Here is a 72,089-nt window from a genome sequence, read left to right on the forward strand (position 1 = left end):
TCTTTTGTTTCCATATGGGCATATCACATGGAAAAAATCCGTGACATGGGTTTTGTCACTCGACATCCCAAGATGGATGAATATCTATTCACTTGTCTAAAAACAGCCCTAAAATGCCTGGTCAATGCATGGTCCATGTGGGCAGTTTTGATGCAAAAAATGTAGGATGATTCACTAAATTCGCCCAAATCTGATTTTCCTTAATTTATTCCATGATCTTAGCATGGGTGAGGTTGATTTGATCCAAATACAATCTCATAATAACTTATGGCTACCAACAAAGAGGACTTTTACAAATTTAGTTTCATTTTCGTCTCTAAAAGTAAGCAAATGGGGCTTGCTAAGTAAACTTTGTAATTATAAACAATTCAAATTTATTTTGGTGAGTTTAGTGTTCAAAGACTCTAGCTTTGAAGCTTCATTTCAAGTAATACATGCAACCTTCTTGATTTTCCAATGTTGGCAATCTCTAGTATGCATGCAAAGGAGTCGAGGCCCCCCATAATTTTTTCCTGTGCACTCATTCCATTTGTTGTTCATCTTGTATATGCTAATATATCTTGTTTATATGTTTTTCTTTCATATTTATACTTCATAACTTTCAGTTTCCATGTAATTTTAGTTATTTTGTTTATACATGTCATCTTATGCTATTGTTCTTATAGTTTATAAATGAATTTGATGTCCATATTTTACTATATCTTGTTGTCCATATTTCAATGTTTAAAGTGTTGTTCATGAACAAAGATATCATAGAATAATTGTTGATTATGAAGACACATTGATTGATAAGTTAAGCAGAGGACCAGGAGTGTCTGTCCACTACCTTTATTTGTGGAAAAGGCCCTAACACACTCTTAGCTTCTCACTTAGTGTTGCATAAAAAAGCATCATAGTTCCTCACTTTCCTAGATTAGTCAATGAATTAAGCATACACAAATTGATAATTTGAGTAGAAGACTAGGAGTGACCATCCACTTTCTCTCTCGTGAGTGGAAAAGACCCTAGTGCATTCTTGACTTCTCAACTAGTGTTAGGTTGAGTTCATTAGATTTATTAAAATACTAATGAGTGTTTGTCTGCTCTCACTAGTAAAAAAGGGCCTAGTACATCATCAATCCACCAAAATTGAACCTCTTGAGCATTATTTCCAATTCCTATCATTTACAAGCATTTAATTTCATTGTGAAAACTTGCAAAACTACATAACATGATTGTCTAGAAGACTATGATTTGACATGTGATTTGGGACCTTAGTGCATACCCAATGATCCAATGGATTTCAAGTATGTGTGTTTTATTTTCCAAGAAGTGTGATTAGATTAGATTGCTTTTCAGAAGTTTTGTTTCATGTTGTCTTATCTTAGTATTTTAAAGTTAGAATTCTATACCTTTACCTCTACTAGTTGAATTTAGTACTTAGTCTTAGACATGACAATCAATCTAGCCTAGCTCCCTACATATTGTAATGTGTTTCTAAGTTTATGAACACCCAAATTATTTGAATATCATGTCCTAATCTATTCCCTAGACCTTCCTGATGCTAATAATGATAACCCATGGCTCTTGAAAGCTAAGAGAAATACCTCTTATTTATTCATCCTATATATGAGGGTCAACTCATGAAAACACCCATTCCTTAATACCCAATTCATCACATCATCTACACCTAACTTGTAGTCTTAGGAAATGTATCTTGTCTTAAAGGTTTTCATGTGTAACTAAGGTTAATGATGTCCACACCATGGTCAAGTTAGGAAGGGGATACAAATTAAAAGACTTATTAAGCTATTAGAAAATGTCACTTGGTAATCATCACTAGTTAGCGCATATTTGGAGGCACATGTTACCTTTATTAAGGAGTTGTCTACACTTTTGATGAGGTGTTTGGCATATTTTTTGGAGATGAGCTTGTTTTGGTCCTCCTTCCTCAGAGATGATCATTGGCATGGTTTGAGGAATTAGTTGCACCTCAGAGACCTCATATTTGGACCATTGGAGCATTTGGAGATGATTCATATACCATGCTAGTGCCACACATGTCAGATATGCCACTAGGATCACTTGCTAACATGGTTTTTCACTTCTTGGAGAGATCATCCTTGTTTGATGAGGATGTTGAGTCTCACTCTTTGCTTGGGTAGGCCACACATGCCACTCTCACATGCTTGAGGAGGTCGACTTAATGGATTAACGTGCCACATGTGTTAGGAGTTCTTTATCCACATGATTTCCTCATGGATATGCTATATTTATTGAATATTAGTTACTTACGGAGTAGATCTACTATGCTATATTTATTGAATATTAGTTACTTATGGAGTAGATCCACTATTTTATTGTATTGTTGACTATATATCTCTAGTTAAAGAAATAATATTTCTTTACAGATTTTAAGGTTAGATCTAGGTTTTATTATTATTCCATTGATGATATGTTGATATTATTCTCTATATAAGAGAAGTTCCTCTCATTGTAAACTTTGCTAGAAGCTTTTGAAGAATACACTCTTTGGATGTTGTTATAATATTATGGATGGTTAATTAGAGTGCTCAAGTGGAATACTCCCTTGTGTGGATGTTTGACTGATGGATGAAGTTTCAAATGCATGATCTCAAGTTAATTTTTGGGTAAACTCTTTCTCTAAAGCTTGTGGTATTTGTTATCAGAGTAGTTAAGCATAATTATATTTTTCAATGCATTGTTTTATGCCCTCTTAGCTCTTGCATAATAGATACCCTCTCAAGGTTCATGAAGATCTTTACTTCAAGATTTTTCTTTTTTATTTACGGTCAATCAATCCACCAGAAGATTTCTATGATTTGAACATTGCAGTCCTATCCATCTTTTGATATACCTTAAGCTCCCATGAAGAGGCTTAGTTGATTCTATATGGCATAATTGGTAGCTAGACACTAGTCACATCTTCTAGCCAAACAAATTTACATTTCATTTAATTCTTTTTAGTTTTATGTAGATTTGAGACTTTCCATTTGTTTACACATAAAATTCAGCCCTAAAAACCCTAGGTTGCATGGTAGACTACCAAAAATTTGCTTCTTGTCCAAAATCCATACTTAAATAGTGTAAATTAGATCATCTTACATGTTTAGTGATTACACTTTTTAAATTTAGTAAGTGATTGATTTTTTTTCTTCTTCATATTACAAGTGTTTTAGACTTAGATTCACTCAATTTTACATCTAATTCAAGGTTAAAATAATTTATTGTAATATACTGTGAATATACTTGACTTCTAATTTAAAATAATTCATTTTTGCAACAAGTTTATAACAACTGTTACTGCATTTTAGATATTGAATTTAAGGGGTTAGATACACATAAGAAATACCATACAAACCCTAGTTCTACCTTAATAAAATACCAAGACTTAGATATGAACTTTTCCATTAAGAATTAACTTGATTAACGACTAGAAATCATATATAGTTGATTGAAGTAGTAGCCTAGGTCATCTTAGATTTCTCACCTTTGAGAACCTAGTTGCTATTACAAAACCCCACTTTTTGTTGGATTGCCTAACCTAAAGTGAGGGAGGTAGTTGTTTGGGTGACAATGACAACTCTTCCAAGTTACACTTGAGCTAAGGACTTAGTGAAGGTTTTGCACTAAAGAGTTTAAGTTTAGGTGATAATGAATGTGAAGACTATGCATCAACAAATATTAGCATGCCCTTAACATAACACAATTTGTCCTTTGAACCATGTCGAAGGTTGACCACTACAATGTACATCCTACATTGATGTTGTTGTGCTATTTTGCACCTTTGACACAAGAACTAAAACTACATCCCTAGTCTTAAACAAACAAATTTTGAATTTAAACCTTTTCTAATGCATCTCTAGCAACCATAAACCATAAATTTCATCGATATATAACTTCTAATGGAAGCATTTATTTACACAACATATTTATATATTAATTAAAGACATAGGTTAACTTATAGATATAATAACCTTTTTCATAAGAATTTGGCCATACAATTTCAAGCTAGAATGTGATTTTTTGTTGTTTAAAATACATTTTTGAATGCATAAGGATTCAACACCCTGAAAAATCCACGGGGCACTCGAATTCTACAAATTAAACAACTTAAACTCAATTTTTTAAAAATATCTACCAGATTTTGGTTAAAATTAACTAAAAAAAATGTGGTGAAAAAGTCCATTTTGTCTATATGTTAGACTATGCCTTAATTAAATATCATCAAAGATTCCTTAACGCAGTTGAATCCCAAAAAAATGATATCTAATATAATGCATTGCGAAAAGCCTCAATACTTAATTCAAAAGAGTGAAGGGAACTCTACTTGAATGGTTCATGAGGCACAATACTTGCTAAGGTTTTGCAAATGGGGTAACAAGCTAAGTGGGCTTGATTGTGGGGAAAACTCCACAGTTAAGCGTGCTTGAGCCAGAGGCGGTCTGAGATAGGTGACCTCCCGAGAAGTCCTGGTTACTGGGTGTAAGCTCCGGAAGTGATGGTTGACGCTATGTGACTTATTTCACTAGTTTCAATCCCACTTCTTCACCCCTGTGAGCATCACTCGATGCAATGAGTGCTAAGTTGACTATCCAAAATCATGAGAAATTAGTCAGTTACGACTACCTCTCATGGAAATGGTCATAGATGAATGAGTTACTTAACGCAATTGAATCCCCCCCCCAAAAAAAAAAGATGATATCTAATATAATGCACTGCGAAAACCCCCAATACTTAATTCAAAAGAGTGAAGGGAACTCTACTTGAATGGTTCATGAGGCACAATACTTGCTAAGGTTTTGCAAATGGGGTAGCAAGCTAAGTGGGCTTGATTGTGGGGAAAACTCCATAGTTAAGCACGCTTGAGCCAGAGGCGATCTGGGATGGGTGACCTCCTGGGAAGTCCTGGTTATTGGGTGCAAGCCCCAGAAGTGATGGTTGATGCTATGTGATTTATTTCACTAGTTTCAATCCCACTTCTTCACCCTTGTGAGCATCACCTGATGCAATGAGTGCTAAGTGGACTATCCAAAATCATGAGAAATTAGTCAGTTACGATTACCTCTCATGGAAATGGTCATAGATGAATGACTTACTTAACACAGTTGAATCCCAAAAAAATGATATCTAACATTAAACATTATTAATAAACTATACTTAATAATAAATGAATTATTAAAAACTATCATAAAGACTCGTGAATACCAAATTTCACACTAATTATGTGATTACAATGATAAAATAGTAAGATCATGAATCCTAACTTTCACACCCATTATGTATTGAGAAAATGATATATAGAAAATGGGGAATTTGTTATAGACTTGAAAACAATGGTAAGTTAAAAATATTTGAATATGAGATAATTAAAAACTCTTTTTTTTCGAGACTCTCATCATCCCTGTTATATAACATGGACGTGAGGTCTGAGGATACAATGTTCTGAGAGAGTTGTGGAGGAAGATAAAACAAATTGAAAAGCAGTTTATAATCTATAGTCTCAAGATTAAAAAAAATACACGCTATCATATCCTCCTCATCGAAACAAGACTCTGCCATATTGAAGCATGACCATGACTAGATATCTTATGTATAAGAAGAGGTTAAACAAGATGGAAGACATGAGGTTTCCTAAAATTACTTCGAACTCTAGTCAAAACCACCTTCAACTCAAGTAGGGATGACATAATGATACTTAGTCTTGTCTAGACCATTGGGGGGTAAAGAAGGAGATCATTTTGTAGAATAAGGATAATAATAAAAATATTATTAAATTATAGTTTAAGGATAACTTGTAGGGCGATGAAGAGTTAGAAGCAAAAATGAAAATAAGATATTACAAGGAAGCAAAAATAAAAGTAAGATATAACAAGGAGTTGATGAACCCAATTCTTAAAAAATTCTTAAAAATCAAAAGTATCACTTTGTCTTGACTAGTGTAAAGAAGACTAAACATTTGCTAAAATAAGAAGAAACTTCCATGAGCTCCACATTGAAACTAAGTGTTGGTGAATTCTCACAATACCATGGGTTGAAAGAGTTGAATTAGTCAATTCCCAAAACACAATGGGTTGGAAGAATCTATCACCTTTCTAATAGTAAAATGGTTGGAGATAAAAAATCAGTTTCTCTTAAGTTGTCCAACTTACATTCATATTGAATCCAAAGATTACCAATGTTTTGACTTTCTAAATATTGGAACATTTTTTCTTAATGACTTTAGAAATTTTGAAGTATAAAAATAAAATTCCAAAAATTTTAAATAATGTTTCAAGTTTTTAAAGTTGCAATAAACCACATTTAATTTTAGTAAATGTTATTCATCATCAGTTAAAAAAAAATTATGAATACAGAAATTAGCCAAATAATGTGTTTTTTTACTTTCAGCTAAATATTTTTTTATCAGCAAAACTTGTTATTTGTATAAAATACATATTCTTTCATATTTACATTTATCCACCTTCAATCATCATTTTGCTCTCCCCGTGCAAGAAGAGATTTTTGGGCATGCCGGCTAAATCCATTTCACGGTAAAAAAAAAATTTAAACACTACTCTGATTAAATTTCTTAAATGTTTTTTTATGAACATTTACCCATCGAGGCAAAATTTGGGCCTCGGTAGCCAAAGCGGTCCACACGGTCCAAATTTCTCTGAACAAAATAAATGTGTCGCGTTGGGGAGACTTCAAGGGAAAGCAAGGTCCTCTGTATCGGTCATTTAAACGATCCACACGCTAATACTATCGTTCTTCACCGCTGTATTATGCTTTGGTTTGTTTGAACATATCTCAATCTCTCCGTGAAAGGTCATGGCGGGGGGAACGCTATCAGAGGTGTATCAGCAGGCAAGGCATTTACTGTTAAAGGTCAGAGATGGATTGGAGAGGTTGGAGCGCTTGGAATCACATTCGTCATCATCTCTGCCATCTTCTTCCGGGGCAAGCGGACGGTCATATGACGACAGCGGCAATCCCGACCTCGCACAGAATCTCAAGCATGATCTATCTCAACTCCAAACGTACAGCGTCGAGATGGACAGGCTTTGGCGGTCGCAAGTGCCAGCGTCTCAGCGCGATCTGTGGAAACGGTGAGTACCCATCTCATTTTCAATTGATCCATATCTGAATCCCTGCTCTCGCAATTCAGAAACGAAAACGGTTGGTACCCAAGCTAATATTAATTGTTCAAGATCAACCCATCGTGTACATGCCTCCGTTTTTTGTAATGCATATATACACATTTGTTGGCACCCATATGCAAATTTGAGGAAGATATTAACAATTGGTCCAAACCCATCTAAACCTGAGTCTCATATGCGCATATATTTGAATCCCAGCTACCATAGTTCAGGATGGAAACGCTTAGTGCCCAAGCTGATTTTCGTTGCTGCCGATCAACCCACCATGTGCACGAGTCCTCTCTTCCTAATAGGTATATACACATATATGTGGAAACCAACATGCAGGTACTAGGGCTATATGTCTTTATTGACCCAAGCCCATCTAATCCCAGGGTTGATATGCACCTGAAACCCTGAGCCTTGAGGTGCATATCAGACCCAGGTTTAGAGGGAGTTGGGCTAGCATCCGTACTCAATTCACCTAATGTACTGTCTAGATTTAATGTAGCATACATACTCAATGCACTTAATGCACTGTTTAGATTCAAGATTCAATTTAAAAAGAGTCGATTGATCACCTTCTCCTTTGCACACCTTCACCTCACGTGGGTTGTAAAATGCATCTTGCTTTTCTTGCTGCAAATATGTATCCATTAATCAAGCCCATCACTTCCTATGCATGCAATATTTTGCATAGTTCTTGGCACATCAATCTTTGGCCTTAAGGCTAATGTTTTTAGGCCAAATTTTTTCATGGAATTTAAAATCTAGGTCACTTGTCTAAACTTTCCACCTGGAAAGAACGCGTGGTAATGGATCGACAAGAAATTGAATAAAACAAGAAGTTTCAACAGCCTTCCATTTCAGTTGCATGATATGTACTATTTCAGGGCATGCAAAGGCAGGTTAATGGACTTTTACTGTTCACTGCTCTTTAGTGACTTTCCTAGATCCTTTTAGGCAGAGCAATTTGGACAGTACCGTAGGTCACTGGGATTGCTATCAATGAATTTGTAATCAGCTAGACTATGATGGTTGAATAATTACAGCGAGTACGGACTTCCCATATCACAGTGAGAATATAGGTACCTAATAAAATGGTACTTTTAATCCTTGAAATTTGCCAACTCGAAATAAAAAATCCACTTGCTCATCTAATGGATATTTTTATGGTTCAATCAATGTTAGGAATGAATAAGTGAAGAAAGTAAGAAGATGTCATTCAATCATGGGAAACAAATTTGCATGCATTAGCTATATCTTCTCGAGATAAAGGATTTTCAATGTTCCACCAAGATTTTGGAATGGGAGACAATGGGAATTGGAAGATGCAAATGGGAATATGTGGGAGCATCCCCAAATTTTAGGGCAATTCAAGGGGATGGCATAGTCCCTAGTATAGGGGTTCTTGTCTCTAAAATTAATATAATAATAATGATGATAAAATCCCAGCAATAACAATTCATTCTATGCAAATTCATTATTGTGCAATCCAATGTAAATGCTATAATCTTGTCACTCCTAAAATCTTGGAACTGTAAAATCTGCTAAATTTTGAATGGGATATGAAATTCTACTTTCTCCATGTAAAGTCAGATTAGGTCGGAACCACTCAAATATCTTGAAACAAATAATGGTAATGTTAAAATTTAAGTAAAAGGATAGGAAAAGTAAGATAAAGTAGACTGCTAGAATTTATTATTACCATTAACTCCTGAAAGCTCTATCTCCTATTTTTGTTCTATCTTAAAAGGTTGTTGAACAAAAAATAGGGGGCAGGGGCAACAGCCCCTAACATTTGCCTTTTTCCGGGGGTCCTAGATGCCCCCCTTTTGGGGAAACACATCCCCTGCACTAGAGAAATGTTTCACAAAGTTTTCCCCCAATGGGGGTGTGGTGAAACGTGAGGGTGCACCCCTGCCCACTGTGTGTGGGAAATGTGCCCCCTCCCTGTCCCCCTACTCCCCCCAATCCCTGTGGAACACTAAGGATTATATATAATCTTTAGGTGAGCGGTATAGTAGTAATGTGCCATTTTTTAGCAGCAAATCGGATTTTTTATACATTTGGATATGTTCCAAGCAGCAACATGCAAGATCGTGAATGATGTCAACTTTAACTGGAGTATATTTTCATTGAGGGCTTAGGAGCTATCTATTCCCAGGTTAAGTAATTAGATGAGTTCATGGTTACTTTTGAGGCCACTTGGCAATACATTTGTGAATTGCTAACTCATGCCATGGTTTTAAATTGTCCAATCGACAGGATTTGGCATGCTGCGAATTTGAATATTTTTCATCAGTTACTATCCCAATTAGATTTTCTATGAATGTTGGTATTTTCATCCTCGAGAATCATGAATGGAACTTTAGCCATACGTTTTATACATGAAAGTTCTGGAATGTCCCCGCTAAAGAAGCCGGTGGAACTAAAATTGATTCAGATGTTGTTTAGCTCATTGGCATACCTAGGTGTTGTTATCTCATTGCTTGGTTTCTTTTTGGGCTTATTTATATCTGGATATACTTATTACTGAGTTTCTTTCAGCCTTATTTATGTCTGGTTCATTACCTGGTTCCTTTTGGGCTTATTTATGTATGGTTATACTTATTGTGTTAAAATTGGCAACTAGGGCCAAACTCCATGTGGGTCATCTTATTTATGGCAGCTGATATTTTTCTTGAATTCCTCTCGTCGAGAGGTGTAGGATTGATCTAACGATCATCCGATTACGACATGTATTCATGGAGATATGAATTTATTTCTATTTCTTGACAATTTGTCAAGGTTGGCCAGCAAGATAAAGTGTGTGGCACACCCCCAGCTAAACCTCAACCTTTGCATATAAAGGAAAGAGACATTCTCCCTCATTTCACCATCACTCATCTCTTCATCTTCTCTCTCCTAATCTGATTGGGCAAGTGTAGGAGCAGCTGATCTCTCACGCGTGCTAGGAGGAGGACGGATTTCTGTTTTTAGGGCTGCGTTGACTTTCAGGGCTGCGTTGACCAAGCTGCAGGGCTGCTGACCTTTGACCGAGCTGCTGGGAATTGCATTGACCAAATCTGAATTGCGCATTTCTGTTTTGTGTGTCACGTTGACCAATGTTGACTGGTTAGGGCTGACTGCAGGCTGTACTGTTTGTTAACTGCTGTTTGACTGTTGACCGAGGGCTGTTTTGAGCTGCCTATCTTTGTTGTTGAAGACCGAATTCTTCAAGGTTGACTTGAGGTCAAATTGGAGCTGTTTGACCAGCTTTGACTTTGCTGGTTGGTGTTATATTGCTGCTGATATAAAATCACAGATTTGTGATATTGTACTATATCTCTCTCCGCTGAATTATTGAAGAATATAGAAGAATTGATCAAAGGGTTTCCCTGCATTGGGGTTTGTCCTTGGCTAGCTGCCACATCTTGTGTCTCTTGTCTTGGCTTGTCTTTTGTTGATTTTATTTATGTTCTATCAGCATTTTACTTATATCTTAATGTGATTGCTATACTGAGAATTGACATTGGGCTAATAAGAAGAAATTGAAGTAAATTGCTCTAAACATAGAACATACCATAATTTAACATATTGGCTAACATTTATACTATTGATCATGTTGCGTGATAGAGTGGAGAATTAAGTTGGACTAAATTATTGAAACATAAACTCCCAGGGAAATCCTATCTTATATAAGGAAAAATGTTAAACAAAGTTAATAATCTCTTCGCACAGAGATACTCATCTCTACTTAAGATTTTTATTTTTATTTTCTTTTCTTTTCAGTTTCATTTCACTAGTTTGAGGAACATGCCTTGAGGGGCTTCTCTACAAAGAGTGGATTTCTTTTGGCTTAGGCATGAACTTCGAGAGGTGATTATTTTGCCAAAATTTCCCAGGACTTGCACAGACCCTCCTCTTTGACACTCATTCCATGTGGGCGGGGAAGACCACATTGAGATCAGAAACTTGGTGGTCAGCTTAATTTACTGTCGATGTGTTAATTTTAGATAACAATGGTATGTTCTATGCTTAAGAGCAATTTACTTCAATTTTCCTTATTAGCCCAATATCAAGTTCCAGATTAGCAATCACATTAACATGACAGTAAATGCAAATAAAACATAAATAAAAAGCAGAAAACAAGCCAAGACAAGATGACACAATATTTGGCGGATGCCAAACCCCCAATGTGGGGAAACCCTTTGATCAAGTCTTCTTATTATTCTTCAAAAGTTCAGCAGAGAGAGAGAATACAAGATACAAAATTCACTTGCCCAATCACAGTCAAATCTGTCCAGTCAAACTGCAGTCAACACGATGGTCAAATCAACAGAATTACTCCTCCAAATCAGCTCGGTCAAACCCAGTCAAATCGGCCTCCAACAGCAGTCCAAATCAGCCCAAAACAGTCCTGAATAAATCAGTCAAACTTGGTCAATGCGCAGTCAAACCTGTGGTCAAACTTGCTGCAGTCAATGCTGGTCAAACAGCACAGAAAATCTCAGTTTCCATGCCAAAGAATGCAGCCTGCCCAAACAGAAATATTCCCACAAAAATCGTAGTCAAACAAGGTCAACGCTCCCGGTTAATGCTGGTCAATCTTCCTGCAACTTGGTCAACGCAGAAATCAGAAAACCCAGTCAAACTTTCGCATGTGTGGAGGAGAAGAAGGCTGCCCTGAAATTCGTACGACCCAATCAGATGAGGGGAGAGAGAGATATGTGTGAGATGATGAATGTCTAGATGAGTTAGATGCTCCTTCTATTTATATGCAACGTTGAGGGTGAAGAGACATGTCTTTCGGACTTCTGAGCCTACATTAGATTGCTGGCCGACCTTGACAATTTGTCCATAGAAGAAATAAATTCATAAATCCATCTATACATGTCAGAATGAGATGATCTTTAGATCAATCCTACACCTCTCGGAAAAAGGAATCCAACAAAATTATCATCTCCATGATATGAGCTGTCCAAAGTGGAGTTTGGCCCTAGTTGCCAAATTTAACACGATGTCACTAGTGAACAAAAAAACAAACAGCTTAACACCCTACTGGCTAATTCATTTTTCTTGAATTCTTTCATCAGTAGTTTCCTGAGTTTGAAAACAATAATTATGCAATTATTGTCATTCTTGGGATGCATTTGCAATGGAACAGATTATTATTTGTTTTTTTCTTTATTGATTTTGTCCAATGTGGTTGGAATACTGTATTTTATCAACATATGCCACCCTTTCTCAACTTTTCCTCTGATAGCGCACTTTGTATATTGCTTCTTTCTTCCTTATCTCACTCCTCAAACTTTTTGATCCCATATCCAGCTGGGGTGTTTCCTTTTTCTGCCATGTGATATTTCCTTCCAGGTTGCATGGCAATTTTTTGCAAGTATTTAATATTATTTTTTGTATTAGGGGAAAACCAGTAACTAGAACATGCAATCATTGCTACCACCAAGGATCACATAGTGCTGCTGCCAGGAACCCCCAAGCCTGATATCATAGCCAGCAAACTATACCGAACAAGGCTAGCCAGGATTCGAACTGAGGTGGGTGGCATTGTCACTGTGAGTCCCAACCACTTGGGCTACCCCTGCTGGGCAATTTGTGCAAGTATTTGAAGTTATCTCTGTATTGCTATTGTCTTTCCTTCATGCTTCAACTTTTCTCTAACCTGCCTTGCAAGTACACTTTCAACTCTTCCTTGGAACAAGAACTCTTTTTCCTTTCTTTCTTGTATCTTAACTTATTATTATGCCTTTTCTATGTATTTTCTCTTCAAATTCCCTGAAATGCTGTTTCTGCAAGTCTGTTTTCTTCCATGGTTTCTTGTAACTCATGTCTTCCATTGCCACTGGAGCCATATCTATTATCTTCTGCAGCCAACATACTTATGTATAAAATGTTGATGAGTTCAAAATAGCTATTTCATGTACTTTTTAAATTGCCTCTAGATCTTCTTTTGGACCATTGTTTAAGGTTTACCTAATTTTCTCATTTAGATAACTGTACTGGGAGTGTGAAAGAAGCATGGTTTAGGCACTATTGTAGTGTAATATTGCAAATGCTGGACCTTGCCCAAATGATCTTAAATATTTCCCCACAATACATAAATGCTGTCAATATTGCATCTTAATATCTATTATCTACAATGAAATGCAAATTCGTTTTCAAAGAAGAGTTTGTTGATGTATTGTATAGAAGGGCAAAAATATCCAGAAAGCCTCTAAACATGGAACTCTTACACGAACCATTGCTATTGTCTAGGAAGTTGGAGCAAGTGGCAGAAGAAGTTGACTCATTGAAGCTTGGTCTGGATAAATATCTTGCACGTCGTCATAGGCGGCAGATGGAAGCCAAGGAGAGGGCAGAGCTCTTACAGAGAGTGGTAAGTCAGCACTACTTGGTTTCTTTGTTCCCCAAGTTGCCTGATGCTCCATGGGATATTTCTTTTGTTCTTACACTTACTGTTATTTCTCAATATGCTCTTAGAATCATATATTGGACATTACATCTTGGCTTTTGTGATTCACTCAAAGATGCCTCAAAATGTTTAGCTAAAGATTATGCTTTATGTGCACTGAACTTGCAGACGGCCTTGAAAATTGAAGGTTTAGGAGATACTTGCTAAAAGGTTAACCTACAGCCATGCAAAAGTCACTTGATTTAGTGGGTAACAGTAAGTGATAACATCATGAGTTGCCAGGTGTTTTGCACTAAATAAACTTGAATGCGGATGTATAATAATAAGGCATCATTCTGGTTAAGTAGTTGGCTTCAACCTGAAACATTTCAAATTGGCTCGCCCCAATCCAAAGATGAGTCCTGACAGCCATTTTAGACAGATTATTGAACATAGGTAACAAATACGTGGAGGTAATATTTGAGGTATTTTATTATAACTGAGAAGATAACTGTACTCAAAATTTGGATGGAAGAATAATTTAACTTAGATCACATGTGACCTTATTCACAGCCTCAACATTCAACCCATGAAGGTTGAATAATGAATTACACTAATAGTACCTGATAAAGATAATGAGCGGTGAAATGAATGATATGCCATAAAGGATCATATGCATCTGCCACAGAATTAAATGAAAAGCATTTAACCTCTATTAAAGAGCTAGGAGGCTGCTCCAGCCTCAATGATTTTATCAATAAGATTGGAAAGAGGGTTTTGTAGAATGCAACTATCCCTGGGATAAAGGGTTCATAACATTTTCCATCTTCAGAACTGTAGGCAAAAACATCAAGACATATTTTATTGTGTGAATGCTGTTTGTACTTTACTCTTCCAAACCCTACTAAGTATTGGAGATCCAAGATTCATTCACCTAGCTGATAGCATAATCCTACTAAATGGAAATGGTAGTCGTTGAAATGTCCATATGGGAAATTCCTTTGTTTTTCAAACATTTACTCGACTGCCTCGTTTGACTGTTCTAAGTAGTCAACATCATATGGAGTTGAGCTACAAATTCAAGTCCTAATAATTAGTGCAGTTAAATAAAGAGTCAAGTAAGTTTCATTATCCTGGTTGAACCAGACATGCACGATGTCACTTCCCAATACAGGTGAGTCGGAGCTATCTGTCTATGATGCATACAAGTGATAATAATATATATAGCTTTACCAAAAATATTGTTAAAACAACAGTGCACCTCTGAAAGAGATGCAATATGTAGTTGCCATGAAATGTTTTATGTTCCCTTACAATCTGGTGGAGTGTTTTTCTACATGTATTCTGCTTAGATTTAAGGAATGAGTAATTACTACTGTTGACAATCACATGCCAAAGGAGTTTCTGCAAAATTATCACTCTGATAGACACTCTCGATGGAACCCAACAATAAAAACATAAATGAAAAAGTTTCATGTTGAAGATTCAATATAAGATGCTGTGCGATAGGGCATGTATTCATTAGATTTAGAATGATACTTTTCTTCTTGCCTTTATATGCTTCGATGCTATTAGCTCATGGAGTCAGCAAGTTATGAACGTGATCTTCACTACTTTGGGTCCACGAGGGGTTGGACAATGCTGATGATGATATTTGTCTTGCAAAGCTGAATTCTTGACAATTTTCTTTTAAGGCTCCGGTTACATTTCATTTTCAAGAGGAATGGGAGCCTGATCTTCCTAGGTGTCGAATTTTTATTCATGGTACATACTACATAGATCTGCAGTTCTTATAACTAGAATCCTAACTAAAAGTGTCTAAACTATTAAAACAACAGACTGCATTTATACTAAAATTCTACATTAAGCTTAAGAATGCACACACTGTATAATGCAGAAACACTCAGAACAATGGATTGTCATGTATGAATCTGCAAAAGATTAGAGTTCCTGATAGCAAATATAAAATCTGCCTATCCAATCACATAAATATTTATTAATCTGAAAAATGGAAAACAAAGGAAACTGCTCAAAACCTTGTATATTCTCACTGCCAAATCTGTCTCTAGGGAAGACACTGTCAAATTTGTCTCTAGTGAAGACAGCCTATCTCTCTCTTATAGACTAAGATAGATCAGGGCTTACAATGCGTGAATTCCCCTCTAGTGGTGTCCAACGTGCATGAATGCATGTTTTATGACTCTTAGTTGACTGTGCTATAACTTGAAGAAGACAAAACCCAGCATACAGTGCCTTTCCTGGAGATATGCACACTATCTAAATCCAAACTGTGCATGCGATTACCTAAATTAGAACTGTACATAACTGAAGCTATATTAGTGCTTCTAAATCTGGAAAAGGCATGTGCCTTACTTGAACTGAAGACAGCAGCTCTAAATACGGAAAATCTAAACCTGACACATCCATGCTGCAACTTGCAACGTCCTCAATCAAATAACTGCTTATATTTGCAGCTGCTGTGCTTCTGCGAGAGGCTTTGTCACTGCTGTGGACCTGTGGTCTCATCCATGCTGCCATCACTGCTGTACAGAATTGCTGAGTGTGCCATGGCTGAGGAAGAATCACCTTCAGAGCAACAAGGTAAAGCTCACACCCATTTTGTGAGGAAGGTGTTCTCCACCAGAACAAGTTACTCCCTTTTCACCTTTATCCTTCATAATCTTCAAGGTGTAATTACTTTAACCACCCGAGTGGGTAACCCCCTAAGAGAAAATTTTTATCCTCTTTGGTCAGCCAGCCAGCAGCCAGCAGCTCTATGATTATCCACAGATAGCTTTGATTAAGAGCTCTCTACTTGTGCTCTGGTCAGTGCTCTCTCCCATCTAGCATACTTTTTGGAGGAAGGTGGGTCATTTATCGAAAGATACACTAACCATCCTTGTAATCAGGTGCTTTCATTGAGCTAAGCGGCTCATGCTACAGCCTAGTATGAGGGGATGTGTAAGTTTGTCCCTCCGTCCGTCCGTCCGTGCCCCTTTAAAATAAAAATAAAATATAAAAATTATGGTCTAATGAATATGTTGTAAAGTAGTTAGAAGTAAAAAAATCAGATGTTTAAATCTTATACTTTTCAAAAATATTTCAACAGGAGATTTAAATAAACTATTTGAAGATCTATGTTAACTAATTTATGTGAATATCAACTTCATATATGTCTATATATAGGAAAAAATTAAGTTTTGATGGTTAAAACTTTTATTTGGTCTTATATATTCTATTTAGCATTCAAAAATACAATTTAAACAATGAAAAATAACACATTGTATTTTGCACTCTACAAAAATTTGCATGTGAATAAGTTTGATCCCTCTTGGCTCATGTTAGATCCGTACTTAAGATGGATATATGCTGGTTTAATGTTTAGGGCGTTCTAATGTGGGTCATAGGCTAAGTTGGATGATTGACAACTCGTGATTGTAGCCTTGTTCTCATACTTCACTTGGGAGGTTATCTTTGGTCCCTAGTCTAGTGTGACCTTTCCTAAGGCCTTTTTTTTCGAAACTACACCAATGGGTAGGAGTCTGAAGAAGACAAAATAGAAGAAAAGTGATTGATCCTGACAACATTTTATTCATACATTCAGTCGATGGAGGGTGAAAGAAAACCAAATGGATCTAGAAGTTATTGCACAGCTCACTGTTCTGACTCTGATGGTTGTATCGGGCCCTTTAGTTATAGATAGATAGAGCTTTGGATGGATCAGAGATCCATCCAAATATCCTTTAACTATTTAAGTTGATAATGTCCACTATTCAGGATAGACATGAATTAGAGGCACTGATTGATGTAGCATGCCCGAGGTAACCCATAATTATCAATTTCCATCTATCCTTCATATGCATTTCCATTCTTTGGGTTGATTGTCATTTGTCACTAGTACAAGCACCTTTTATCCATATCTATGAGTCAGGGCTTGGAAAATTTGCTCCAAGAAGTTGGTGCAGCTGAAAGAAGATAGAAAACATATATAGCCACAAATGAAAGAAAATGAAAATTGCAAAAGGTGGGTGGGACTAAAATAAGAATGTGGGCAAAAGCCTAGCTTGAGTTCTACCCCCCTTATTAGCTATCACCTAGTTCCTAAGCATATCACTCTCTCGAAATCAAAGGAACTCGTAAGTGTCTCAACCTTGATGAGCGGTACACTGCTACATCTTTAACAGGAATTGAAAAGGCATTAAGCAAGTTGGTCACCCATGCTATGCAAAAAACGAAAGAAAGATCATTGAAGTAAAAGGTGCACCACCGGGTGGTAAAAATAGGTTGAGGAAAGGGGTAGTTCATGCCTCCACGCTTTCTCCCTCTTATTGTCATTAAAATCAAGATGTTGGACCTCTTTCAACGGGCTCCAAGGCAGTGGCATCTTCCTTGAAGTCTTTCCCATTTCATGTAGAGTCTAGACACTTATCATACATATGGATTGATGGGCCTACCTAGGAACTGACATTCCATTTGGGGATGGAAGCACCTAATAGGGCTAATTTTATAATCATCCCTAACACAAGTGTGATAACTTGCTTACAAATCATCAACTAGAATGACATTTGAAGGCAAGGCTTCTGTGAAGTATTTTTGTGCCCCTCGCATTGAATTTGGTCCACTATGATACTTGAATGATTTCTTTACCTAGTGATGTTGATCTCACTTGATCTTGAGGGTATGTTTTAGGTTGTTTCTCACAGATGCATTGGATATCACTTGAGGGATGGCTTGGCCCTCTTGCAGCACCATAAAGAAGACATCTAGCCCAGCATGAGAGAACTTGTGACCATTGCGACCTCAACATTTCCCCCTCAAAGATGAGCGTGGGCCCTTGGGGAGCCTCGACATGGATGTATGGCTCTTTTCACACCTCTAGATGATGAAACATTGAGCTAAGAAGTCAAATCGTTGGTAGGATTCATGATGTGCCATAGAGGACCCAGGACACCCCCAGGTTGGCTTTGTATCTACTTGATGTGCACTGCCTTGTTCCAGAACCCAAATGAGGATGGTGATCACTTGAGACACTTTGGGAGGGCTGACACACCTCTTTTTAGTGATGATTTCATGCTTTAGGGTTGCCATGTCACCGATGTAAACTCTAGGATGATGATGCATGGCTTTTTGATGATGATGTCTTGGATGAGGGGTTGTGGGTTGTAGTTGCAACCATTTACTTTGATGAGGTGTCTTGGAGTGAGGAGCACTCTTGGACCGTTTTGCTAGATTGCTTGATGCAAATGCTCATTAAATGAGGATGATGTCATGTTGGAGAGCTATTTCACCCATAAGTGTGGACAAAGGATGTCTTTCTATTATGTATTATCATTATGTGAACCTAACCTTAAGTTGTTGATTTTTCTACAATAGATGCATAGTAGAATCTAATCTTCTGATTTGATAATTGCTACCTAATAATCTCCATACAATTTATCGTATGCTAGTGATATTATTGAGCAATTATACACAAAATATTTCAACAGTAATGTAATAAAAACAATAGGATCAAATAGAGACAATCATGCACAATGGAGACAACAAATTTACCCTGGGAAAACCTAACATTGGGAAAAACCAAACAACTTTTCTTCTTAGGAGAAATTGTTTTGCAACAATATTTACAGCAAAAATCTAGAAATCTATGCCAAAAACCAAATCCAAACTTTAGTCATTTCATCCTTTTTTAGCTCCCACGAGTGTCCTCTATATAAGAGAGATGATGATTGAGGGTGTGTCAAATAAGGTGTCACGTCATATATATATATATATATAGAGAGAGAGAGAGAGAGAGAGAGAGAGAGAGAATCAAATGGGTGTATTTGCCCCAAGAGACACACCCTTTCATGGTGGGGCTAACTTGTCCCTTTTGAGCCTACATGAAACCCAAAAAATAAAAATTGTTTTATTTTAATTTCCATTAATTTTTCTAGGTTGACATGGGAGGCCTTTTGGCATGTGGGAATAACTCTCGATGCTGCAAAAATCAATACTCCCTCTTAGCGAGAGAGGTATTCATTTGTAACAAATTTCCCTTAGTTGAGAATTCTCCTTCCTTAAGAAAAGTTTTATGAGCTTGTCATATTGATGCATGTCTTCTACATAATCTTATCTTGAATTTTGAACAACATAAATATCCAGGGTGGGCCAAGTTCCTTTATGGCTCCTTAGGCAAATATATCAAACTTCTTTGGTCATGACCTTAGCCTAGGCATCAAATTTTACTAACTTTTCAAGAAGATTTGCCTTTGGACTATTCACCTTTCTAGTCAGAGTCCTTTGTGACCTACCCAAGTCCTTATAGTATTTAAAGGTGAATTTCATCTATCTCCTTTGGTCGACATAGCCAAGTCCTTTTGGCTTCTAAGGAGAAGATCTGTCCAATCTTATAGTTTCCCTGAAACATTCACTTTTGGTTAACCTAGCCAAGTCCTTTTCGCTTCAAAGGTGAATGTATACATCTCTTCTTGGTCAAGGTCCTTTATGACCTAGCGAAATCCTTCTGGCTACCTCATCATTCCTTTCAATGAGGGAGATATTCAATGTCATAATAAGCTCATCGTTGTTCACAATCTACTCATTTATGAATATGTATAGGAGCTTTATTGCTCCTCTTTTCATCATGTCTCAGATGAAGTGATCCAGTCATTGCTTTGTAAAGACTCACTTCATCTCCTGAGATATATCCAATATACATTATAGGTACCAATGTACCATATATTTGTTAAAAATTAGGGTAGGTCGGCCTCAAGAAGGTCAAGTCGGCCCCACATGTGTGAAAAGAAACCTCTTCAACCACATATAAATAAGGTATCATTGGATCTCATTTTGCACACTTCTCATCATCACATCGATCTAAAATCACAAAGATACATCCACATGTGCGAAGGAGTCAAAAGGTGTCTTTTTATGTCTGCGTTGAGCAACCTCGTTTCCAATGTTTGACCAGTGTTGACTTGGGCTAATTGGCATTTGTTCGACTAATGTTGACTGTCTTGGAAGGCTGAAGATTGCCGAGGATTGTTGACTAGACTTGACTGAGATTCTAACCTGTTTCTAAGCTCGTTGACCTGGGTTGACCACAGGCTTTGACCGAACTGTTTCAGAGGTTTGTTCACTGGAGTGTTGACCGAATTTCAGCCTCCTATTCAGAGCTTCCACAAGTCGAAATTCGACCCTATTGTTGTAGATCTGTACTTTGACCAAAATTGACTCTCTCTCATTGTTGACTGGTTTTGGCTTGGATAAATTGAGGTTAGATTTGGAATCTTGTTGGAATAATTTTGATGTAACTTTGATGAATATAATTTTCTCTCTCATAAGGAAATATTGGTTTGGTTTTCCCCTTGTGGTTTTGCCGTAGTTGTGAGCCTTATTTCTAGTGTCTCTTGTCTCTTGTTTACTGTTCATTGCGATCTCTATTACTCGATTGATGAAATTGAATGGTTGAAGTTTTTCATGTATAAACTGCTTAATGATTGGAACACTACAAGAAGTCTAATTATATCATTGGAAGTATTTATCAATTTTGAAAAACTATACTAGGCTTGATTGCACTAGAAAATCAACAATATTAGCTTGAGGTGTTCATTTGTAGAGCAAATATCTGATCCATCCATGTACTTCCAAGAAATAGGGTTAAAATCCTTCATCTTAATTAACTCTTTTTGAAGCTGAAGCAGGTCTTCCATGTGGTGATCTTGGTTTCTCCCTCTGTCACGTCAATAATCCTTCTACTATCCCCTTTCATGAGTAAGTCCTTTCGTTACTGTTACTCCTTTGTTACGTAGGCAAGTCCTTCTGTCATTGCTACTTCCTCTCATCTAGAAAACTTTACATTGTCCTTTCTCAATGTTGTTTGAATAATGTACCTGGTCAAACCTCACTTAGGAGGTCATGAAAGAAATAATTATAACCAAGCAGATATAAAGATAAGAGGCTGAAAATAAAGAATAATTATAATCAAGCAAATGACAAGAAATAACACAAGAGGGATAAAAGGTACTTGTCTTTTAAGTAAGAGGGAACCCTTCTTGATACTTGCATCCTTCCATCTGCAATCTCATTTTTGTCTTTGTCATTAATTATACAACTTTCTTTCTTATAAAGGCTAGAGTTCCCTAGATCTTGCATTGGCAATTAGTACTCCAAGTTCGCACTAGGGTTTTATCCTTCAAGCCCTAGAGTTTACAATAGTTTGTCCTTTGTCGCCAATGTTTTATTTTTATTTTATAAAAATCAATTTCTTGCACCCATTTGAAGAGCACCATGTTGATTTTTCTACAATAGATGCACAGTAGAAACCAATCTTCTAATCTGATAATTACTACCTAATAATCTCCATACAATTTATCTTATGCCAGTGATATTATTGAGCAATTATACATAGAAGATTTCAACAGTAATGTAATAAAAACAGTAGGATCAAATAGAGACAACCATGCACAATGGAGACAACAAATTTACCCTGGGAAAACCCAACCTTGGGAAGAACCCAACAACTTTTCTTTTTAGGGGAAATTGTTCCCAACAATATTTATGATAAAATTCTAGAAATCTATGCCAAAAACCAAATCCAAACTTCAGCGATTTCATCCTTTTTCTGCTTCCAGGAGTGTCTTCTATATAAGAGAGATGATGATTGACTGTGTGCCAAATAAAGTGTCACATCACACACACACACACACACACACACACAATTTGAATGGGTGTATTTACCCCAAGGGACACACCCTTTCATGGTGGGGCCTAATTGTCCCTTTTGAGCTTACATGAAATCCAAAAAATAAAATTTATTTTATTTTAATTTCCATAATTTTTCTAGGCTGACTTGGGAGGCCTTTTGGCATGCGAGAATACCTCTTGATGATACAAAAATCAACAGGTTTGTTACCTATTGGCGTTTTAGTTAAAAGTGAATTTTTAGGGATTTTGATTTTAAATTAAGTGAAATTCGACTTGGTTGCACTTGGATCATTGCCACACAGACTCATTTTTCTCTCTTGCAAAAAGGGCACACTAATTATCTTCTTTTATATTGGATGCAATGGCTAAGTAGGAGTGTGAATTGTCTTCAGGAGGGATATGTTTTGCATGGAGAAGGCTTTCTATGGATTGATGAAGTGATATTTGCTTGAATAGTGTAAGTTTAATGTTATTTTCTTCCATTTTGCATGAAATTGTTGAAATTAGGGTTTGTCATATGCCATATTAAAAAGTGCAACATTTTTTATGAACTCTTGTTTCTTATTCATTTATGCAAAAATTGTCATCAAGTATCCATCAAAGGGACTAGATTTGCACCCTTTGACCTTAAATATCCTAAAGAAGAAAGTTTTTAGGGTTTTGGAAGTGAAGTGAACTTTCCTTCCACCCTCTTGGTCCAAGGTCCTCTTGCATAGGCCTTGTCCTATTGACACCATTGCCCAATTGATTGAAGGCACTAATCTTTGTGTGTTGATCAATTTGATCTTTTCATCTTTATTTGTTTTATGGTAAGCTAAGGTTGGGGTTTGGTTAAATATGCATTTTATAGCATAATTGCATCTATATGTTATTGTCCTTTAAGTAGGTATTGCATCTATTAATGTTTAAAAAGCAAAATCTTTCATTTTGTGCATTTCTTACTCCCATTTCTAGAGTTGACATCTAGGTCATTATTTTCTTTTTTGTGCATTTTCAGCCATTAAAAACATACTCTTGACCCCTATCCCTTGTTTACCTCCTCTAATAGCCTCGAATCTTTGTTGATCTTATGATTAATAGGCTATTTTAATTGCGGTTATATTGTTTTGAATGTGGTAAGTTTGAATTCTCTTGAAACCCTAACTTACAACAACATTTCATGAGTTCTCCCTAGTTGAGAGGGAGTGTTAAATTGGCAACTAGGGCCAAACTCTATGTGGGTCGGCTTATTTATGGCAGCTGATATTTTTATTGGATCCCTCTTGTCGAGAGGTGTAGGATTGATCCAAAGATCATCTGATTCCGATAAGTATTTATGGAGATATGAATTTATTTTGTTTATGTAATTATAGTCAAGCCGACCAGCTCTTATGTAGGCTATAGAAGCCCAACCGACGTGTCTATTCATCATCCTCATTTTGGTATAAATAGATGAGGATCTGATATCCTTTATACACACATATTCTTGAGGTGATCTCCTCTCCACGTCTGGGTTTTTGGAGAAGGAGAGAACCAAAAGAATACGCTGGCCTAAGAAGGAGCCCTCGCTGCAGATGATGCCCTAGCTGATCCAACGCAGTCAATTACTTATACGCTGTTCAGGAGACAAGTCATACGCTAATATATACAGGTTATGAAGACAGTCATTCCACAAGGCATTCAACGTATCTGTTTCGTTGTCATATGGAAGCGCGCAGTACAATCTTAACGCTGTTCATGGTTCATGTTATATGTTGGACATATTATGCTGTTCATGATTTATACGCTGTATATGTTGTCATCTAACGTAGTCTATACACAATGATGAAGCAAAGGAACGCAGTCATATAATATAGATCTAGCCACAGTAAACCCTAGCCGCAAAATCTGGCCGCAGTCAAGTTTGAAGTTAAGAACCGCAGGCATGTTGGCCGCTGTCATGAATTGAAGCCACATGCATACCTGGATACGCTGTTCAAGATATATACAGACATATATATACGCTGTTCATGGTTCATGTTATACGTTGGACATATTATGCTGTTCATGATTGAAGGAGCAGAGATCTGCATAAATGGAGAAATAAATCTAGGGTTCAACTGCTACCTCGGATGGGTATAAGGAGCAGAAGAACCCAAGCTAATCTACACTCGGCATACCTGTGATTTGAAGGTGAAGTTATCAAATGGATAGAGTAGAGAAACCTGCGGATATAGATACAGTATTGACATGCGTTTTGGGATAGATACTCTCGGCATAGTCATGGCCAGATCTTGATGCATTAATAATGCCGCAAAATTGATCTAAGTTCTGGAGCAGAGATCTCACCTTGGGATACCTATGAATTGAAGGCACAAAACTCGGATTGATGAGACAGATCTCAGATAAGAATACTGTATTGGCATAAGATATTCCTGTAGCAGTCTCGGTATACATTCTCGGCATAATCATAACAAGTACAGTAGTACAGGAATCTCGAATATCTCTGAAACTTTGGGGTAATTACAATCACTCAAAACTAGGATTTATCTGATATTCTTCAGAGGAAATTATAGTGGTTCAGGACTTCGGACAAGTGTAGTGGTTCAGTACTTCGGATGAGTACAGTGGTCCTATATTTCTCAGATGGGTAACTCAGAAGTAAAGCCTCTCAATGATCCTTGTCTTGGCATAATGAACGATCTCATGAAGATCTCGGTGATGTTATCCAACAGAGAACACTCTGTCTTGGCATACCTCCAGATGCAGTCAAGATCTCAATTATGGTCTCGGTATAGCATATACTGTCTTGACATATTTCAAGGTACAATAATGATCTAAGCATAGTTATGATCTCGATCTTAAAGGAAAAATAGTCACAAGGAGAAGATCGATGTAAAGGAGCAGCATGGAAATCGCTGTAACAACGTGTTAAATATTGTTGTTCTAAGGCATGGATAAGCTTAGTGATGGACGCAACATGGTTGGATGCAGCATGGTGAATCAGTTGAAGTATGAGGACTGAGAAGTGCGCCTTCACCTGAGTTCAGATCTGTAGTCCTTGTCATCAGAACTATCCTGTCATCTTCATGATGAAATATGTCTGATGTCCGATCTCTTATTTTGGCAAGTCAAAATGTTGACTTCAAATGTATTTGTACCATCTCTCTCTCTGCTGAACTTTGAAGATAAAAGAAGAATTGATCAAGGGTTTCCCCACACATTGTGGGGTTTGTCCCTGGCTTGCGCCATATCTTGTGTCCTCTTGTCTTGGCTTGTCTTCTGCATATTATATTTATGTTCTATCTGCAGTTTATAGTAATGCTGATGTGATTGCTAACTGTGAAAATTTAAATAAATTGCTCTAGCATAGAACATACCTAATCTTAACATGGTATCAGAGCTGAGGTGAAGACAATGCCCAAGCAGGAGTGAAAAAGCAATCACCGAAGACAGTTGGGACAAGACAAAAGGATCAATGGGTTCCTCATAATTCACCTAGGGTGAAGTTGAAGCAGAGAATGTTATTAGAATGGCGCAGCAAAACTTCTGATGGCATCACTTCATTGGGAAGTTCAGATCTAAGGGTAGGAAGGAAAGGTAGATGTCTTGGTTATGAGTTCGGCCCTTATGCGAAGGAGTGCCCGAATGACAGAGATGCGGGTCATCAAAGACAATGGTCGACTCTTCCACGAAAGCAAGGAACCCCAAAATCTCTTTTATGTACCTGATCACATGAAGAACCTGATGTCCATCTCGGAAATGAAAGTCAAAGGTTACAGGATGGAACTTATCGATGGAAAGGTACATGTTTGAAAATCTTTCAAAGATGTTTTTGAGTTCAGGGTTGTATCAAGTTGCAGGAAGTCCACTGGGGACCATGTCCATTGACTCAGCACTGGAGGTCTGTGAGTCAGATGGTGACTTGGATGCCTGAATTCAAAAAGGAGCATGAAGGTACATGTCTGAAATGTACCGAAGGAAAATATTATAAGGGTACCATTCCCCTCATGCAGCAGGTTCACAGGTTTGGAACAACCCGAGGAGTCTGAGAATCATGATCAAGGAATCTCATGTATACAGGTGGAAGAAAGCCCTCTATGGCTTGAAGAAAAACACCTCAGGCATAATATGAGAGGATTGATAGCTGTCTAATGCCGCTAAGATTCACTAGGAGTGAAACCGAACCAAACCTTTACTCAAAGGTTGTGGATGATAAACCTCTCGTACCGGCACCTATGTCTGACAGGTGCAGACCCTCTCATTTATAGGAGACAGAGGGAGTTGGATTTTGAATGTGGGAAGATAAGATGCAAGCTTGTGACTACCTCGAGGATCTTAACTTTCAGAAGTTATATGGTAATGATGTTGGACCAGATTTGGGAAATGCCTCTGAGTTTCATAAACTCATTCGCGTTGATGTTCTTGGAGAACCTCCGTCTGGACATCTGTGTTGCAGTTAGCATGGTGAGCTCATATTTGGTTGAGCCTCACTAGATTGGTGCCAAGAATCTTCTAAGATATCTTCAGGGCACAATCTCTCATGAATTGAGATACACTGCCGGAAATATGAAATCACATGATTATTTCGAATGATGAGTGGGCAGGAAGTATGGAGGATCACTAGAGCACTTCTCAGTGCTGTTTGGAATATGCCTTGATATCCTGGATGAGCAGGAAGCAGAAGTCGGTGACTCTGAGCACCACCAAGGCAGAATACATTGCTGATAGTATGGCCTTCTGTGAGGCAGTCTGGTTGCTGAAGCTTTTCTGTACTCATGATGAATACCACTGTGAATCTTTGTGACAACCAGAGATGGGATTCGATTATTGAGGAATCCCGTATTTGACAATTGCTCTAGCAGATAGACATCAATTACTGCCTTATCTGGGATATGGTAAGTCGATGATCAAGGAGGCTCCATCACGCTGAGATGATGTACAGGACAGAGCCCTGAGGAAAGATCAAATTTGTGATTTTCCCGAACGACTTGGAGTCGTCGAGAGACCTTTGTAAAAGGGTCCTGCATGCTGCATACATTGAGCTCTAGGAGCTTTGGGGGACTTGCAGTTCTATTGGAGCAACATGCGACCACAGGGTGACTCACCCTCCCCTGGTGGTGTGCACTGAAACAAGATGATTCGCTCTCTTGTGGGACAAGATGATTCGCTCTCTTGTGTAGCAGGATGATTAGTTCTCCTGTGAGGCCTGGATTGATGTGTTCTCCATGGCGATTGTAGCAGGATTGATGTGTTCTCCATGGCGATTGTAGCAGGATTGATGTGTTCTCCTGTGAGGCCTGGATTGATGTGTTCTCCATGGCAGCCTGGATTGATGTGTTCCTAATGGCGATTGTAGCAGGATTGATGTGTTCTCCTGTGAGGACAGGATTGATTAAGTTCTCCTGTCGAGGCTTCCTACCCATGCAGTCTGGGACTCATGGGAAGTACCTCTCATCTGATCAATGAGCAGGGAAATGAAGTTAGGGACCATAGTAATACCGATGGACGCATCGTTGTATCTATCGTACTCCCTACGCTAGGATGTCCTCCATTGATCTGGGATCAATGATACTGGTCTGGGACTAGTGGTAGGAGTTGTACATACTATGACGCTGACTTCGGGTCGGCTGAGACTGGTCTGGGACCAGTGGTACATACTCCGAGACTGACTTCGTGTAAGTGCAGGACTGGTCTAGGACCAGTGAGAGTCGTACATACTATGACGCTGACTTCGGGTCGGTTGAGACTGGTCTGGGACCAGTAGTACACTCTCTGAGCCTGCGATACTGGTCTGGGACCAGTGGTACCTACTATGACGCTGACTTTGGGTCGGTTGAGACTGGTCTGGGACCAGTGGTACGCACTCTGAGTTTGACTTCGGGTCAATGGAGAATGGTATGAGACATTCTCGATCAATTCTTCTTCTTCATAGTTCAGCAGAGCTGAGCTGAGCAGAGCAGAGTAGAGCAGAGCCAGCAGAGCTAAGCAGAGCAGAGACAGCAGAGCTGAGCAGAGCCGAGCGAGCAGAGCCAGCAGAGCTGAGCAGAGCCGAGCGAGCAGAGCCAGCAGAGCTGAGCAGAGCCGAGCGAGCAGAGCCAGCAGAGCTGAGCAGAGCAGAGCTAGCAGAGCCAGCAGAGCTGAGCAGAGCAGAGCCAGCAGAGCTGAGCAGAGCAAAGCAAAGCCAACAGAGCTGAGCAGAGTAGAGCAGAGCCAACAGAGCTGAGCAAAGATGGGCAGAGTAGTGCAGGGCACTGATGGCAGAGATAGTACAGTCGGACATATGGATCAGCGGATGGAGTTCTCCCTAATTGAGAGGGAGTGTTAAATTGGCAACTAGGGCCAAACTCCATGTGGGTCGGCTTATTTATGGCAGCTGATATTTTTATTGGATCCCTCTTGTCGAGAGGTGTAGGATTGATCCAAAGATCATCCGATTCCGATAAGTATTTATGGAGATATGAATTTATTTTGTTTATGTAATTATAGTCAAGCCGACCAGCTCTTATGTAGGCTCTAGAAGCCCAACCGACGTGTCTATTCATCATCCTCATTTTGGTATAAATAGATGAGGATCTGATATCATTTATACACACACATTCTTGAGGTGATCTCCTCTCCACGTCTGGGTTTTTGGAGAAGGAGAGAACCAAAAGAATACGCTGGCCTAAGAAGGAGCCCTAGTTGCAGATGATGCCCTAGCTGATCCAACGCAGTCAATTACTTATACGCTGTTCAGGAGACAAGTCATACGCTAATATATACAGGTTATGAAGACAGTCATTCCACAAGGCATTCAATGTATCTGTTTCGTTGTCATATGGAAGCGCGCAGTACAATCTTAACGCTGTTCATGGTTCATGTTATACGCTGGACATATTATGCTGTTCATGATTTATACGCTGTATATGTTGTCATCTAACGCAGTCTATACGCAGTGATGAAGCAAAGGAACGCAGTCATATAATATAGATCTAGCCGCAGTAAACCCTAGCCGCAAAATCTGGCCGCAGTCAAGTTTGAAGTTAAGAACCGCAGGCATGTTGGCCGCTGTCATGAATTGAAGCCACAGGCATACCTGGATACGCTGTTCAAGATATATACAGAGACATATATATACGTTGTTCATGGTTCATGTTATACGCTGGACATATTATGCTGTTCATGATTAAAGGAGCAGAGATCTGCATAAATGGAGAAATAAATCTAGGGTTCAACTGCAACCTCGGATGGGTATAAGGAGCAGAAGGACCCAAGCTAATCTACACTCGGCATACCTGTGATTTGAAGGTGAAGTTATCAAATGGATAGAGCAGAGAAACTTGCGGATATAGATACAGTATTGACATGCGTTTTGGGATAGATACTCTCGGCATAGTCATGGACAGATCTTGATGCATTAATAATGTCGCAAAATTGATTTAAGTTTTGGAGCAGAGATCTCACCTTGGGATACCTATGAATTGAAGGCACAAAACTCGGATTGATGAGACAGATCTCGGATAAGAATACTGTATTGGCATAAGATATTCCTGTAGCAGTCTTGGTATACATTCTCGGCATAATCATAACAAGTACAGTAGTACAGGAATCTCGAATATCTCTGAAACTTCGGGTTAATTACAATCACTCAGAACTAGGATTCATCTGATATTCTTCAGAGGAAATTACAGTGGTTCAGGACTTCGGACAAGTGTAGTGGTTCAGTACTTCGGATGAGTACAATGGTCCTATATTTCTCGGATGGGTAACTCAGAAGTAAAGCCTCTCAATGATCCTTGTCTTGGCATAATGAACGATCTCATGAAGATCTCGGTGATGTTATCCAACAGAGAACACTCTGTCTTGGCATACCTCCAGATGCAGTCAAGATCTCAATTATGGTCTCGGTATAGCATATACTGTCTTGACATATTTCAAGGTACAGTAATGATCTAAGCATAGTTATGATCTCGATCTTAAAGGAAAAATAGTCACAAGGAGAAGATCGATGTAAAGGAGCAGCATGGAAATCGCTGTAACAACGTGTTAAATACTGCTGTTCTAAGGCATGGATAAGCATAGTGATGGACGCAGCATGGTTGGATGCAGCATGGTGAATCAGTTGAAGTATGAGGACTGAGAAGTGTGCCTTCACCTGAGTTCAGATCTGTAGTCCTTGTCATCAGAACTATCCTGTCATCTTCATGATGAAATATCTCTAATGTCTGATCTCTTATTTTGGCAAGTCAAAATGTTGACTTCAAATGTATTTGTACCATCTCTCTCTGCTGAACTTTGAAGATAAAAGAAGAGTTGATCAAGGGTTTCCCCACACATTGTGGGGTTTGTCCCTGGCTTGCGCCATATCTTGTGTCCTCTTGTCTTGGCTTGTCTTCTGCATATTATATTTATGTTCTATCTGCAGTTTATAGTAATGCTGATGTGATTGCTAACTGTGAAAATTTAAATAAATTGCTCTAGCATAGAACATACCTAATCTTAACAATGTAGGTATTGCATCTATTAATGTTTAAAAAGCAAAATCTTTCATTTTGTGCATTTCTTACTCCCATTTCTAGAGTTGACATCTAGGTCATTATTTTATTTTTTGTGCATTTTCAGCCATTAAAAACATACTCTTGACCCCTATCCCTTGTTTACCTCCTCTAATAGCCTCGAATCTTTGTTGATCTTATGATTAATAGGCTATTTTAATTGCTGTTATATTGTTTTGAATGTGGTAAGTTTGAATTCTCTTGAAACCCTAACTTATAACAACATTTCATGAGTTGATGGTGGCTAATAGAAAAATTTACTTGAACATCTATAAACCTTATCTTGGCCTCCAAGGCTTTGCTAGCACTTTCCTCTATTCCACCAACTCTCTTACACCCCATGCCTCTCTTTATTGAATATATTTAGAGGGTGTTTTATTAGGAAGCTCCTTAGAGAGCCATTTGGCTTAGATCCATATGTTATCTCACCTCGAAGAGGTCTTGCCAAGGAAGCCTCCCTTTTGGGGATAATCTCCGACCACAAAAAAGCAAGGGAGAAGCCACTAAGGTGACAATGGTGGTGGAACCCATTGTTGCCCTAAGACCTAGATTGCCTAGTGAGTCTTTGCACTAGGCTGCTAGATTTTGTGGTAATAGCTACCATGTTCAAGGAAGATTTCCTCAACAACTACATACATTTAGAGTCAATCATCGATTCCAGTCTCCACTATGACTTTTGGAACTTTCTCTTGGACATCATATTCCATCATAGTATCTTGCTATACTTGCTCTTCAATTGCTTCCTAACCACTAAAAAGCTCAGCGTCAATGATAAAAGACATTTGTGCAACATGAGCTAGAAAACTCTTGGGAGGATTACAACCTCAAAATGTAGATTTAAGTGCTCCCCTTTGTTTTTATTCCCCTTGCAACGTCTCAGTAAGCCATCTTGGCTTCCTGATTGATGATATTGAAGCACTTGTTCCTTCATCGAAACCTTGTTAATTTGATTTGATGTTTCTTTCTATTTCTAGATATTGTTTGGTACAACAAGCTTATGTCTATCCTCAACCTCTGCTAGAGGCTTTCAAAACTGATAGGATCATCTATCCTCATCAAATTTAACACCTCAACTTACTTCTATCTTCCATGGTGATGGAATATGGATTTGACAAGTCTTGGGGTTCTTATTCTAGCCAATGAATATGCTCTAGATGCTCGAGTTCAAAAGTAATCCTCTTTTGCTAGGGACATGAGTATAAACATGACAACCCAATACACGAAGTTGTGACACCTGAGGCTTCTCACCAGTAAAGTCTTCCTCTAAAGTCTTGTCCTTTAATGTGCTGTGAGAACATTTGTTTAGAATGTGAACAACTATATTGCATGCCTATGCCTAAAGCTTCACGGGGAAATCCATGTTGTGGATCATTGCTTTGTGTCTCTTATTGAGAAATCTAGGGGCAACTAGATTAGGTGATTTCTCTTTTCTTGATAACTGCTTGTGATGCCCTTTTACTTGATTAGTTGCTTCTTCAATTAAATTATTATTGTGCTTTTCTATCATCAATCAACTCCCAACCAATGAAGAACAATAACACAAGAGGACACAAGCTGTAGGCTATAAGCCAGGGCCAAAACCTCTCTTCTTGAGAGGAAAACCCGCAAGAACTCTTCTCTTATAGAACTTCAAATGACGAATTCCAAGACCTAAGACCCTTGTTAAAGACCCCTCCAAGACCAAGTCAACCTTTCTTTTTGTTGAACTTTCCTTTCCACAACTTCTCCAGCAACTTCGACCCCAACAACTTCTCTAGCAACTTTGACCCCAACCTTTTATTTGGTACTTTCAAGTGCTACAGAAACCCTAGCCCTTGCACGTGTGTGATTTCTTCCTTCCTTCTCCTTCGCTTGACTTGGTTCTTTCTTCTATAGAATTCGATTTGCAAAATATACCTATTGATGCCCGAACTTAACTTCTCTGAGCAACTCTGCAATTCGATCTAGCTGCTGCAATAGGTGCCCAAATTTTCTCACACGTGTGAAGGATAATAACCCAAAGACAATCCAAAAACTTCACTCTCTCTTCTTCTCTTCGTTAGGTGACAAGGCTTCTTTCTTGTCTTCTTGTCTTCCTTGATTGAACTTGTTACTACTTTATTGGATGCCCTTCCAAATGAAGTCGAGCTCTCATATATATAGTCTCTCTAGCAGGTCGAATAACCCTTTCATGAGGTCGATTTGTCACCTTGTAAGACGACTGGTTCTTTCTTGAGCGCTGACTTGTTACTGCTCGTTTGACAAGGTCTTGGAGGGTCTTTGACACATTTTATGACTTAAAATAATTTTCTTGACATGATACAATATGCCCAAAAGGGTCTTCCATACATGACAATGACTTAATTGACTTGTTGACTCAATGGCAAGCCCTAGAAGCACTCAATGGGTGCTTGAACTATAAGTAAATTTACCTTAAGCATGAAACCCATGCCTCAAGAATGATAATGATAAATTTCTTTTTCTCTTTACATCAAATACATAAAATCATGATTACATATGTCATTATGAAGACCAAACCTGGTTACGTATTTCAACACTCCCTCTTAACTAGGGAGGTATTCATAATCTATACAAGGTAATTGGACATCCTCATATTGAAGAATTCTCATAAGAAGAGTCGGATTGGTAAGCCATCTCATAAGCTATTGTTTCAGTGTATCTCATTGCATCTCATCATACCAACCAACATTGTCACATAGCAAGCCCTTGACTAACAACTCTATCTCTCCACAAGATCAGAGCACAATATTGGCGAAACAATGACTAATAGACACCATCATCATTGTCTCTTAAGGGACATACCCCACCCGGATGCTCACAAGGTATGTCCTTCTAGGACTTCCTGTCTTGGATTTCCTCTTCAACTACTCTTACCTATTGGATGCCCTACCACATCCTCAAAGAGTATTGGAAACCAAATGCTTACCCAATCCTCCATTCTTTCTTCATAACATGAATACAAGAATGATGTGTCTATCTCTCCCTCTCAAGTAGGAAGGATATACTCATTCCTATAAAAGGAATATACCCAAGTTCCTTCTTACCTAGGAACTTGCCCAAGCTCCCTCTTAACTAGGGACTTGTTTCCAACATCAACTATCAGCTCTTTGGTGGAGATCATGGTACTATCAACTGCTAGTAGGGCTCCTCCCTTCGATATCATGAACTTCAACTTCTTCATCATGGAGCCTTCATCTTCTAGATCTTCTTCGTAGGGTATTGGCCATCTTCTCCATTACTTTCCTTCAACAAACCATAGGGTTGAACCAATAGTCATGTCATCCTTTTCTTCATTAGAAAGTGATCTTCTAGTCCACATCTGGATTTTTTTTCATACAACTACCTCTTTCAAGTTATGTTTCTTTCCAGAACTTTACATCCAATCTCAAGAGTACTAGTTGTAGGTGACATCTACAACTCTTTCGGCAGCCCTGTTTGAATCCAACCAGATGTTTTCAAAAAATAATATGAATATCAAAATCAAAGTTACCTTTTTATGATGACCTTTCATCCTGACATGTGCTTCTTGCAACATCAACATTTTGCACATGTGTGAACCCATCTCTTAGACATTCATTACCAAGATCTTTTCCTTTGCAGTATCCATATTAGGGTCTTCATATCTTCTTCTTCCATGGAGATGTTGTAGCTAATTCTTCTAGTTATTGGGTGTTAATCACATATCTTATCTTACATGACTACAGTTGCATCTTTCATGAACTCTTCTCCTTTTCTTCACATATTGCTTCCCCAAGAATTTCTATACATAGTTCCTTCATCATAGGAACCATAATTGTCAACCACCTCATATTCCATATGAGGTCATATTATGTTGATTTCATCTTATCAATATGTAGAAGAGTTCAAGGCATATTGTCTACATGCCTTCATGCATCTTCCTAATGGAAGAGATTCTTCTTCTTCAATCATGCTCATGAGATAGAGCATTCAACCATGCTATCTGCAACTATATGATGACATGACTTTTATTTATCAAATATATACATACCTCTTCCTCCTTTTGGTCATCTAGACTTCCTTTCTAGCAACTTCCTTTCCTTGCTTGAAGATGAAAGTACTTCAACCAACTTGACATGCTGCACTCCTTTGTCACCATACCATCATCCTTCTAAACAATGGATCCCACACAAGGTGGAATGTAGACAATCAACGAGACACTTGCTTCTTCCAAGTAGAGGTGAATTTTTTTATAAAGATTTAGTGGAGGATCTCGATGATCCTCATTCTGCAAATGCTTCTTTGTAATAATGATGATGTATGATGACTTTTCTTTATCTTTTATCTTGCTAGATGACTTTCCTCCAACCATATATACTTCTACTTGTTTGCCCTTATATGCTTTCAATGATGATGTCTTCTTTATCTTGCTACAATGCATCCTATCACACTTGTGATGTTTCCTATATAACTGAAAAGAACTAAGTGAAGGAGATTATCTCAGTCATAGTAGAGATCTTTCACTTCCTCCTTTGATTTCTTCTTTTTTGATTCTTCCACTTCTTTGGTAACATGGGCTTCATTTCTTTCCTTTCTCTTCTTGTTGTTCTTTTTGAGTTTGGGACAATTCCTTTTGTAGTTCCCATATTCATTACACTCATAACATCGTGTCTTTGACATGATCTTCTTCTTTTTCGGGAATCAAACTTTCCTTTTCTCCTAGCCATGGCAACATATGCTTGAACTTGTTCATTTGATCCAACATCGCTTTTTGCCTTCAACCTAGTTTCTTCAATCTTACACAATGACCATAGTTCATTGAATGGAGTGGCTTCCTTCTTTCCATAGATACTTGATACAAAGTTGCCTCATTCATCAGGTAGTGCATTGAGCACAACGATGGTCATTTCTTTATCAGACATTATTTCTCCTAGTTCTTGTAGTTGATCTCTTATTTGTGACACCCTCATAACGTATACCATATGAAGATATCCCTTCCTCCTTTGACACTTTCATTTTGTATAATTCAGTTTTTAATGATTATGACTTCTCTTATAGTGCTTTACAGAAAACAATTCTACTAACTTTTCATAGATTTCTTTTGATGTATCCATCTCTGCTACATAAGGGATGAGTGAATCCTTGATTGATTCTATGAGGATTCTTTGAGCCCTTATTTCCCCTTTCATATACTTCGATAGTGCTTGAGCTTGCTCTTGAGATGGTTTGGATATTGAACCCTTAACATATTCAATAACTTCATTCTCTATGAGGATCAAATCTATCCTCTTCTTCCATGCAAGGAAATTTGATGACCCAACCAGTTTGTTGCTTTCCTTGCAAAATGAAGTCATTTTGATAGTAGATTTAGACATAAATATAAATATACTTACTTGTCAAGTGAAGATGCTCCTAGATAATGATATCTTCAACTTGATGCCTTCTTGATGTTGTTGCTTCCTTGATGATCATCTTCGATAATATTTGAAATGTGATCTTTGCTTCAATGTGACTGAGATCACCTTGATGTCTTTGATGATGATGGCAACTCTTCTTCTTGCTTTCTTGTATGATAATGTAGAATGTGGAGGCTTCCCAAGGTGCTTCAAATGTAGAGTCCTTCTTTCAATGGAGGTAGGGTTTTTGAGGTCTTTTTCTTCTTCCAAGAGTTGTGATGATGTGATCCTTGTGATGTGATGGATGGTCCTCCTTGATGCTCCTTAGTTTGCTCAACCCTTATGTATCCTTCTTCAATTGGATGATTTTCTTCAAGCTGCCTTTCCTTGCTGTAGTCACCTTAGCTCCGATAACTAGATTAGGTGATTTCTCTTTTCTTGATAAATTCTTGTAATGTCCTTTTACTTGATTAGCTTCTTCTTCAATTAGATTATTATTGTGTTTTTCTATCATCAAACAACTACCAAACAATGAAGAACAATAACATAAGAGGACACAAGATGTAGGCTAAAAGCCAGGGCCAACACCTCTCCTCTTGAGAGGACAACCCGCAAGAACTCTTCTCTTCTTATAGAACTTCAAATGACAAATTCTAAGACCTAAGACCCTTGTCAAAGACCCCTCCAAGACCAAGTCAACCTTTCTTCTTGTTGAAATTTCCTTCCAGCAATTTCGATCTAGCAACTTCTCCAGCAACTTCGACCCATTAACTTCGACCCAACAACTTTTCCAACAACTTTGACCCCAACAGTTTCTTCTATAATTTCAACTGCTGCATAAACCCTAGCCCTTGCACGTGTGTCATTTCTTCCTTCCTTCTCCTTGGCTTGACTTGGTTCTTTCTTCTATAGAATTCGGCTCGCAAAATACACCTATTGATGCCCTAACTCGACTTCTCGTAGCAAGTTTGTAATTCGGTCTAGTTGTTGCAATAGGTTCCCTAATTTTCTCGCACGTGTGAAGGATAATTCAAAGACAATCCAAAAACTCTGCTTTCTCTCTTCTTCTTTTCGTTTGGTGATGAAGCTTCTTTCTTGTCTTCCTTGATCGAGCTTGTTGCTACTTGATTGGATGCCCTTCCAAATGAAGTTGAGCTCTCTTATATATAGTCTCTCTAGCAGGTCGAATAGACCTTTCATGAGGCCGACTTGTCACCTTGTAAACTGACTTGTTCTTTCTTGAAGGCTGACTTGTTGTTGCTCGTTTGACAAGGCCTTGGAGGGTCCTTAACACATTTTATGACTTACAATATTTTTCTTGACATGATACAATATGCCCGAAAGGGTCTTCCATACATCACAATGACTCAATTGACTTGTTGACTCAATGACAATCCCTAGAAGCACTCAATGGGTGCTTGAACTATAAATAAATTTACCTTGAGCATGAAACCCATGCCTCAAAAATGACAATGATAAATTTCATTTTCTCTTTACGTCAAATACAAAAAATCATGATTACATATGTCATTATGAAGACCGAACCTAGTTACATATTTCAACATCTCTCAATGATAGAATGGATTTTCTTCTTTACAACCCTTTTCTTTTGTAGGTTGTATGATGTTGTCAATGCCCTCTTTATTCGTGCTTCTTTGCAAAAGGCATTAAAGCTATGTTGCAAGAAATGTTGCCCCTAGGTCTGTTTCAGCTAGGAAACGAAATAGAAATGCGGAAACACATACTGTACAGTCTGGAAACGAGTTTCCAGCCTGGGGAAACGTGGCCAGTAAGGCCGGAAACTAGTTTCCAGGCTGTACGACGGAGTTTCCCCTTCATTTTGCGAAAATTTTATTTTATTTTATTTTTTTATTTTTTTTCTTTTCTTTTTCTTTAAATTTTAAATTTTAAATTTTTTCAGTTCTAATTTTTTATTGGGCGAATAAAATATCTTGTGGATGCTTCTAAATGCCTCTCTCAAGTTATAAAAAGACTCTCGACTCATTCCCTCATCACACAATTGAGCAAGTCATTTCCTTTGGAGACAAACGATTTTAGCAAAGGAGAAAAGAGGAAGATAGTAGTGGTCTTTTGTCTTTATAGTTCTTGCAGCCTCATATATATAATAAAGGCTGATTTTGAGATTTGGATATATAATAAAGGTTGATTTTGGATATTCCGATATTGCTATTTTCATTATGTGATCATTCATGAGTAAATGTGATGTAAATTTAGTCATAATGTTTAAACTTTAAATATAATAAATTATAATGTATCATGTATGCTTTATGATTGCACATAACATTTCTTAAATGTTCTAAATTCTAATATATATATATATATATATATATATATATATATATATATCGCATTTCCAAAATTTGGGGGGGTCACGTTTCGTAGCCGTGCCCGTTTCGGAAACTCGTACCCGTTTCCCCGTTTCGTGCAACTTAGCATTAAAGTCTTTGGAGGTGTACTCTTCTCTATTATTGGACTTTAGTAGCTTTATCTTCCAACATTTCTTTTTCTCAATCAAGGTCCTTCACTCTTTGAACTTACTAAACACTTCATCCTTATTCTTCATAAAATATATTATAAAATCCAAGTCTTCCTAGAGGAATTATCAATAAAAGAGACATAGTATAAACTACATGTGAAAAAGTTGTTGAAGACATTTGTCCATACACATCTGAGTGAATTAGATCAAGAATCTTTCTTGATCCGTGCTCACTACTTAGGAAAGTGGTCTTGGCATATTTGTTGTGTGCATAATGCTTTCACACTCATGTCTTCTTGATCTTGAAGTTCGACAACCCCTACACCCTGCACTTCACGAGTGTAGTGCTCTATAGTGTAGGTGATCAAATATTTTGTGCCATAATTTGCATCGATTGTCACTCATACACTAAAGCTCCATGTGTCATTGAATTTGTTAGCACTTTGTAAAAGCCACCTTCATGCACTTAGGCCAAAACTTGAAAGGTCAATGTTGAATTTTCTACCGATCACTTGTTAATCATTAAACTTAGCTGTACTTTGTGGGTTTTTCATGCAAAAAACTAAAATAAGGTTTCTTGTTAAACTTAGAAGTGGGAATAAACAAACATTATGCAACTCTAGAACATCACTTGAAGGTACGTGGGTTGAGATGGAATCCATCCCTGTCAATGGATATGTGGCATCATCACTAGGCTACACCTGTATGCCTATGTTTTGTTCTTGAAGTTTGTAGAAAAACTTTTCATTGAAGGTCATGTGTCTTGATGCTCCACTATCCACATACCACCCTACACCAAGATCAATGTTAATGGAAGGGCACAATACCATGGAAAAAGTTTGTGTTAACTTTGGATGCTAACTTATCCACTCCAGTTGAAGCTTCTATACTCCTTACAAATTGCTTCTATTGTTGCTTGGATTTCTTCCTCATAAGACATTGAAATGCATAGTGGCCCATCTAGTGGCACTTGAAACACTTCATGTGACTCAAATATTTCCTCCTTGGATTCAAAGAACCTGATTCTTCCTCCTTGCCCTTTTGCCCGCTTTTGGTTCCTTCCATTTTTATCTCCTCTCCTCACCTTTTCCTGAGGACTAGATTCTGGATTTCCTCCACCCTAGCTAAAATTGTCTCTAGCCTTGTCTCCTCTTGGATGAAATCCCTGCAAAGCTTTTCTAAGGTGGGTAGCTTTTCACAAGCACAAATGCCTTGTGCAAATTGGTGAAGGGAACCCAGTTAGTGCTATGGGCACCAAATCCTCATTAACAACCTTCATTCCAACAACAACACATTGATCTCTCAACTTAGTGGTGTTCATCAAGTAGCTCGCCAACATGTTTGTGTCACTCATGTGAGCATTGGTAAGCTTATTCTTCAACAATATCTTTTGAGATAGATACACTCTTTGATACAAAGTGATCAAGGCACATACATCTTTGTTGTTTTATTCTCCCCAATGCGAGGGATCAAATGATCCTTCACAAAATCAAGGATGATTCTCTTCGCTTTAACCTCTTCTTATTGTGTTTGGTGAACTGCACATGATCAGCAGGTACTGTAGCCTCCGCAAACCACCACAGATCAACCTTCTCTAGTAGCATCTGCAGTCTGCAATTGCAAGGTGTTAAGTTGGTAGCACCCTCTAGATGGTCACATTCTTTGAGATTGGGACTAGTGATATCTGCAACTCCTGGAATGCACATCGACCAAACCGATAGCAGGAAAACAAATCAGACCTATCGTAGGTGCAATTTGAATATCTCAGGCATAAACAAGACTCCAATCATTGGAGTATTGTAGGCATCTTACCCACAAACCTCTCACAGGCCCAAGTGCCCAACTCAGGCTTAGATCAGATTCAATCACTAAAGCTAAGGCATCACACTCACTAAAATCCTTCGATAGCTTCCTCTCACAGAGAATAAGATTTGAGAAAACATCTTTTTGTACCATGTTGAAATTTAATTCATGGTCCATAGATCTGCACTTATGAAAAAAATTAACTAAAACTGTTTAAACTGCTCTCAAAACAGCAGACTGTGTTTATACTAAAATTCTGGACTGTATGGTCAAAAGTGCAGACATTGCATATTGCGGAAGCACTTGGGACAATGGACTGATTATTTTTCCAAGGAAAACCTCGCAGGGAAACCCAAGGGATGCTTCCCCATTTTTTGGATGGCATCCCTACCAAACCCATTGGCATAGACTAGTGCGCCTTAGCCCTCAATTAGGGGGATTTGAACTGGGCACCTACTGGGAAGGAACTAGCCAAATTCCAGCAACATTGGCAACAGCTGGTTGAGCTAACCCCTTGGGTTCAAAGCAGCAGGCTGTTATGTGTTAATCTGCACAAAAAAGAGTTGTAAATTACAATAGCAAGTTTAGAATATGCAGCAATTCAATCCATAATTATCTATTAATATGAAAGATAGAAAAAAAACAGACTGTTCAAAACCTTCTACCATCTCTCAATCGAAACTGTCTCTAGTGAAGTCGCCCTATCTCTCTTTTAGAGATTAAGAGATAATGGTTTACAATACATCGATTCTCCTCCAATGTTGCGCTTCCTTTGAGGAGGCAAAACCTTAACTCTAGCACCTAGGACAGAGTGCCCAACCTTGTATGATTGCATGTGCTATAACTCCTAGTTGACTGCACCTTCACTGGAAGAAGACAAAACATAACATGCAGCGCCTTCTCTCCCAGGGATATGCCCCTATCTAAATCTGAGGTATGCGTGTAATTGCCTAAATTAGAAGTTAGAACTGCACCCAAATGATGCTATTGCTAAACTAGTGCTTCTAAATCTGAAAAAAGGCATGCATCTAAATACAGCTGAAGACAGCATGCATGTGCTCTCAAATACCGAACTGCCTATAACAGCAGCTGCCGTGCTTCTCCTAGAGACCACTTCACTGCTGTGCTCTCATCCATGCGGCCATCTCTGCTGTACAGGTTTGCTGAGTGTGCCATGACTGAAGAAGAATCACCTTCAAAGCAACTAGGTAAGGCTAACTTTAGGTCCCTAGCTAACACACTTGGTTCACCCTCTAGACACTTGAGGTTTCTACTATCTAGAGTTCTGTGAGGAATGTGAAACTTGGAATATCATGAAATAATATAAACTGGCAAATACTGATAGCAGAATATGTATCAATACAACTAGCAAGCTACATGCAAAATGTGTGGAACATGACTCACTCTGTTTGTTTTCTGCACTTTTTCTGTTCGATATCCTCAGTCAGTATTCCATTGTTGTGATTTTAAGGGCATCATAGACTTTCTATCATTTTTTATTGGTGCCAGGTCATGATTTTTCTGAAGGTGACTACAAACGTATGAATTTTTAACCAGATTTCCATCCAGCATTTATACTCTTTGTATATCTTTCTTCTTTCATATCAATCTGTTTTATGAAAATTGGAATTTAAATCCATGGTGCAATCTGAACTCCATCTACCTAAAATATGGGAACTGAAACTATATGCTAATGAAAATGGATATGCTAGCTCTCGTTATGTACGAATTTGACCCCTCTTTTGGTCTGCTTGGGACAATCCTGCTAAATTCTATATTGATCTAAAATGCAGATTGTAATTATATATATACATATATAGATATAGATATATATTTACTTTTATGCTAGTTCTTTTTTTATTGAGCTCAAGAACTAATGATAGATCTTGCACCAAACTTGTGATAGATCTACGTAATGCTACTTTGCCAAAGTAATTTGGTGTCCTTAGTTCACTTTTCTTGTGGTAGAAGAAGACTCCTAAAAAAGTACTCTCTGGTGATATGTTAATTGTTTGGGTCAAAGCTTGACATTGTGTTTCTAACCACCTTTTTTTTGTTTCCATGCATTTTCTTTCACATGTGTTATATTTAACTGACATCCAAGTCTAGATGCTAGATGTTTTGAACATGTACCTGCTTTAGGGATCAACACTGACAGAGCAGTTTCTTTGGTATTGGAAATGATCTGGTCTTTTTTCACCTCTTAGATTATAATGCTAAATATCTAATCTTCTGATTTGTACATGTTATAGAATGGGGACTCTGCTCATGTAATGCAAATTTTTGATGATGAAACCCGTGCCAGGCAGTCGGCACGTAATTCATCATACATGCTTGATGAGGCTTATGCTACTGGAGTGGCTGTTCTTTCAAAGTATGCAGAACAAAGAGATCGTTTGAAGGTAAATTGAATTCTCTATAAAATTTTTCATGTTTTCCAGTGATTTATGCACATGCAACGGAATTGTTTTTCTACTGAGTCCTGACTACGTGCATTACACAGTTGTTTGGGAATTCTTTGTTCTGTGCAAGAATGATACAGACACTAAATTGGCATTCTGCATTTGTGCTTAGTTTTCTCTATAGGAAAATGTTCCTGACAAAGTATATGAATGAAAATTTGTATTGCACCTACTATTGGTTGTCCAAGAAAAAATAATCAAACTAAACCAAATCTCTAAGAAGAAATAGTCAAGATGAACTAGTGTAGACCCAATTGTGGATAAAACATGTGACTAGGAGGAGAGAATGGGTGGTACCTACATTGTGAAAAAAGGGCCAGAGCTTATTGTTGTCAATATTTTAAAACTTGGATTCGGACTTGGAACTGGCTGAACGTCTGCTCAGACTCAGTTAGGAAATGGACTGGTTTAAAGTTTATGACTCAGTTTACTAAAAAATACATAAATATTAATTTTGATGGAAAAAAATATATTGTAGAGATTCCAAACCATTAGAGACAAAGTAATAAATATGCAAAGTCTGCTCATGTATATACCATGTAAAGTTGAATATATGAAAATGGCTCTTTGTGCAATTCATGTCCAAAACAAAATACGTAATCAACGAGGCTCTAAATTACCTCTAGAGTAAAAAAAACAACATGCTACAAGCTACTAGCCTACTACATATCATTGACAACATGATCCATTATCAAACTCCCTGCCACTGCTGGAATCCTTGGCATGACATACAAGTCCATTCTTTGGCTTGGACTTGTCGGACTCCTCACGGACATCTGCAACTGCATTATTTGTATTAGTAGAAGCACAGCTTGCGACTGTCATGTTTGGTGCTACTCCTACTAGTGGGCCCTAATCCAAACCAATTCACCCCAAGTCATCAATATCATGATCAGACATATAGAAAAGCTGTTTAGAGTCTTGTCAGTGTAGCAGTCCATTTTCTGAAGGAAATTTTAGCAATCTTTACTGCAAGAATTAAATGAAAAATTTCATGTGATTTTGGCCAATATCTAGACTCTATTGTCTTCGCTTGAAGACATGGGAATGTTACATCTGAATGGAAGGCTTTGCCAACATGGCAGCTGTCCTTGGCAGTGTTGCGAACATCTCGATAACATCCTGATTTAATCTTGAAATCACGATTTTTTGGCCTAGCCGATGTTTGCCGATTTTTAAAAATATTTTCATGGTATCTTAATTTTGCCGATGTTTGCCGATTTTTTACCGATATTTTCCCGATTTTTACGATTTTTTGGTTTTCCGGACCATTGCCGATTTTATCCAGATGCCAATGTTCGCAACATTGGTCCTTGGTGGATAGGTCCTTGGGTTGATGTGATCTTTACTAACATCCCTGACTTCAGTACTAGCATCCCTCGAAGATGCCTGTGTGCTCACATTTCTTTGCGATTGCTTTCTTTTGTGATGCCTTATTATATCCAAGCTTAGTAAACCATATGGGCATATCGTCTGCTGAGGATTTCATTTCATGTCAATATGACCACTATCGGTTGTTTGAAAAATGAACAGAAAAATAAAAATAAAAATAGTGCTGAGTATGTGTAGTAATTTATAATTGACATAGTTTTGAGATATAGGTTTTTTAATGAAACACTGCATGCACCGAAAGCTTTGGCAATATGACAGCTGGCTTTGGGGTGTAAGTTCCCAGGTTGATGTGTGAACATCCTCCCTCATTCCATTACTAAAATCACTTAAAAGTGCATGTGTGTTTTGTGTGTCCTCATTGCTTGTGTTCTTGAATTTGTGATGCCTTAACAATTGTTTTCAGGCTTACTATAAAACATATTGGCAATTTGGCACACCCCTGGTTGAGGATTTCGTTCCTTATTAATATGACTACTAGAGTTCATCTTCTACACCTGTTTTCTGGAGAAGTCCACAAATTAGAATTTCAATTTGTTGGAACACAAAGATCAACGTAATTCTTTGGTCATAAGAGCACATAAATCGTAGTATGGTAATGTTCGAATGAATGTTTTCTGGAGTTACCCAAATACTAATATGTTTTGAAATTATAAGATAAATCACTACAGAAGTTGGCCATGTATATCCAAGATGCAAATACCTCTCGTTTATGCACCTAAAGCAGCAGATTAATTTTTTATTGTTCAGTGATGTTTATACTAGTCTTCATTTCTCGTGCCTTCAGCTTTGCTCTCAGATTTTATGTTTCTGAAGACTTGCAATTACCAGATTGGTCCTCAACCTATGTAATTTTCAAGTTTGCTCAGTGGCCTTATAAGTAACTCAATTCTTTTTTCTGATGGTTGCAGCAAGCACAGCGGAAAGCTCTAGACATTCTCAATACTGTTGGTTTGTCTAATTCTGTACTGAAGATAATCGAAAGACGACATCTGTTAGATAAATGGATATCTTACATTGGCATGTTCCTTACAGTTGTAATCATCGTAATTGTTTGGAGATGGACCCACTAGCGATTCTGCTGAATCTTGTTACCTTGATTGCAAATCATCAACTGTAATGGCTTGCAAGGCACAAAAAAGTGCATACAGATGAAATAACAGTATTTTGAATGATATGTTTCTAGTGAAAATGTTAAACAATGATCTCAATTTTTTTGAAAACATATTCCTTGCGAAAGTATAGTTACTAAAATGGGAAAATTAAAAAAACCTTTTGGCATTCAAAATTCGTGATATTTATTCTTGGCACAAAATTCAGAAAATGTTTGGTAAAAGAATCTATATTTCTACAATAGATTCAGGCAAAAATGAAGTAAACTGTAAAACAGCTACCAAGGAGGTCTATGAAAATATCTCCAGGCAGCAAAGAATAGGTCCAAAGTTTAGGACATGCTTCTTTCATCTTTCGTCTTTAGTTCTTTTATTTATTTTTATTTTTTTCCTTTTATTTTGGATGAGTGGTGTTGTTAGCAGCCATTGACCAATGTTCAGAGCCCTCTGAATGGAATTGACAGTGGTCAACGATCATCAATTAATGGAATGCCAGTGGCAAACAATCCCTGTTTTTATTCGGAATACAAACAGGGTCAGGTTTGAGAATTTCGGCCACAATTCCGGTTTGGTGGACTGAGTTTGGTAACTATGATCAAAATTTCTTAGCTCTCCTTGTTCTCCGTGTTTCTGATTTTATCAAATGGGTAACAGATGCACTGGTTCTAACTTCTTACCTTTCTCCTCTTCACGTTTTCAAGGTCCCTTGCACAGGTGTTGGCCTTTTTTAATAATATCCACATAAAACGTATTGTTATTATTTTCATTTATGAATTCACACAGGCAATTATGATTTTGAAAAACTCGGAAAAGGTCAGCGATTAAATATGCAAATTTTTATTACAGGTTAATTTCTTTCAGTTGGCAGGGTGATTTTTCAGACATTCAGAATTGTAAATAATTGAATTCTATGGTTAGGAACCTTTCCAAACAATGTTTTGTAAAGAGTACAAGTTTGTCAATTTCTCATAAACACATTCAGATATGAAGGAAGAAACAAAGGATTTGTGCTTATTACTGAGGAATGGGTGGGTTGTTGTCCTCTAGTTTTTCTTGTGCCTTGGGACAAGTGTTCCGTAAATGACATTACACCTACAAGGATAGGAACATTGACTCGTTTGCATTTTTGTATATCATATCTGTATGAAATTGTCACAACACATTTCATCTAAGTTAATTAGTGTTTCTTGTTTACATGGTCCTTTTCCTTTTCAATTTCTTTGCTCAAAATAAAATTTACAGCACCAATATTTTTCATATGAAACTAGGACAATTATAAATTTAACATCCTTGATGATTTCCTTATTTTTTCCAATTAGCAACTCACAATCAATATATATAATGCCACAAACAAAAAGATCACCAACCTGTGAGGAGTACACATGACAGTGGACAACTTTCCTTGTTGAAAATACAAATCCTAACATACAAGTATCAAGCTTTTGATACCACATACTTGGAAATTGTTTGAAGCCATAGAGGGGTTTTGTCAACTTGCAAACCAGCGCTTTCCTTTATTGTCAAAACTTTTGGTGGTTTATATAGATATTTTCTTCAATATCTCTATGTAGGAATGCTTTCTTTACGTCCATTTGTTCTACTTCAAGATCAAATGCAAGATTGATAAGCAAATGAAATCAAATGAATTTAACTTAGCAATAGGAAAAAAGTTTCACGAAAATCAGTTCCCTCCACCTAAGACCCATTTCTGATAAGGGAGCTCTATACTTTGATTTGAACATTGATTTTCCACCAATAGGCAACTTGATCAAATCCCATGCGTCATTTTGATTCAAGGCATCTTTTTTGTCAACCGTAACCTCATCCTGTATTTCACTTTTGTTTAAATCAATTGCCTCCCTAATAGCATTAAGATTATAATTAATTGCTAATAAAATAATTAGGACTATAATTAGGAAAACTGATTGGTTCACATTCTTGCATATTATATGTCTATGCTATTTGGCAAAACATATTTCCCTCGACTTAATTAGAATTTCTTGTTTACATGATCCCTTTTTAATTCCTTAATAAAAGTTACAACACCAATATCTTTCATATGAAACTAGGATAATTGTTAGGTTATCGTCTTTTTGATTATTTCTTTATTGTTTCCAATTACCAACATATCATCAATATGTATAATACCACAAACAAAATAATCATCAACATAATTGGAGTACATACGATGGTAAGCAACTTTCCTTGTTGAAAATCCAAGTTCCAACATGTAAGTGTCAAGCTTTTGATACCACTCCTAGAAATTGCTTGAAGCAATAGAGGATTTTTTTATTTTTTTGTTGTTTTTTGTAAAGCAAATAAACTAGTACCTCCGTTCTCTTCAATGTGAAATTATTGGCTATTTATTTTGGATTTATTTTTTCAAAATCTCCATGTAGAAATTTTTATTTCACTTCCATTTACTCTACTTCAAGATCAAATGCAATAATGATACACCAAAAAAATGTAATGGAAGTTAATCTAGCAATAGGGAAAACTTTCACCGAGACTAATTCACTCCACTTGGGATCCTTTTCCACTAGGGAGAGATTTATTCTTATCTGCTTTACCTTCAGCATTGAACTTCTATAACACCCACTTTTTACTAACAGGGAACTTGACCAAATGTCATGCCTCATTTTTGTCCAAGGCATCCATTTTTTTAAATATGATGTTCTTCGAAAGTTTGTGTTATTTTGAATTAATGCCTTTTTAGTGGTGTTAGGATTATAATTAGTTGCTAATAAATCAAAGGAAGAACAAAGATTAGGGGTAGCATACCTTTATGCCTACCTTCTCCCAATATGATCTCCTCGATGTGTTTGAGATTCTTCCTTTCTAGTTCATTTTTTTTTATTGAGTTTGATTCTTCATTGCCAACACGTGGTTCAATTGTTTGTGGTTCTTCCTTTCTTAGTTATTCTTTCTATTTGGCACCATTTTTAACCTCTCTAAAAGTCACATCTGGAATATAAACAATGTTCCTTTTCACTAGGTTCCAAAACTTGTAGCTTTTCACGCCATCTTTATAACCAATAAAGATACATTTTCTTTGTTACTATACAATGTACTTTCCACGTTTGAGACACATAAGCATCACAACCAAGAACTTTGAAAGGTTCAATAGAGGTTTTTTTTTTTTTTTTTTGGTCTATGCCACATGTAGAGTTTTATCAATCAACACTAATGCAAGCAGTGGATTTACAAGTAACAGACAATATCCAATGTCTCTGCACACATTTTGCACTAAGCCCCACACCAAAGCATGCTCACATTTTTAATCAATGTCTTGTTCATCATTTTAGTGACTATTCTACGAAGGGTGTATGGAGTAGCACTTTTCCTTACTAGTTACAAAATTCCTTGATTTCATTTCCAAAAAACTCTACTATTATCTGTAATGAAAAGCTTACCCTTTTTTTGGTTAGGTTTCTCACAAGAGCCTTAAATGTTTTGAATTTGTTAAAAACTTCATATTTTTGTTGAAGGAATGTTGAATGTTGTAGCTATAATCGGCCTTCATAATTCATATTTTAGCCCTTGAAAATATATGTAATGAAAAATGTAAGACATGTTCTTCATGTCATTTTCAAAAGAAGAATTTTGAATTTCCAAAATTGAATTTTTGGCTCTAAAATGTTAAGTCTGCCCTCCAAAAGAATGAAGTCGGCCTGCCTCTTTAGTGACACCAATGCTGGCTTATTGGATGGCTATATAAAGCCATTTCATCCTCCTCTTCCAATCAAGCAATTCATGCTCTATATTTCTTAGTTTCCAACATTTTATTTTCTGCAGTGTTTTTATGGTGAAAATTGCAGTTGTGATTTTATTCATTATTCGCTGTAGCAGATAAACTGCACTTGATTTCTAATTAGTTAGAAGAATAATTTCCGATTGCTGCAATAGATTAAAAGTTTCGCATCTTGACTATTGCCAAGTCTATTGAATTTCAAATTTTGGATGGGATGTGATTTTATTTTCATCCGGAGGTCTGATGAAGTTGGAACCCCTTCCATACATCTTGAAACAATTAATGAAAAAGTTTAAGTAAAATTGTAGAAAGGGAAATATAAGGAAAATGGTAAAAAGGGAAATACGGAGAAAACAGAATTTTTTTGTATTATCATTCCAGGTTGGCTTGTGTGTCAAGCAATGACCTATTCTAGAGAGATTCCCTTAGGTCATGCACACTAAGGCCCAGGAGCTGACCGAGTGGTTACAGGTTCAACCAAACTTGCCAATTCAGACCAGTTTTGTATTGAATTGACTGGTTTGGTATTGAGCGAGTCCCTTCGCTAGTTTGAAGGCCGAGTCAAGAGTTGGAGACCCTAAATTGGTCAACTCAGCGGAATCTGAGTCCAAGTTGACCGATTCAAAAAACATTGTTTGTTCTATATTTTATATAGACAACTTGATCCTTATAAGACCCTCAATTATTGTAGTAGCTGTTATGAAATCATTAGATGCTAAAGGGAAAAATAACTCTAGTTGACTGTGGCTGCCAAATCTCCAGATGTGTATTTTTATCAAAAGAAGCGACCCATTCCTATAACAGACACCGATAATTTATCAGAAGCCCTAATTATGTTATGTTCATTTACACTTTAGACAGGATTTTGCTTATATGTTAAATGATGCCAGCAGATGTTCCGAGTCCCGACTGAATTTAATAAAAGCATAAACTGATGTACGACCATTACATTTCTTACTGATTTCAAGCGGATCTCCAATTTGATATTTCTCTTCAAGTCACATATAGAAAAGTTGTTTAGAGTCTTGTCAGTGCAACAATCCATTTTCTGAAGGAAATTATAACAATCTTTACTGCAAGAATTAAATGAAAAATTTCATGTGATTTTGGCCAATATCTAAACTCTATTGTCTTCGACTGAAGACACGGGAATGTTACGTCTGAATGGAAGGCTTTTCCAACATGGCAGCGGTCCCTGGTGCATAGGTCCTTGGGTTGATGTGATCTTTACTAACATCCCTCACTTCAGTGCTAGCATCCCTCGAAGATGCCTGTGTTCATTGTGTTCTCACATTTCTGTGATTGCTTTCTTTTCTGATGCCTTATTATATCCAAGCTTATTAAACCATAGGGGCATATCGTCTGTTGAGTATTTCATTCCATGTCAATATGACCACTACCGATTGTTTGAAAAATGAACAGGAAAAATAAAAATAGTGTTGAGTTTGTGTAGTAACCTCTAATTGACACAGTTTTGAGATATAGGTTTTTGAATGAAACACTGCATGCACCAAAAGCTTTGGCAATCTGGAAGGTGGCTTTGGGGTGTATGTTTCCAGGTTGATTTGTGAACATCCTCCCTCACTCCATAACTAAAATCACTTAAAAGTGGGTGTGCGTTTTGTGTGTCCTCATTGCTTGTGTTCTTGAATTTGTGATGCCTTAACAATTGTTTTCATGCTTACTATAAAACATATTGGCACATCCCTGGTTGAGGATTTCGTTCCTTATTAATGTGACTACTAGAGTTCATCTTCTACACCTATTTTCTAGGGAAGTCCACAAATTAGATTTCAATTTGTTGGAGCAAAAATATCAACGTAATTCTTTGGTCATAAGAGCACATAAATCGTAGTATGGTAATGTTCGAATGAATGCTTTATTGAGTTATCCAAATGCTAATATGTTTTGAAAATATAAGGTAAATCACTACAGAAGTTGGCCATGCATATCCAAGATGCAAATACCTCTCATTTATGCACCTAAAGCAACAAATTATTTGTTTGTTTTTCAGTGATGTTTATACTAGTCTTCATTTCTCGTGCCTTCAACTTTGCTCTTAGATTTTATGTTTTTGCAGCAATTACCAGATTGGTCCTCAACCTATGTAATTTTCAGGTTTGCTCAGTGGGCTTATAAGTAACTCAATTCTTTCTTCTGATGGTTGCAGCAAACACAACACAAAGCTCTTGACATTCTCAATACTGTTAGTTTGTCTAATTTTGTACTAAAAATAATCGAAAGACGACATCAGTTAGATAAATGGATATCTTACATTGGCATGTTCCTTACAATGGTAATTATCGTAATTGTTTGGAGATGCACCCACTAGCGATTCTGCTGAATCTTGTTCCCTTGATTTGCAAAGCATCAACTGTAATTGCATCAACTGTAATGGCTTGCAAGGCACAAAAAAGTGCAAACAAATGAAATAACAATATTTTGAATGATATGTTTCTAATGAAAATGTTAAAAAATGATCTCAATTTTTTTGAAAACATATTCCTTGGGAAAGTATAGTTACTAAAATGGGAAAATTAAAAAAAACTTTTGGCATCAAAATTCGTGATATTTATTCTTGGCGCAAAATTCAGAAAATGTTTGATAAAAGAATCTAAATTTCTACAATAGATTCAGGAAAAATTGAAGTAAAGCAGCTACCAAGGAGTTCTATGAAAATATCTCCATCCAGCAAAGAATAGGTCCAAATTTTAGGACATTGTTTATTTTTCATCTTTCGTCTTTAGTTTTTTATTTTTTTTTATTTTGGATGAGTGGTGTGGTTAGCAATCTTTGACCAATGTTCAAAGCCCTCTGAATGGAATTGACAACGGTCAATGATCATCAATTGATGGACTTTCAAATCTGTATTCTGCCACTCTGACAATCATATCGACTAAAGTATGTTTCCTTGTGTATGTCATCCTTATTATCTAGGTTTTTTTGTAATTTGACATAAAAGCTAATTGCTTTAGGCTATTTCATCAACAATTTTTTGTAATTTGACATAAAAGCTAATTGCTTTAGGCTATTTCATCAACAAATTGACGGCTATTTTAGGTTGTGTGGCTTTTCGAGGTGCTGTTACAGGACAACATTTTCCCCTGTTTTACTTAGCTAAGAATGGGAAAAATATTTTGATATCACTATTGATACATATTGAGCTTATTCCAAATGCTTTGTTCTCTTATGTTTAGTAATGTAGACCAATTTGGGCAAACACCTGGTCAGAGCTAGCTTGATCGTTGGAAGGAGAAAATCATGGACAACATAGTTGACTTAGTTGAAATAGTTAGGATTCCTAATTAATAAATCATTATAATTTAGAAAATTTGTTACATCTCTGTTTCAACTAGGATCATTTTTTGTAAGACAGTTGTTGTGTACTCTCGATTTAGATGACATGAGAATCAAGAGATTCTCATGATGGTCTCTCTTTTCACAAAGAGGATTGTACTTTGAAATTATAAAAGAATGTATTCCTTGCTTGATAGGCATGAATCGATAGGATCAGAAGGGGAGTACCAACATTGTAATCCCGTGATAACAACTTTTCATTAATGCAAATATCTACCATTCATGGCTCCATATCTTTCTCTTGACTAGCTTGTGTGTTGTGCAAATCATTGGCCCCTGCTAAGGAGGAAGGGCCCTCCTTCTTAGCAAGGATCATTGGTTAGAGAGGTCTTGTAGCTATGTATTTATTTTCTCTCAGTATGATTTATATGTAACTTATTGTTTTTGTTATAGATCATGTTCATGCATTGATTAGTTGCAAAACCATAACCTCTTTCATTATGTAACAACATAGGTCTTGGATTGGTCCCTTCATTAGTTTGTTGGTTATTTGATTATTATTTTTTTTTTTTGACTTTAACGGTTACTTGTTTTGAAAGGCGGAAAAACAGCTGCCGCGTACTTGTTACACTGAGTTCATTTGTTCCCCTATATTACTTATCACTCAGGTTTTCTTATTACACAGTGAGAGTTTGCTCATTGTTACAACAGGTCCATAGCAAAAACTGGACCGCCCTTCGGTGGAGATATTTCGCAGAATCCCTGCTTGAAGGTTCTATGAATTGGCCTTTTGTCTGGACCGCCTTTTAGTGATAAAGATACCATCAATTTTCCAGGGAAGAGATTGCTCTGTCCATTTTGCTGTTCTGTTAAGCGATTAGGTCCAATGCTTGCTCCTCGTCCTTCCATTAATCCACCGTCCAGCGAAAAACCAACTGCCCTCTAGATGATCTAACACAGGAGTGTGCTTAAAATATCTGCGCCTTTGTTTGGGTTACTGCTACTGCAAATCCTTGGAGCTCAACCTCGCAGCATTGATCTCAGCTTCTGAATACCTCCTACAGTTTCTGAATGATACCTCCTATAGATTTGTTGCTTGTATTTAGACCAGAACAGAGCACAGCCGCTCGCCATCAGGATAGAACCGAGAGTTAGTTCATCAAACTCCGCTGCTGTAACTGGGAAATGCTGATACATCCTTTCCTTCCAACTCACAATATCCAAGTCGTTGCTGGAGAGGTTCTTGGTGAACCCTTACTGTAAATAGACCAGCTTGGTTTGTTGTCTACTTGTCTTCAGTAATTCATCCTCTGGCGTATGACTCTGTTGAGGACAGAGCTTACAGAGCTAATGCTGTGGACTGAGATTCCGGAGCATTAATCTTTTCTGAGCTGATTGCCTACCCATGGAGCCTGGTGCTAGTTAGGGCAAATGAGTCAGTAACAATCTATCAGGGAACCAGTTCAGGAATAGCCTGTTGTAGAGCCGATGATACAAGTTCATGAGCAGATCCCCATTGCATCAGAGTGAGCAGATTTCCTGATAGAGAGGTTGTTAAGAAGATTAAGGGATGATGCAGAGCGATTCTTCAGAGTTGACTGAAAGGGTTCTTTGGCTGCGGGCTGAGCCAAGATTGGCTTCCAAATCGGCTTGCGTATTCAGATGCCTCAGTATATGATAGAAGGAAATTTTCCGGAACTTGGCCAGCATGGATCTAATTTTCTTGAGAATGAGGACTAAATGGATCTGCGAAGGATTCGAGTGGGAGTTCATCGCTTGAATGATAAGCCTAGAGTCTCCGAAGATCGTCAGAGACTGGATGTTCCGTTTAAGAGCTAGAGACAACCCCTGCCACAAAGCCAGAGCCTCAGCTCTATTGTTTGATTCGAATCCCAGACCCCAATGATACTTGAACAATGTAGTGCCATCAGGATTTATCAGAATTCCACCCCCTCCCGCAGCTCCAGGGTTGCCTTTAGAGGCCCTGTCGAAGAATAGACAGTGGTCATCCAGAGCAGAACGCCACTTTAGAAACTCCTGTTCTTCTAGGCGTATTTCCCACATAGCATGGCAAGAGGCTGGAGAAATTGGATTGGTTTGATTTTTTGGAACAATATCTTTTAGCCAAAGCTCCTCCTCACTGTCCAGATTCGCTTCATTCCTTAAGGCCGACATAGCATCCAAAGTCTCTCCCAGAATAGCTTTAATTTTGGATATAATGTTGTTTATAGTGCAAGTTTCTCCTCTGAATAATCTGTTATTCCTTTCCAACCATAACTTCTAGCAGATGAATTTAGGGATCCACATCCATGCGGTCTTAAGAAGGTTTTTTTTATTGAGGCAGAACGATGATAGCTTGGCCCACTCGTGAAACAGGTTTGGTATATTTCTTGTCAGCTCTACCTTGTCTGCCCTTGATCTCATAACCCCCTTCCAAACTGCTTTGGCAAAGGGGCACATCAACAACAGGTGATCCGCTGTTTCTTCCTCTGACATACATAAAGGGCATCTGGATGGCCCTTCCATTCCTCGTTTTCTCAGGTTTTCTCCTGTGAGAATACTGTTGTGAGCTAGCGTCCAGCAGAAGAAGTCTATTTTTGGGAGCGAAGGGAAGCCCCAAATGAATTTCCATTGCGTTGGGTCAGGAGGGACATTAGGAACTGCAGTCAAATTTTTGTAACCTTCAGCAACCGAGAAAGAACCAGTATGGGAGCCCCACCCTCTTTTGTCCTTGGCTGTTGCTGACATGGGAGATTTTCCTTGGAGCTTGTCTAATAGTAATGAAGCTTCAGCTTGCAGACGATGTGGAACCTCTCCTAGATTCCAGCTGTCCCACCGTCTACCAGCGTCCTCTGTCCAGGTGGAAATGTCCCAAAGGGTTTCCATATTGTTGGATTGTAGCCATACTTTAATATTTGCAAGGCCTTCTATATGGTGCAGAGGCTGGTCTCCTAGAATCTGATCTTCCCAAATTCTGATTTTTTTCCCATTACCTGGGATCCAGTAGAGATTGGGACTGAAATGCTCCGGGGCAGCAGTACAAAGCTTGAAAATTGGGGAACCTTTGGTGGTTTTTGGCGGGTGGTCCAAACATCTCAAATGCTGGCCTTGAAAATATTTCTTCCACAGGACTTTATTGCTCCAGCTTATTTTCCCAGCCATAATATTCCACAGGATTTTAGATCCTAGAGCAAGATTTTGTGCAGCCAAATCTCTCATTTGCAGACCTCCTTCCAGAATTGGCCTCTTAATGGTATCCCAATTGACTAAATGAAGTCTTCTTTCATTATTTCCCCCCCCTTCCCAAAGAAATCTTCTCAACATACCATCCATTTTACTGAGAAAGGTTTTGGGGGCAAGGAGAATGGAATGCTGAAAAATTGGCATGCTTATTAGGACAGATTTTATAAGAATTATTTTCCCAGCAGTGTTCAGCCAGGAGGTTCCCCAGGCTTGAATTCTTAGCTTAAGCTTGTCTAAGAGGGGCATCCAGTGGGTAACTTTAGGGGTGGATTTGAAGATTGGGATCCCAAGGTATTTGAATGACTCCCAGGTCTGACAGACTTTCATCTCAAGGAGCCTAGCTATGTCAGCCAGATCTTTGACCGAGCAGTTCCAGCCATAGATTGTGCTTTTTGAATAGTTTATCTTGCTGCCGGAGGCCTCCTTATAAATGTCCAGTTCCTTTTTAAAAGATCTGGCCGAATTAATGCTCGCTCCACCTAGGAGCAGAGTATCGTCGACAAATTGGGCATGGTTTATGTCTTTGACATTGTGCACCATTCTGAGGCCTGGCAGAGTTTGGACTTGCTGACAAAAGTCCAGCTGGAAACTGAGCACTGAGGCTTGTATAGCATAGAGAAGAGGGGACAACGGACAACCTTGTCTTAATCCCCTGGATGCTTTAAAAAATTCAGTAGAACGGCCATTTACCAACGGTGCAATCCAAGGAGAGGCAATGCAGGCTTTCACCCAATTTATGAAGGTTATTGAGAAGCCCATTTTCGTCATAACAACAAACAGGAAGTCATGCCTCACCCTGTCAAAGGCATTTGCCAAATCGAGCTTTATTACCATTCCTTTCTCTTTTCTCTGGCCACTTGAATGAACTGCCTCTTGAACCAGCACAATATTATCCAGTATCTTTCTCCCTTTGATGAAGCCTCCTTGATTCTCCGGTATGATGTTCGGCAGTATATTCTTGAGACGTATGGATATTATTTTGGTAATCAGCGTATAGCTAGTATTACATAGCGAAATGGGACGAAATCTACTGAAATCTGAAGCTCCTTTCTCTTTCGGTAGCAATGCAAGGAAGGCTGAATTGGTACTGCCTCCTAGATTTGCGCAATATTGGGACTTCCTAACCATTCTCAAGAGGTCTTTATTGATAGTTGACCAGCAAGTCTGAAGGAACCTAGCAGTGAACCCATCAGGCCCTGGTGCCTTATCCGGTTCCATGCAATCCAAGGCTTTCTTGAGCTCATCCATGCTGATCGGAGCAGTCAGCATATTATTGACAGAGTCTTGCACACAGGAGGGAATTAGATTATACGGATAGGCTTGAGGATCTATAGGTGGGTCATCAGGCGCTGAATAAAGATCATTGAAAAAAGAGAAGGTTGCTCTCTTGATGCCTTCAAAATCTTTAATCACTGCATCTTGGGAGCGGATTTCTGAAACATTTTTAAATTGCTTGCGAGCTTCGGCATGCTTGTGGAAAAAACTAGTATTTTTGTCATCGGCCTGTAACCATAAGTTTCTGGATTTTTGTCTCCAATATTCCTCTTCGTCCCTACTAGCTTTATGGAGGGCTTTTTGCAACTCAACTTCTTTTTGGAGCAGAGTTTGGGTAATAGCAGAAACCTTCATTGATGATTGGTGGGCAGCAAGGTTTTCTAAAGACTCTTTTCTCTTGGCAGCTGGCGTTTTCAAGGCTTTAGCCCACTCCTTGAGCCTTCTCTTAAGAGCCCGCAACTTTTCTTCCCACACAAAGAAAGGGGATCCCAGGATTTTCCGGTTCCAGACTTCAGAAACCACCTCATTGAAACCCTCTTGCTGAATCCACAAAGGGCTAAATCTAAAGGGTATGGGGCCAAGAAAACCATCCATGGAGAGCTCGAGACTAATGGGTTTGTGATCGGAGGTGCAGTTAGGAAGGATTTTGGATGAGGCCATTAGACCACTAGTGAGAAAGGAGGCTTAGACGAGGAATCTGTCCAAACGAGCAGCTATATGGCTGGGACCTAATCTTTTGTTAGACCAAGTGTATTTCCCAGCTGATGGTTTGATGTCCTCCAGATCCCAACCAACCATTATATCTTCTACACATTCTCTAGCTGGATCTCTTACAGGAGAACCACCTTTTTTCTCTTCAGCTGCGAGAGTAACGTTCAAATCCCCTGCAATAATGATGTTTTCTGGATTGTGCAATATAAGAAAAGATTGGAGCGAGTCCCAACAAATTTTTTTCTCCCTGGAGAGACCGGAGCATAAAGGTTGAATATACTTACTTGTTGACCAGAGTCTTTGTGGAGGAGTTGAGTGAAAATCCAGTGCTGGCAACTTTCTTCTTGAATCAAGTCATATTTGGAGCTGTCCCAGAAGGAGGCAATCCCACCAGAGGCGCCTCTAGCACTGACAGCTCTACTAGGGCCTTTGCGCCAAAATGTTTTGCTGGAATGGAGGAGGAGAGTGTCCTCCAACTTTGTCTCCTGGATGAGAAGGATTTCAGGCACATGCAACCTCACAATGTCTTTCAGGGCATCTTCTTTCAGCCTGCTACCTAATCCTCTGCAATTCCAGGAGACGTATTTCATTATTTACTGGGTTGGGAGGGAGTGGCTCCTTTTGAAGCCTTGTTGTGCTTGCGCCCGGATCTGGTGTTCATCATTCCTTTGAGAGTTTTCTGGGAGCCTTGGAGAACATCCAAATAAGTTTTCTCCTCTCTCTGTTTCTTCTTGGATTTCCGGCCCCTGGTCGATTTGATTGGAGAAATTTGTGAGCTATCTGATTCAGAGTCTCTTTCTTCTGATTCTTCCCCTGAGTCAAATGCAAGACTAATGTGCTCGTCGTTGCCTGCGTTTCCCCCTTGATCTACCTCTGTTAGGGGGACATTTGTTTCTTCTTCAGTTTCTTTCCCTTTCTTCAACTGATCTTCAGTTTCTTCATGGTTCTCTGAGGCATCCACCTTTTCCCCTGAGGAGGGGCCTTCATTTGAGACTAGTTTGGTCTTTTCATTGGTCTGGGGATTCCCCTTTGGTCCTGTTTTCTTCTGCTCGTTTGGCTTTGAGACTACCTTACCCTTTTTTATTTCCTTCCATCCTTCTTCTTCGACTTTGTCCCCTGATGGTGCTTTGGGGCAGTTTCGTTGAAAGTGACCGTGCTCATGGCAGATTCTGCACTTAAAAGGCAGTTGCTCGTAGTCCAGCTTCTGGAAGTGGTGCCAATCTCCAACTGTAAGTTTGATGGCTTCCGGCAGCCCAGCCTCCAAGTCTACTTCCACGCAGATTCTGGCGCAGGTGTATTGGCCCTTGTTATCAGCTTTGTCGATGAATCTGCCCAGTCCGTTTCCTATCTTTTGCAGGGATTGATAGCTCCAGCAGTGTATTGGCAAGTTGGGTAGCCGAACCCAAATAGGGACCTCCTTTGGGACATCGACTGAAGGGTCGAAGTCGGGGGTCCATTTATTCAGAAAGAGACCTTGATTTCCCATGAAATATGGGCAGTTTCTGAACACCAGATCTCGATCTTCCTTGGTAGTGAATTCGAAGATGAAAAAACCTCTTCTGACCGCGTAGCAGATCACATTGTTGGGCAGCAGCGACCTCCAGTTTCGTTGGACCCATTCATCAGTCGATTTTGTTGTTGGCCAACGACCCATAAATTGCCCCACTAAACCTTTGTCAGCCAAGGCAAGGGCGATTTTGATCGGTTGATCTTCCGGAAAAGCGATTTCTGGGATTTCATCAAGCTTTTTGATAAACTTCGGTACTTCGGGATGAGGTCGTTTTTCCCCCTTCTGCGATAGCAGGCTTCGGAAGGCTTCTGCTGAAGATGATGGAGGGGTGGGAGAGGGCTCCGCACCCCCTAGTGCAGCCATAGCGGCGGGCAGTCTTGGCAGCGGACGTTGACCTAGCCGGACGCAGATCAGGGCGCGCGCGCACAAGTTACCATGGTTATTTGATTATTATTAAAGTTTCTTGGTTTGTTTATTTCATTGAATTAGTGCTTCAACAATTTCCCGCGTGTTGAGTAGTTTCCAGGAGTGTCATTTCTTTTGAATAAGAGTGATCAAGTGATAGAGTGTGTTTTATTTTTCCACTATGTGTCTATCCTTTTTTGTAAGTGTGAATAAGGTTTCGGGTGTGACAACGCGTGTCGTGAGAGCTGAGAGTGACATTGCAGTGATCAATTTTGGTTTCATTAGTACTAGTTGCCATATGTTCTTGCATGATAGCCTTTAAACAAAATCCTATTTGGATTGACAATTCATGTGAGTTGGATTGGATTTTCTGATTAAAAAGGACAATTTATCCACCCAATACACACTTGCACAATGATTTTCCCCTTCAAATGAGCTTATCATTCCAATGATCAAAGTATATGAATTACCTCAACAATTTGTTTTAACTTAGCAACTACATAGCAAACCAAAATACTACAGAATAGAGAAGTATAACTTGTTGAAAGAGAAGTATGGCTCCCTTGAAGAAATAAGGAAAATATTATTGTTGTACATTAATGATGTTACTATTGTACGGATTCCTTTTTTGTATTAGCTACAACAGACCTGCAGTTTATGCTCTTAGATGCACTCTCCTTCTCTTTGCATCTGCCTCTCTCATGCATTCTCATCTGCGTTTCAAATTCTCCTAGCTTGCCCTATTTATGATTTGAGAGATATAACTAATCTCCTCAATCCTAGAAACTAATTTCCCATATCTTAACAACTAATCCCCTTAATCCTAGCAACTACCTTATCTCAACAATAAGGTCTATGACTAAGATTGGAACAAATCTAATTCACTAATATTGTATAATCTCTAGAATATTTCATTTAGATTTCTAACACTAAAATAATATAGGAAATTTGACTTTTTGTTTAAGTGAAATTACAAGATGGAATTATTTCCCACTTTTCCTAAGTGGCCACTAAAACTTTTCTTGAATTTCTTATCACACATTCTCACCTAACCTATACAAGAAGCTTCTACCTGAGCTATATTTCAAAACACTTTGAAGGATTGTTTTTGGTATTTCAACCTTGTTTTTCACTTTATTTTGGTGAGAGGAACCCCATATCAACTTCCTTCATTTGTTGGCCTAAATGTACCCATTTGCCTCCTTGTTTGAGCTTAGGTATAGATCACTACCATAATAGTGGCATCATATGTACCCATTACTTTTTGCATGTGTCCATCTTGTCACTTGGTATATAAGTTGTCTTCTTCCTGGTAGTGATGGAGGTCAAAAGTACGGAACAGGTCCTTCCCAAGGAGATAATTTTGACTTTTCTTGTCCTGAGTTTGCTTAGGGTCAATAATTATGGAAGTTTCCCAACTTCCCTTGACCCTTAATATCTAGATACATCCTCCAACATCTAGGAAATGCCTATTTAGTGAGACCCTATCAAGGGTGAGAGGAAGAATGAGAGAGAGAGAGAGCCCAATAATGTTGGTAAAATATCACCATAGCACTCTTCTCTTGCATCTCAAATGAACCCAATTTGTTTGTAAGCTAAGGGAAGAGGAGGACTAAGGGATTATAGGGTGAGCGCATATGTCAATCAAGGTATAAACATTTTTATGTACCATTTCTATTTTATGAATGTCAAAGTGATTTCCTTCTCTATTTTATATTTGCATATGTGAAAATATGTTCTGTTTGTTGTATTATTTTATAGTGCATGCTATCTTGGCTTCTACAAAGGAAACATTCTCTTGTTTGTTTGTTCATGTGTGTAGGATTCTGGATAAGGCATTGAAATGGGATGTCCACATAGGATTAAGGTTTCCAACTATTAGTAGAGGCTTTTAATCTACATCAACATGTGTGGACACTAAGGTACACCCATCTAGTTTTCTTCCCTTCCTCTGTTAATTATACGATTTTTTATTGCACTATAAATAAGGAATTTGCTTGATTCATTCACATTGTATGTTAGATATTGAGGTGAGTTCTATGGGGAAATAACTCCTTTTCCATGTGTAAAAATAAAGCAAACACTTGGGACTTTGATTGATACAAAGTATCTAAATTTTCCCATAATGTTTTTTTTTTGTAGCTTCTCCTGAAGCATTCAATAATGCTAAATCTGAAAGGTCTTACTAGAGCATACTCTTGGCCTTCTTATCCAACTTTGTTGATTTTGTCACAACCATACTTTAATGAAACTTGATAGATAAAAAATACCATAAACTTTTAAGATCAAGAATAAACCCTTAAACTTTAGAATTTTCAAAAGAATTCCACATAGTGATAAACAAAAAGAATATAAAAAGAGCCTTTAAGGTAGGATAAAACCATCAAATAATCATTATGGAATACCCATTACAAAGTATAAATACATGGGTATTCCTAGGGGTCTATGACAACTACCCATTATTATTTCCTTTTAATTATACAATGAGCCTATTTATTACTCATCAACTACTAAATGGGCATATTCTATTATTATGGTCACATTACATTCATTATACCTTAAGGTACCTCCCTAGGTACCCCATATCATCCTCCCTAACTACATTACAAGGAAAACAATAAAGTACCACACACAATGTGATTGTAATATCTTTGGTATTTACATTGCAAATGGATTAGAAGAAATAATTAATTACTACTCTCGAACAATTGAATCGACCTTGGCATGTACTTGGACTTTCTTTTCTCTTATCTTGTATAATTTTTTGTATCTCCCAATAGAGATATTTTGAATCGTATTGATATTGTACTTTGGTTCACTAGAACTCTTGGTTGGTTCAACAAAAGAAGAAGGGTCAACTAATTTTGAATGAAATCCAATTGATTTTTGTTCCAACTTAAAAAAAAAAGGATCATATTGAAGTTTTTGTATGTATCTTTTCTATATTTGTTGTTGGATCCTGTTGAAGCCCCAAAAATTGGGTCTACAACAAGGGGGATACCCGCCTGGTCCGGACCTTGGTTGGCAGCTCTTTTTCCGTTTGGTATAGCAGGTCCGACTAGGATATGAGACCAGTTTCCCAATTTAAGTGTGTGTGTGAGAAAGATTGATATTTCTGTTTCTAACAGTTTCTAAATGGAATATTTCTACTCTAATTCTAATATAATAATAAGGAAATTATATTCTAATAAGCAGAAATATTTAAATCTACACTAACCCGGGGTGTAATCTTTCTTTTATGCGATCTAAAATGATTTCAAACAACAACTGGTAATAAATATCATTTAGTTGTTATGAGAAAATAATTCAATAAAGATGAACCACTTCGTATAAAAAGTTAGACGAAACAGTTGTGAAAAACATATCGCATAATAAGCTATTCATACACTAAGCATAAATAAATAGCTATCACCGTACAAAAGTGCCAAATGATAACTCAGGCATTCATACATCAATATATAAATAACTGAACATGGAAATCACTTTTAACACAGAGGCAAAAATAGTTAAGAGATAGAAATACCATTTATAACTAGTCCTACTCATGAGCTTCAAGCGATAACGATTTATGTCTTCTTGATCAAATATCCACTAAGAGTACAAAAGTGCAACATCTATAGCAGATATCAAATGCAAACATCAATAAATCCTGTTCCATTCATTCATCAAAACCTCCTCAAAGGGTACAAAAGTGCATGTTCTGGGGATAAGTTTTTGATAAATTTCAGGACCCTTCTCTAAATGCATGAGAAGGGTTTAAATACTATTAACTAAATCTAAAAATAAATTATTACAAAAATGTAGGATGCGGTTTAAATGACCGTCCTCTTTTCAGGAAAATAAAACAAAATTAAAACTAAAATTGAATCTAAAATTAAAGTACTTCTATATTTGGTCCTTGAAATCGCATGCATGCAGCATTTGTTTGAGAAGAGTCGGCTGGCCGACTTCCGATTTTAGCTGAGCTGAGAAAACAGAATCGACAAGAGTTGGCGCCATCTTTTTAGCCGCATTGATGATACACTTAAGAGTCATCCACTGGCTATGTGGCTTTACCAAGTATGCCCAGTAATAATCCCAGTTCAACTTGGTTAACCCTTGGATTGCTTCTGCCTTTTCTTTTGCCTTCTGCTTCCAATCTGTCTGTATCGTTACTTTCTTGCAATTTTTGGGGCTTGCAGGTGACTGGGCAATTAGCAGCTTTCCTTTTCGAGGAATTTTTCTCAACTAATCGCGCATCGGAAACTGCCTTTGTTTCGTGATCCGGGTTTCCTTGATGCGTTTTTCGCCTTTTGTGCTTTTTCCTTCTAGCGGATATAAAGTTCAACATTTGTAAAAATAATATTTCCATAAGCTCTTGACCCTGAGTCTTAAACTGTCTGTTTCTGATATCAATGTTGTCCAGTATCCACTTAACCATGTCCGTGTATGGGAGAATTTTGGGTCTTGCTGCTATTCGGTGTAAGAATGAGCAAGCTAGCTCTGTGATGGATGCCTCTGAAGAACTATTTGACCCCGCGGTAGCAGTGACTTCCATTACTCCGGGATTCTCCTCTTCGAGCAAATTATACATACCTTCTCACGTAGCAATCCCTGCGTCTCTGTTACAGGCCGTGTCTGTATACAAGGGCACCATTTCTTTTTCTTCAGAGCTCGGGGCTTTGCTTTTATTTCCCATTTTATCATGTGTATTGCTTTGTATTGGCCTTTGTTCTCCGTTCCTGCAATTCACAAGTGAAGTGAAAATGAATGACAAGGAAGGGTGATGGGAAAGTTTTAAATGTCGCAGACACATAAAGTATACCACCTTACGTGAGATGATTCTTCGATAAGCACGAACCCATATTCCATTAATAACTTGCAAATAGCTCATTTATTAGTATTAAAGCGCATAACCAAGTGTCAGTTTATGGAAAATACTTTTCTTGAATAACGAGCTCGAAAGATCTGCGATGAAGCGATTTTGCGATTTGCTTCGCAACATCGCAGATCGCAATATTGCAGAATCACAACGTCACAGAACCCTAACATTGCATTATCACATTTTCACTGTATCGCGAAATCGCAATATCACAGATCGCAGAAAAGTTACACATTACAATCTTTGTTATCCTATTTTCTGCGAAATGCGATTCGCGATCGGCGTAATCGCATATCGGCAAATTAAAGTTTTTTAATGTAAGTTACGCTGAATGCGATGCGACATTTGCTTATTATCACATAACGCGATCTCGCAATATTGGAATTCGGCTTATAGGGTGATATGTTGTCATCTTTTTTGCGATGGGGTTTTCCTAAGAAAAGGTTTTATCTTACCTTATCATAAAACTTGGTTTTTTTTATAGATTTTGCAAGGGGGGTTTCCTAAGCTTATGATGGTAATTTCATTTGAAAAGGAAATTTAAGCACTATTTTGATTTTTTAAATTTTTATCTAAGGGTCCCCACTTATTTAGTATTAAGAATAAAACTAAATAAGAAGGGGGGTTGTTGCTGGCCACAACAATTGGCGATTCACTTGGAAGAACCAGTTATCTCTGCTGCTTTTTGAATTTTCAAAACTTCCAAAACAGAAAATTTTCCAGAAAGTTAAACTTTATTATAGAAAGATAAAGTACATTATACTTTAACCTGTCAATGACAATTTGTTTCAACTATTTTCAACTTTGATTATTTGCTACCTCAAGTTAGTCCTTGTATTTACATCAGTCATTACTTGGCTTGTAAAGATAAAACAAATTCTTCTCTGTAAACCAGTTTTAAATATGCTCATTTTTCGTAGGTAGAGCCTCTGCTGCCAGCAGGCGTTTATAGCCTCGACAGGGTTACCTGTTACCCAACAATGATCTTGTATCCTACTTAAAAAAACCTACAATTCCCAAAGAAGAATCCACATCCACACTTATTGCTTTGATTTTCTTTTACTCTTAAAGAACAATGTCTTGGTTTGATAGCCATTTTATGACACAATCATTCACTTGATTTATAACTTTGTTGAACAAGCTGGCTCGTGATGAGACCCCTTGCCTTTTGATTGCAACAATCTTAAGTCGTTGCCCTGTTGTGGTATGCACTATTGGCAAAGTCAGCAAGTTATAATATCTGTGATTATGATGAGTTGGCTCGTGATGAGACCTCTCATTCTTTAAGATAAAGTGTATCTTTGGATTGTTCCTTTGAAAGTTGTGATTTCCTTAGTAGGGAGGAAGTCGTTGTTTCCTTAAGATAGCTTTGGACGACAATAATAGAGTTTTTTGGAAGTAGATGTTCTACAGAGAATCTTTATTTTGTTATTGATACCTTTCATTGCACTGATATAAAACAATTTCTCACTAAAGGTTGTTTTCATCAAACTTTATGAAGTTGAAACTAATATCATATCTAGGCTAGAGTTTTTTTACTGTATCTTTCAATAATAAAGATCAATTTTCCAAAAGATTTGCTATTTATACAAGTGAAAGATCAAAATTTGAAAGAGAATTGGTGTCTTTTTCGTAAATGCCTATTGTAACCATTCACAACTGGTCTTATTATGAAAAGAAAAAAAACTACTCTACAAAATAGAAGTATAATCTTCTATGGAAAATATTTCTTAAGAATCTGACCATTAACAGTTAGAGAATCTCTTCTTCCTGTTAAATCTTGTAATATGAAGGTAGATGGACCTATGACTTCTATGATCTGAAAAGGACCAAGCCACATTCTTTGAAATTTTGTATGTTTTCCCTTTTCCTCATGAGCCTTGTCCCATTTTAAAACTAGATCTTCCATCTGAAAATATTTTCTGGATATCATATTGGAATCAAAAGAGGCTTTTACCAATGCTTGATGATGAGCGTGAGTTCTTTTGGCTTGCTCTCGTTGTTCTTCTAACTTGATTATTCCATTTTTCTTAGCTGTAAGGAGGAAGTCGGTACTTCATCAATGTTCTGAACTAAAGACAAAGAGGGGATTGCTAGATGTGTTGGAAGAACCACTTCTTTCCCATAAACTAAGTTAAAGGGAGAAGTGCCGATAGAGGCTTTCTGCGTTATTCAATCTGCTCATAAAGCATATATTGAATATTTATGCCAATTTTTATGATTTTGGTCAATGGTTCGCTTAATGATTCTAATTAAGTTCTTATTTGTAGACTCATCTAACCCATTGCCCTGCGGGTAGTAATTGGCAGAATATTTAAGTTTGAAACCTCTTTTGAGTGCAAATTCAATCATTGCATTTCCAGAAAAGTATGATGCATTATCAAACATTAAAGTGGAAGGCAATCCAAACCTGGTGACTATGAACTGATCTATGAATTAAATGATGTTTTCAGCGTTAGCCGTCTTGAGTGGAACTGCTTCTACCCATTTAGTAAAGTAATCTATCATTGTAAGGATATATCTATGCTGTTTAGAAGAGTGAGGAACGATCTCACCTATTATGTCCAATCCCCACTGATCGAAAGGCTGTTCAATGGTAACTGGTTGCAGTGGCAAGGTTGGTTTCTTTTGTCTCCCAGCAGTGGTTTGACAGACTTGACATTTCCTTACGTAGTTATGTGCGTCTTTGAATAATGTGGGCCAGTAATAGCCTGCGTGTAAAATTTTGTGGGCAGTTGCATCTCCAGCATAGTGTCCGCCTGCTGGCCCATCGTGGAGTTCCTGCAAGAATTTTTCAGCTTCAGCGTTCTCAAGACATCTATGTAGAATAGAATCAAAATTTATTCTAAAAAGAACATCATTCACGAGTTGATATTGTTTGGCTTTTAATCTCAGGGCTCTTTTCTTGGTATGATCAAGGTTTGGAGGAGCATATCCATTCTTTAAATAATAAATAATATCAGTGTATAATGACTTAGCATCGTTTAGGCTTACCTCGTACACTTGTACCTCTTCAAATGGATTTTCGGGCATTAGCGATGCCCCTGCCAGCATTTTTCAAAAGCCTTGACCTTTTACAATATTTGCCGGTTTGATTTCTACGTCGTATTCCTATAAGGCAGTAAACCAATTGGCCCTTTTCTCACCCACATCCTTCTGTACTAGAAGATTTCTTACCGCTGGAAACGGTACTATGATCTTGGTATGTGTTTTGAGTAAAAAAGGTTTGAAATATTTAATTGCTTTGAAAATAGCATAAGCTTGTTTCTCCACATCTGAATAATTCAATTCAGCACCTTGTAAATTAGAACTAAAAAAAGCAATTGGGGCTTCCACCTTTTCTTGATTTGCTTGAGTGAGTATCGCAGCATATGATTTATCCGAGGCAAATGTGTACAAAATAAAAGGATCGGAAAAATTTGGAGTTGCTAAAGATGGAGCATTGATAATTGCTTGTTTGATCAGATTGAATGCCTCATGTTCATCTTGGCCCCATTTAAAGTTTGCGTTCTTTTTAATCATGGCTTGTAAAGGAGACACGATTCTTGAAAAGTCTGGAACAAATCTCTTTACAAAGTTAATCTGGCCAAGGAAAGATTGCATGGATTTCTTGTTGTGAGGTAGGGGTACTGCGGAAATTTCTTTGATTCTGTTAGGATCAATGTGAATTCCAGATTTTGACACTATGAATCCTAGAAGTTTTCCTTCACTTAATGCGAAAAAAGATTTTTTCGGGTTAAGCGAAATCCCATATCTTAGGCAACGTTGGAAGATTTGTTTTAAATCCCTGAGATGGTTGTTTTGTTTCTTGGAATAAATAATAATATTATCCAAATAGATTACCACTGATTTATTAACTAACCCTTTGAATGCAATGTCCATGGCTCTCTGAAATGTGGCGCCTGCGTTTATCAAACCAAATGGCATCTTTTGATATGCGTATGTGCCCCATTTAGTTCTGAATGTTGTTTTTAATTGATCGTCGGGATGTACCAACACTTGATTTTATCCTGAGAATCCATCCAAGAATGACATTAATTCTGAGCCCACAACTGCCTGCAGTATTTGTTCCATGGGAGGTAAAGGAAAATTATCCTTTTGGCAGGCCTTGTTAAGGTTTCGAAAGTCAATACAGATTCTAATATCTCCATTTTTCTTTCTAACAGGTACCATATTGGAGACCCATTTAGAATGTCTAACGGGAAAGATTATTTTGGCTTTCAATAACTTGTTGAGTTCAGTTTTGATCTGAGTTTTTAAATTTCGATGGATCTTTCTCAGCTTTTGTTGGACAGGTTTTTCATTATCAATCATTGGGATAGTATGTTGGATGATAGAGGTGTCGTACGTTTTGAGTTCATCGTAATTCCAAGCAAAGACACTTTTGTATTGTTTCAAGAGATGGATATATGCTAATTTTTCTTCAGGGGCTAGGCCAAGACCTAGGTTGATATTCTGGGTTTTGGCATCAGTTCCTAGATTTACTAATTCATAATTCAAAGTTGAACTTTGGAGTTTTGAATTGGTAGATCTTTTGAATCATAAAGGTCTTCTAATTTGATGATTGATTTAGGTATAGCATTGTTAGTACTATCCTGTTGCAATTGTTGGTCATGTTGGTCTTCGTCAATTATTTTATTGGCGTAGGATCATTCAGATGTGAGAAAACTCACGATATCAGGATCGTCATTAAAAATCCTCCAATTGGTAATGTTATCAGGAATAGATGGTGTAAAAATTAATTCAATTGAAAATCGATCAGGGCTAAAATCTTTTGAAGGAATGAGCTTGGAAGCTACGTTAGCTAAGAGGTCTGCGCTAACATTCTGGAGTCTGGGAATTGATGAAATATTAAATGCTATAAAATGTTCAATAAGATCTTGAACTAAAGATTGGTAATTCTTTAAATGACCTGATAAACAGTGTATAGTATTACGTACCTGTCTAATTACAATTTCAGAATCTCCGAAAACTTGCAGGTATTTGACGTCTAATCCGATTTCTTTGTATAACCCTTGGACTAGAGCTTCGTATTCTGCGGTATTGTTGGTGCACTCAAATTCGAGTTTGCAAGTTAGCATGGTTTTATCTCCCTTTGGGCTTACTAACACGCATCCTGCTCCTGCTCCTTCGTTAGACTTAGAACCATCAAAAAATAGTTTCCAAAACAAAGATTTATTTACAGGATTATCTATAAAATTAATGCATTTAGAACTATCTGTTTGAGAAGAAATTTCTACTTGAGATAAAACAAAATGTTCTAAGTAAGGTGATGTATGAACATTAAAATTTCCTAGGAAAGAATCTACTGAATAGTTTCCAATAATGTTAGAATTGTATGCTACTGGTTCATTTTCTCCCTCAAGTTCTGTTACTATGTATTTCTGATGTCGTTCACGCTCAACTTTTATTTGATTTGGTTTACCATTATAAGGCAGCCACATGTGCGACCAGTCAGTTGCAAAGTATCCATGAATTTTTTCTGACCAGTCTCTGCTAAGAATTAAGCCGTAAAATTCAGGAATATCAGCAACTAAAATGTCAATAACTTGACATACCTTTGGGTTGGATGATAGCCTTATGGTAACCTGATTTAACTGGCCAATCACTTCGACTTGCGATCAATCTAATTGGACTATGCGTACAACGGATTTCTATGGTTGAACATTCAATTTTGCACAAATTGATCTTGGTAAAATATTTGATGAAGCTCCAGAATCGACTAAGCAATTATGCACGTTTTTATTGAAAATTTCATAAGTAAGGAGAAATGGGGGGATATGCGATCTCGATCTTCCTCCAATTAATGCAATATCATTTGGATCAATTTCATTCATTGTACTAGTTGGAGGTCTTCCCATATCAAGAGAAGCTTGAGATATTACAGCGGCTGGTAAAGGTGCAACTGGTACAACATGTGATTCTTTCAAAAGTACTTTCTGCTGGTGTTTTAACTTGCTCAATTAAAAAAGAGTAATATTGGCCCTAGTCTTTTTCATATCTTCTACGATATTATACTCCATTTCATCCGAAACGATTAGAGTTTTAGATGGAGTAGATGTGTCTATTTGGACTGGGCTGGTTTGAGTTGCTTTAGGTGATGTTTTCTTGGCTGCGACTTTATCCTTAGTCATCGAGCTTGCACTCTTTGGCTTACGTGTAGGCTGAGGAGGATCAATTTGATTTCTGCTGCGAGTACTAACCAGGAATGCCTCTTGATCCTCTTCATTTGGAAGGATGAAATCCCACATAACTTGTAACTCTACAACTTCTTCTTCATCGGTATGTTCTTCAGTAGAATTTTCCTCTTATTCTTCTTCTGATTCAGCATTTGAAATAGCATTAGGGGGTTTGGAACAGTTGAAGGATTTCTTTTAAAAGGCCTGTATGGCTTTTTAGAAGAAGCTTCTGCCACTTGTTTCTTGATGTCGACCATTTCGTTAGACATGGTCTTCAAAACTTTTTGTAATCCTTCTAAATCAAATGGATCTTTCAGTTGCTTTTTCTTGGGATCTTCTTTGAAAGAGACTTTCTTAGATTTTCGTTCCTCTATCGCATTTTTCTTTTCTAGGGCCATGATACGTTTCTCTACTTCTATTGCTTCTTTCATGTTTTCCACTAAGGTTGTTTTGTTAGCCCTATCAACAAAGATTGCTAAGTTTGATGGTAAAGCAGTAATGTACCATTCACTTCGCACTTCTTCACTAGGCTGAGAAGCAGTAGGTATTTTGTTTAAAATTTTATTGAAACGTAAATTGAAATCTTTGATAGGTTCTCTTGACTCGGCCCTAAGGTTAGACAAGTCATTGATTAGTGTCGCTGTAGACCTGTCATCACCAAACTTGGTCAGGAATTGTTCTTGGAAGATGTCCCAACTAGTAATAGATCCAGAAGGTAACGAGAAATACCATGATCTGGCTGTTCCTTGCAAAGTATAAGGGAAAAGTCGAACAACAACTTCCACATTAACAACTCCATTGAGATTTATAGATAACATAAAGTTATTTATATGTTCTTCTGCTAGCATGCCTACCTCAGGGTTAAATTTAGGCAGCCATTTTTCAGGATGGGCCGGTAACTGACTCAAGGGTGCAGGCATTAAGACTGCCCCGGGGTTATTCCATGAAGTTTGGGCCATTGCTGAACTACTAACAGAGGAAAGTGCAGAAGATGATCCCTGTGGTTGAGAAGATGAGGATATTATGACTCTAGATGGTTGAGAAGGAGTTGAGGAAGTTGCAATAGGCTGATGGGCGATGATCTGAAGTGGAGGAGTGGATGGTTGACTTTGCGGTGAAGAGGTTGAGATGGATGATGATGATGAAAGAGTCTCACTATCGGATCCTTTAGGAGACTTCCTTGCTCTCTTCCTGGTAGGTAGAGGTAATTCGGTTGGTTGAACACCAAACTTTTCGCTCTTTAACCTGGTAAGAGGATGAGCAGGGTTATATTGCGAAGTCACGTTGCCTTGAGATTTATCAGATTTCTGAGGAGATATAGAAAATTGCTGAAGTTTGTGAATCAAAGATTCAACTTCAGGAGGTTCAATAGTAGATTGTTCTGAAATATCAGGGTTTGTAGCAGCGGCTGTTGATCCAGTGACTTCTGGCTCTGGGTTTAAAGATAATGGAGCAGTCGGGGGAGATGGTGAGGGCGATTTACTCTTAGAATGGTATTTAGATTTAGATTTACTTGCCATTCACAGTTCGAGGCCCTCCTTCTAATTC

General features: G+C 37.7%; 1 protein-coding gene across 1 annotated transcript; it reads left to right on the forward strand.

Annotated features, from left to right (window-relative positions):
* The first annotated feature begins 6,588 nt into the window (after positions 1–6,588).
* LOC149195013 (membrin-11-like) lies at positions 6,589–45,485 on the forward strand. Its single transcript, XM_089405205.1, has 4 exons — positions 6,589–7,091; positions 13,377–13,497; positions 42,599–42,748; positions 45,109–45,485. The coding sequence occupies exons 1-4, from the start codon at positions 6,814–6,816 to the stop codon at positions 45,268–45,270; spliced, it is 711 nt and encodes a 236-aa protein (XP_089261331.1). The 5' UTR covers positions 6,589–6,813; the 3' UTR covers positions 45,271–45,485.
* The last annotated feature ends 26,604 nt before the right edge of the window (positions 45,486–72,089 follow it).

The sequence above is a fragment of the Pinus tabuliformis genome, chromosome 2_2 (genome assembly GCF_031772625.1).
Source record: "Pinus tabuliformis cultivar Carrire ecotype Pingquan chromosome 2_2, CPIR1, whole genome shotgun sequence".
In the NCBI taxonomy this organism is placed as follows: domain Eukaryota; kingdom Viridiplantae; phylum Streptophyta; class Pinopsida; order Pinales; family Pinaceae; genus Pinus; species Pinus tabuliformis.

What these genes read in the sequence shown, in the direction of transcription:
- LOC149195013 (XM_089405205.1), top strand. Translation starts at nt 6,814, where the DNA reads ATGGCGGGGGGAACGCTATCAGAGGTGTATCAGCAGGCAAGGCATTTA. An exon ending in CAGAGCTCTTACAGAGAGTG is followed by an intron (nt 13,498 to 42,598) that starts GTAAGTCAGCAC and finishes TACATGTTATAG; the next exon opens with AATGGGGACTCTGCTCATGT. An exon ending in AACAAAGAGATCGTTTGAAG is followed by an intron (nt 42,749 to 45,108) that starts GTAAATTGAATT and finishes TGATGGTTGCAG; the next exon opens with CAAGCACAGCGGAAAGCTCT.